Source organism: Ascochyta rabiei, chromosome 3 (assembly GCF_004011695.2).
Source record: "Ascochyta rabiei chromosome 3, complete sequence".
In the NCBI taxonomy this organism is placed as follows: domain Eukaryota; kingdom Fungi; phylum Ascomycota; class Dothideomycetes; order Pleosporales; family Didymellaceae; genus Ascochyta; species Ascochyta rabiei.
In genome coordinates this window covers 53137-115964 of record NC_082407.1, presented here as the reverse complement: position 1 = coordinate 115964, position 62828 = coordinate 53137, and the positions used below count along the sequence as shown (strand labels likewise).

The following is a 62828-nucleotide window of genomic DNA, read 5'->3' as shown; positions in this document are numbered from 1 at the left end:
ACCCTTATTGGTATCTAGACGTCTTTTTCTACTATAGATTATCTAGAAAAAAGTAGATTTGTAGATACTAACTATGCAGTGTGGCTTATAACTATAGATTTATACTATGTACTAATAGTGTTTTGAAAGTTTACACGTAGATGGGTTAGGTTAGGTTAGGTTAAGCTTGGCTAGCAAGAGGGCTGTAGCGACTTTGCTGGTGCTGTGTAAGGCGTTCACACCCCGTAATGCTGTTCTTGCATTAAGATAACAAACCACACAGATTAAGCCATAGTCAGACCCCTTGACCTATGCTTCTGACTGTGAGACTCGGGAATAAATTGAAGAGCTGCTCATCAGTTGTAGAACAAAGCGCAAGACTCAGCGCTACTAAGACACTACTCTCTCCACCTGTACCACGACCTTTAGTATCGACGTTAGCGCTTGAAAAGAGACAGCAGTTCTTAGATCTACACCTAGCGCCCGTGTCAACTAACGCACAGATTCCACAAAACGCAGCCTGAAATGGTTGAAAAAAAAGTGCACCCAACACAAAACAAGGCAGCAAGATTCAAAGTCAATATGCTGCTCCGAGAGAACCCACAGCATCTCGCAGGAAGCACCTCCAGCTCCCAACAAAGGTCTGGGCGTGTAACCATTCTAGTCCTTGGCTTCTGAGCAACGCACTGGTCAAGGGTAACGAAACCCCAGCCTCCACCATGAAAACACAGCAAAGACGCAGAAGATAGCATAGGAATCCGCGACCTAAGCACCCCTGATCGCGTTTCGTGCCACTGATATCAACTCCTCGCTCGCAACAGATCAGCTTTGATATTACTAAACTTTGACAGAACAGTAGACTCGAACGTAGCGTCCCTACTGACCGTCCTGCAGCTCTAGCCAGTAAGAAGATCGAAATTGGCAGATCCTTCATTTATCCAGAAACGGAGCCTTGGGAGCTTCGGCTGGAGAAGCACGAGTAGCAGAGGTCCGAGCGAAGAGCGGAAGATGCGCGTATCGCAGCGTGGCATGGACTAGCACAGACGAGAAGCATTCAGGTAGCAAGTAGTTGAGAAAATATTCCGAGGGGACGGGAGTTTCATGATCGATTCGTGGACAGATTCTGGTATCCGAATGCAATCCGTGGTGCTGTGAATGCTCGAGATGACGAAGATGACGCCGATGACGTCTTGGCTTGCAGCTGCTTTTAGTGCTGGGCTACATGGAGCTGGATCATGGTCACTGACGAAGATGCGGTTCTGTGATAGCTGGTGTGAGGTTAAGCAAGCTTAGGCTATATTGCGTTGTTTCACAATGAATGTGTATCTGTTTCGTTGGTTCGGATACCGTGACAGGCGGACGTAGAATCCATCTTCGCGTGTCATCTCACGTCTACACTAAGCAGCTGACCCGGTTTTGGATAGATTAGCACATCACGTTGCTACACGAAGCGAATGGAGAAAAGATGGCAGAACTTTTTTTTTTTTAAGAGTCGATGATCTTACGAAATTGTGTATTGGAGAAATCACTCAGGCTACTACAAAGCTTAGTCTGCTGCTTGGTAGGTACGTGTATCGCAATGCCTGTCACTAAACCTAGCAAGCCTCCAGCAATCGCCGCGCGAGATCGAAGCCCATGATCTAAGCGCGATCTGCACATCGGCACCAATATCTTCGTCCTCAGATCGCGCATCAGGAGGTCTCGCACATCCACGTTGAAATACCTGTACGAATCCACGGAACTACACGCGCCTCGCTTTTCAGACCCGCCATTCTCACCGTCGTCGCTCAACCTCCGCTGGGACGGTCTTGCACATGCCAATGACCCGCCGCAACCATCTTCTGAACATACAGCTCCCTCGCCTCCTCGGCGCGTTCCTCAAGGTCTTGTTTCTTGGCTTCGAGACCCTGATCGCAAGGCTTTGGACCAGGCCCACCATTGCCGTTCTGATCGTCCCTGATCGCGGCAAAGTTTTTGTCGCCGGCCTCGCCTTTCGTCTTGATAGGCTTGGCAGTGGCAAGGACTTGAGGTACGACAGATGCGCTGGACATGTAGGCAGCGGGCCGGGGAGCTTTGTCGTGTACATGGTTCGATCTTGAAGAAGCGTTGCTGCTCCCTTCTGTCGCGTTTTCAAGCGCGGCTTGAGGTGAGGTGTTTTTGGCAATGTCGTTGGATGCTGGGGATCGCTTCAGTTGCAGACCCATGACGGAGCTGATGCTGGGAAGAGTTGTCAGCATCTTGCTGGCTTGGTCGATGGTCTTGTGGGCGGGGTAGGTAGCCATTAAAGTAGAGCCGTGGTGACGTTTAACGCTTTGTTCGTTACCCTCAGGCGGAATAGGTGGGTTTTTGTTCGCCATGAGGGTGTTGGGGTAGTGCGGTGTTGTTGTGGAAGGAACGTATAGAGAATTAGTAGAAGTGCAGGCTGGCCGTGAAACGACAGGGCGCAAACAACACAGATCTGTTCAACAAAGTGCAGTGGTTTTCACTCATCGGGCCGCAGTGATCGATCTTTTTGCTCATGGCGTCATCGAGGCTGCTGCTATCACTTCAAACGTGTGTTCCAACAACCGTCTGCGGAGCTCGTGTGGACCCCTCCGAATATGTGGCACACCCATGACGATCTCGCACTGCCTTTAGTAATAGCCTTGAATCATCTATGTGTATGTTCTTGTGTATCAGATTCAATTTCAAATGTTATAGCCTTTGGCTTGCCACAGTATCTCGCACGCCAGGGAACTGTTCAGTCCTCCAATCTCCTGATCAAACACGCCTGAATGAGTGTTTGATGTACCAATGATGAGTTGAATATGCGGCGCCTGGCCCTGCTGTTTGGAATACGTGACCGCAGCCTCACCGCCAGGCATCCACCAGAGGTGGAAGCAAGTGAATACCGAGCCGCTACGCACACTCCTCCCATCCCTACAAATCCAATTGCTCTAAACGGAACCTGTAATTCGAGACTGCAAATCCTCTATACACACCCAAGAGCCCCCTCTCATCTCACCAAATCCAAGCAGTTGAAACACTGCCTTGAAGGCTCCAGAACACACTGCGCTATAGACCTGCAATTCGAACCAAGGTTCATTGCAGGGCTTATAAATAGCGCTGGTTTGAGCCGTAACAAAATCCAAAGCCCTCAGGCATAACTGTCCAGCATGGTGTGGCGGATTTTCGGCAGTCGATTCAAAATGAATCATGTTCGAGTTTGGCTGTTCTTTTGTGCCGTGGAGTTATCAGGGTTTTAATTTTGCAGACAGCTAGAAGTTATGCTGAATTTTTTGGGAACTGAGGCTCTTATCTTGCACTGTGCGCCAGTTAACTGATTTTTGTACGTACGTTGAGTATCGGCGAAGTATCACCAGATCTCTAATGCAACATGGTCGCGAGGATGCTGTTCTTGGTTGGTGTCCTTCCTTGATTTGGCTATCCCATTCTACATGGAATTGCGGAGCTTTCGACGTCAAGTGGCCATTAGGATCAACAACTAATACTATCTAGTTGGCGGGCAGTACAATAATAGGAACAGTCATGGCGAGCGCGACACGGGCTGTGGAAACGGGACCGTACTCGTTAGGGCCTTTGAAGCGATCACCTCCATGAATGCACGCCATTTGCGTGGAATTCAATGCAAGCATTGTGCGAGAAGGCTTGGCTGAAACGATTGTAAATCTGGTGGCGTTGAGCAATGTTTGCATGTTGTTATGGCAACGCGATTGAAGAGCAATATTAGTTTGTTCAAGCGATAGCTGGTTCCTTCTGCCCTGCAGAGAATGCCCCGAGGCTGATACCGTGAGGATAAGCGATATCCAGCTGCCAAAACTGTCGTGTAAGAAGAAATTTTGTGCAATGATGCAACGACCGCACGGCAATGTAGGCCATGAGCCACACCAAAGTCTGTGATACCTTACCACCAAGCCCTTGCGCTCAATATGCCAATCCATAAACGATGGCACTACTGCCAACCAAGCCTCTCAGCACCTCGCTCACACGTGATAAGGCACCCTCCTCCTCCACAAGCCCGTTGAACCAGGCCTCGACCTCAGGTGAGGAAAGGTATTCGTCCGGATGCCCGTGGTTATGATCCCAAATCGCGTGTTTGGGAGTATCTATGACTAGCAGTTCGAACGGCGAAACCCAGTCGACGTAGGTGAGGGTACGGACAGCTCGATGGTCGATGTCGACAATCATGCGGCGGTGTTGCTCATAGATGGGGTTGCCGGGCTTGAGCGTGGCCGACATTGTGAGCAGCTGCCCAAGAGATTGGATGAGGAATTTCAGCATGAGCAGGTGACGTTCCTTTATCCAGTAGCCGTCGGTGCGCGGCATAAGCTCTGGGTCGATTTCGCTCGTTTCAGCGTCGTCGGTCTCGCGGACAGAAAGGCTGGCTATCGAAATTTAGTAGCAAAAACAGAGATTACTTTAGGGATATACCTACGGCCTGCTTGAACACTCGAGTCCTTGGGCATAAAGTTTCCGACGAGAGAAAACGTCCTATCATCCGACTGCTCGCCGCTGCGATAGGAGCCTGGCAACCAGAGGTCGCAGCCGAGAAAGTGCATTGCGAGATACAGATTTAGAATGTGCCCTTCTAGTTGCAGCTGCACTTGCTTAGGGGTCAACGATGGAGCCTTGTTTCGAATGCGAGTAAGTGCCTCAATGCTCTCCTTGGAGAGCTTGTGACCTTGTTCGATCGGCAAATGGGCTGCTAACGTTGAGTAAAGTTCCTCAACTCCGTGTGTTAGCTTTCGAGCCCGGGAGATTTTTCGTTGATAGCACATACGGTTGATGTGGCGGGAGAAGTCTGGGAGGCAGTCCAGAAATCTGATGAAGCCGTCCTGCCCTTGCGGCGGGATACTCATGACGGGGTAATCTATTGCACTGGGCATTTTTGGACCGTATGCGCTTCTTACCGACTCGATATCGACTGGGAGTTTCGTGGATCGTTGTCCAGAGGCTGACTGAAAAACACGGACATCCCTTTTAATAGACGATTTGTCTCATACCCACTGACGTCGATGCCCCAGCTCAATTCTGCGGGTCTTATGCTGTGTGCAGAGAACTTAGTGCACATCCACTTCCGTCAATATGGCGAAGCATAGCCTTCTGCCTGCGAGAGCTGCATGCTCCTACATGAGGTTGCATTCATTATGGCACACAGCAGCCCGGCGGTCAAAACCGAGGCTCTTCCCAGAAGGTTTGTCGTCACAGGTGGAGACGTTGGCAACCAATCCTGCCGACGCTTTCTTGGAGTCTTCGAGTGCAAGAATATACGCTAGACGCTAGGTATTAACGGTCGATTCGGAGCGATTGAATCACTACCTCCATGAGACCAGGACCTGCCTGTTGAAACAGCTTGAACAATTGTCACTGCTAACCTAGTGCGCATTAGCGTTAGACATGCGCGCGGGAATCCGTTGTCTTTGCGGAGGAGCGCAGGATCGTCGATCAGACTGCATGAATTCTGCAATAGCCCACAAAGTGCGCATTTCTAGCTTGCACTCGGCAGCAAAGCAGTTACAATCGAGCAGCAGCGTTTTTGCTATAATGGAGCACGAATATACTCAATGTGTGAGAGAGCAGGTCCATTTTCTGGAGAATATGTGCAATTCTGCTTTCCATCTTGCATAGCGCATCGGCGAGCGGGGACGTGGGAAAGAAGGAAGGATCGCGATTGGCTGGGTGTCGTATCCGCGATGTTTCATCTGTCCGTGCGTGTGGGCCGGGGCGCCTTATCTGATTGCTGTACGATCTCATGGCTTTGTTTAGATATAGCAAATATGAAAACGAAATGTTCGCTCAACTGAACGCAAAAGCTCCATCCCACGTCAGTATGCCCAGACCCCAGACGTACATTAAACAGATATGCTTGACTCACGAACCTGAAGGACAGTTTGTAGTCCACCCCCACAGGAAGGACAGATGCCAAGCCTGGTGTGGTCCAGGCCAGGGCGCGTATGTTGTGCACTGTGGGGAGACTGGAGCTCGAGAGGGACGGCTAGAAGGCCCGGCCTGATGGCGGCATGAAACTGACCAACGGAAGTGACAACCGGCGGTAGTAGAACCGCACAGGCATTTTGCAGAACTTCTACACTTGCGATCTGGATTGAAGTGTTGAATGTTCTACAATGGAACAAAATCTTTTTTCGAATGGTGTGCATCTCAACGTTATATACTGTGATGTAGGTCCGATAAGGAAAGTGTATTGATGCTGACTGCCGCAAAGTAGGACCAGCTCGATAGAAGGATCATGCTGAGATCAGGAGAGTGGTCATGGCGTGGAGTCGAGGACCAACCGATAGTGTATGCTGTGTGACCACAGCCAGGTAGAAGGCTGGCTACCTGCCGCGCTGGGATGGGCAAATGAGATGAAAATAGAGGTGACGCCGCTCATTCTACCAGAAAGTGATATCGTTTCGCGTAGGAGGGCTAGCCGGGATGCTTTGGGGAGATTCCCGAAAAGCATGTTTGCGTCGCATATGAGCGCTTGCTTGTACAACGCAGAATAAAGTGGCGCTCGATACATCTGCAAGAAGAGCCCTTTCGAAGTAAATGTAGCCTTGATGCAGCAACAAGGGATGTGCATTAGTGATTGGCTAGAGATTGTACAGTCGATCGCAAAGTGGAGAGCTTTTGTAGTACAGAAGTTAGCGAGCTGCAAAAACACATTTCAGGCGAAAGCAGACCAGAGCCCAACAATTTCCTCGCTACTGCTGTCGGCCTTCTTACCTAGCTCCATCCATTGCAGTGAATCTAGAGATCACCCAGCTGCAGCGACTGTTGAGAGACACCTGAGTGTTGTTGGGTACCGTGACCGCCAGACAAGCGGCTCTGAGTCGTGTCGAAAGCTGACGCACAAATGTGAAAAGCCGTCTCGTGTCACGCACATCACTATAGCCTCATCATTCACTTAAACTAGCTGACTGCAGCTTCGACAACTGAGCCGGAGCAGCAGAGATACTATTCGAGATGCAGTTTGTACCAAATGATATCGCTGTAAGGATCGTATGGGGAGTTGATTTCCAGTTCCTGCCGGTGAGGGTCAACCATGCCCTCAAAAATCATGGAATCGACCTGTCTCTTCGTAGGTGACTGGTGAGGTGGTCTTCGTTGACTGGAAGGTCGATGTGGCGTGGAGGGGCGGCGCCTGCCGGTGCCGTATATCCCAGAAGCGCTTAATCAGTGACGTACTAAGACATCATCGCCTTTTATCGTCAACACGTCCAGTCATCTCATGTTATCTATCGGAATTGCAGCGACACAGCGGTCAGATTCTTCGTTGTCTTTTTACTCTAAGCGAGACGCTCAAGAGATGTCCCATTCTGAGACCTGGCGTTGCCTGACCGCCCGTTAGTCTGCCATACAGTCCGTTCTACGTAGCATGATAAACTGCACGATGCAATCTACTCGCCCCTAACCCAAGGCGAGTAGTTTCGAGAGAGATTCGCTGGGTATGGTGACGCTCGAGTAGTGAATCGACTATCCAAATCATCAGTTGAACTGAAGGCTTGAATTCCTGGAAAAGAGAACAAACAGTCTGGTCGCTCCCAACCTCTCCAGCATCTCAATACACGCTGCTCTGAATTCAACATCCTGCGATGACACATACTTGTCAAAGGTGCCGCTAATCATCTACCCTACTCTTTCTATGTCACAGTCCCTCCATCCTCAGCACACATACGTCAATATGCAACCACTAAGTCTCTGTGTTTACGACAGGCACTCCAACTACTGGTTGTGTTTTCAAGGGCTGTTGTACGATCTGAGCCTGTCTGTCCCTATAAATCGTTGATGGAGTCCTACCACCTTCTTCCTACTCAGCCGTATGAGGCTAAGACGGCGGTCAGCGAAGCCATCGGAGCTTCAGATAGTACGACTACCTTGTCATCAAATAGTCCTCGACACTGAAGCAGCCAGCAGAGTCTCTTCCGGCGCACCAGCTGCGTGGATGATCTGTGCACTGGCAGCTTATAGCATCGTCTTCCTCTACATGTCGACCTACGCCTTCCCCGCCGCAATGACCGAAGCACTGCGCTGCGTTAGTGCTCTTGCACGGGTACCTTGGCGATCTAAAGGGCTCAATGTGCGGACATGACACGGATTGCGGGCCATGGAAGGGGCAAAAGCCAGGCGAGGCTTTGTTGCAGCATATGGAGGCCTTGAACGCGGTCGAAAGGTTTATTGAAGACGTTGTTCGAGAGAGCAAAAGAGTGAAGCAGAAAAGACATGCGAGTCTCTCCGTTGTGTGGGATAGGCCGGCGTGCAGTCCCGACCTGTGTGACATCGACCCCGCTCCGCCGGCCTCATGCTGGTACTACCCTGGCTTATCATCTTTCACTCGTACTATTATGGCGGCTCGGCTTGGCTTGGTAAACTCTGCGCCGCCACTTTTCCGTGGCTCTACGCCATCATGTTTGAGCATTTCGACGGCTGTTTGGAAGCCAATCTCAAGCTAGTACTGGCATACCTGTCCGGAAACAACTGATCGAATGTGAAGCTACAGTAACGTAGGACAATCTACGGTTGCAACACGTGAACCGATCACTTTCATCATTGGAATGGAGTTCACCATTTGCAACCAGAAACATTCCACGCAGTGGGATGACCCATTCCATCGCCACTCAGCTATGATCGTACTCTGCTTTCGTATCTCTGCTGGCAACAACACACGTCTCCTTGATGCGTTCAGCTCCTCTAACAGCTGCCCGCTTTCAGTTCTTTGAACCTGCTGCAAGCATTCTCAACACTTCTGGTGTGGCAACGGGATCTACAAATGGCCACAACTCCCCAGTTCATCAGCGTTTAATATCAACCACGCCAAACGAAACCACCTTCTCCAGGTCAAGAATGAACTCCCCGCAAGAGGAATGGGTGCCGGTAACGCAAAAGGATGCGACTGGTCTCATTCGACTCCAAATGAATGGCTCCTCAAGGCGACTCAACCAGATCGACCAGATCAGGGCAAAGGGTGTGGGAGACCATATCTCGCTACCTCAGCTGGTAGTGTGTGGTGACCAGTCCGCAGGTAAAAGTTCGGTCCTTGAGGGCATCACTGGAGTGCCGTTCCCGCGACAGGATGGAGTCTGTACGAGATTTGCCACCGAGATCATCCTTCGTCATTGCCCCAACAGGAACGAGATTGTTGCTAAGATACTTCCCGCCGCCTCCCGGTCCGAAGAAGAAAGATTTCGGATGACTTCATTCGAAAGACAACTTACAGGTTTTGACGATCTGCCTCAAGTCATTAAAGAAGCCTCGGCGCTCATGGGGATCAGAGACTGCACAGATCCAAAGCTAGACTCTCCAGCGTTCACCGCCGATGTACTTCGACTAGAGGTCATTGGAGATACAGGTCTTCATCTCACAGTGGTCGACCTTCCTGGTCTCATCTCTGTATCGGAAAACATTGAAGACATGCGCACCGTTGAGTGTCTGGTGGACGGTTATCTGGAGAGCTCAAGAACAATCATCTTGGCTGTCGTACCAGCCTCCAATGATATCGACACTCAAGGCATTATCCAGAGGGCACGAAAATTTGATAAGAACGGGGTACGCACAGTTGGCATCATAACAAAGCCAGATCTCATCAACAAAGGCACCGAATCGCGAGTCGCGAGCTTAGCCAAAAACTCGGATCGTGTGAAGCTGAAGCTTGGCTTCTTCCTCCTTAAGAATCCATCACCTTTGGAGATTAGCAATGGCCTGCTTTGGGAGGAAAGGCAGCAGCAGGAAACACAATTCTTCAGTAGTAGCCCGTGGAAGGAACAGAATCTGGACAAAACAAGAGTCGGAATTGACAACCTACGGAGCTTTCTCCAGCAACTCCTTGATAACCACATCGAACAAGAGCTACCCAAGGTCCGTAAGGAGATAGAATCACTACTCCGGACCACCGAACATGAGCTGGCTCACATAGGACCGGAGAGATCATCAGTCAGCCAGATTCGCATGTTTCTCACCCAAACCAGCATGGAATTCTTCAATCTTACAAAAGCTGCCATTGACGGAAATTATGGTGGTCGAGATTCTGTCTTTTTCACTAGAACGACCAAACCGGACACTCGATTGAGAGCCAGGATCCACATGGTCAACGAGCAATTTGCCGCCTGCATGAGAACGAAAGCTGCCAAGAGGCGACTCAAGGATGGCGTCCAAGAAGACAGCGAATCAAGTCAATCTGGAATCTCAGAAGAGTCTGAGGGTGATGCACCAAAGCAACAAATCAGTGTATCGAAAAAAAACTTGATGAAATGGGTCAAGAAGGTTTGTAGATGCCTGACCGGGTGTTGCTTTACTAAAACAGCAGCAGATATATCTCAACAGCCGCGGCCGTGAGCTTCCTGGGACCTACAACCACATGGTCTTGTCAGAGCTGTTTCATGAGCAAAGCAGCAGATGGGGTGATATTTCTAGAGACCATCTGCTGACAGTGTCTTCCATGGTGGATAAGTTTGTCCGCGCAGCGCTAGATCATATCATCGTCGATGATCAGGTCCGCAGCAATGTCAAGCGCTTGGTTCAGAAGTCTCTCGATGTCAGTCTTGAGAAAGCGCGCAACGAGTTGCGTAACATACTCTCGGACGAAAAAGCTCACCCAATTACGTACAACCATTACTACACCAATAATATCCAAAACGCCCGCGCGGACGCTGCAAAGAAGGGCCTGCAAGCTTCGATGGACCATGCAATTGCCAACGATTGGAACGGAAAGCTGCACGTCAGTAATACAACCGTTGACATGAACAAGCTCTGCTCTTCCTTGAAGAATAGAATCGTCGTGGACATGACCGAGCAAGCCTGCGAAGAATCCCTGGAAGCTCTAAACGCATATTACAAGGTAAAAAATACTACTAGTGTATCTCATTAACGTTTCAGGCTGACCTTACCAGGTGGCAATGAAAACATTTGTCGACAATGTGTGTCGTCAGGTCATCGAGCGCCATCTCATTAATGGCTTAGTGACAGCCTTTGATCCTGTCCGCGTTGGCGAACTGCCCGATGACGAGCTCTTTCAAATCGCAGCCGAGTCTCACCACGTGCATGCTCGCCGCAGCGACTTACAGGCGCTGAAGATCGCATTCGAAGAAAGCATTCAAGAGCTTAGGGACTGAGTGCGGGCATACCAATAGGTACTAAACACTGGAAGTGCAAGGGATAAAGTCGTTGTGACATGTAATAATATATCATCTTCTCTTACCTATGTCCCTGCTCCCTATCCTCGACATTCCAGCTTGCCCAATACAATCCAAATAATCCTTCATACTAAGTACAGGCAGTGGATATTGCCGTGCTGAAGAGAACGTCTTTTGGTGCGGAAGTGCAGAGGAGTCGTAGGAATGTGCTTTTCACCCTTGTTCATCGAGACCTACTGGTTGAATAGAGAAGGCCGCAACCCGGCAGCAATTGATGAATATGATGCGGATGGGTGAATATACCCTTCACTGAATGTAGAGTTCGAGCGAATTCAGGAGTGACAGCAGGCTACGTTAGTGTTAGGACATGCACCGTGACGTTTCTTTTTCCGTTCCCTGCGCCACCAACGATGGGTAAGGGGCCCGATAACCACGCTTTCGCTGACAACCAATCACAAGCTTATCGTTCTCTCACCGGTAAGACTATCGGTCCGTCCCGACCTCGAAATAAGACCTAGCATCGTTAATCATTGATTTGAAATGGCGGGTAGTCGTGTGAACGGTGGACCAGGGAATATTGGCGCCATTTAGGAAAAGCTACAGCGGCTAAAGTTTTGGGGCTGCGGACTCCACATTTGATCGACAAGAGACCCAGTTGACGATCTCGAGCTAAGGGCGTGTGCATCTATACCAGAATCCTGGGACACGAACGTTGAGAAGGCGGGGCGAGTGAGCCTGCAGAATGTGACTTTCTCTCATTGGAGCAGATTGAGTATCACGACCGCGGCGAAGATTGCGATCCAGATGAGTGACGTAAATTTGACACGCGAGGCTTTTAGCCCCCTTCACTGTCCACGTTTACTGTCTTGCTATAACTTGCGTCCTACCTCAAGCTCGCTTTTTCTTCACTCGAAGAATTTCCTCAAAAAGACCTGTCTTCACAACGGCGGCATGTCTCTTCAGTCTAACGACACGCGGAACCTATTGGACGTTGTTAACAATCTCTAATTACACAGCATTAGTCGCTACATCAATCTGCCGCAGATAGTGGTATGCGGCGAACAATCTTTCGGCAAGAGCTCGGTTCTCGAAGCAGTTTCAGGAATCAAGTTTCGAGGCAAGGACAACCTATGTACTAGATCTGCAACCGAGTTGATCTTTCAGCGTGGCCCTGTGGCACCCATCAAGATCAGGATCGTTCCCAGCTTCTACGTAGAGCGCTCAGAAGATGATTTAAAGAAGCTGTTGAGTTTCCACGTCTCTATTTCTGCAGACAAACTTCAGCTCAGGAAATCGTTGAGTCTGCATCGAAGAGGTGGGCATCGACGAAACTAGTAAGCCATTTAGCTCAGACATCCTTCGCGTGGAGTTGTCAGGACCAGACAGCCACATCCTACCCTTGTTAATCTCCCTGGCTTGCTCCAAGCAAGTAGCCGCTCCCAATTGGAAGCAGACAGGAAACGGTTGAATCTCTTGTACTCTTATACATGAGAAGTCCTTGAAGCTTTGTCTCGCCGTCGTGTTTGCCAAAAATGATTTCGACAATCAACCAATTGCGAATCATTCGCGCCAAATTGATCCCGAAGGGACGCGTACGCTTAGATTGATTACGAAGCCAGCCACACTAGATAATGGCTCTAACAGCGAGAAGTTCTACGTTGAAATGGCGCAGAACAAAGACGTCAAACTCCGGTTTCGTTGAAACGTTCTTCGCAACAAGGATTACTCTACTAGGAACTCGTCTGCGGAGGAACGCAGCAAAATCAAAAGCCAGTTTTTTCCTTCAGGAGTCTGATGACTACTGCCATCTTCTTAAATAGAGTTCACAGCTTGAAATTGTGGCATCTTAAAGACTACGCCTACGGTTCTTCTTTAGATTAAGGACGGCATCCATGATTACACAAAGAGATTGGGCGAACTAGAGACTTCAAAAGCGACAGCGCAAGAACAGCGACGATACCTTTTGCAAGTCAGCCAGAATTGCAACACCCTCGTCAGGGCTGCCATCGTGCATTAGATCGAGCTTAGGACAATGCAATGCCGACAGTAGCAGACGAGCATAAGTATGAAGAAACCACTCCCCCTCCATCAAGTTGGCCGGCAGCACCAGAAGACGCTCTGCCTGTGGAAGAGCCTTGATTTGCGCCTGTACCAGATCCTCGTATTCCTGCACCTGTTTCCAAATGGAATTTCACCCCTCCAGTCACCGTATGCAGTAACAATAAAAAGCAGATGCAACAAAAAGTAGGAAGTAATATACTAGCTATCTACACAGACGCTTCCTCTGTAGAGAAAGGCCTAGGTATAGGAGTAGGAATCACAGTCCTAGACTACAAACAACAGCCTAAGGAAATCTACGCTACAAACTATAATATTAGCAAAGACTAAATTGTATACAATAGAGAACTAGAAGGCATAATAAGAGGCTTTAAAATTGCAGCTACTATAGCTACTGCAACACAGGACATCTAAGTCTTTGCAGATAACTAGGCAGTAATCCTAAGACTAAAAACTCCTTTAAATAAGCCTAGACAGGCTTAGCAAATACGCTGTGTAAAGGCAGCTAAAACTATTAAAGATAAAGGAGCCACAATTAGCCTTAAATAGACCCCTGGCCACTAAGACATTGCAGGAAACAAGAAAGCAGACTTTCTAGCAAAAGAAGTAATAAAAAAGAGGCCTACCTCTAACTTAACAAGCATTGCTATAACTAGAATTTAAGTTAAAGCTATTATAATAGAAGAGTAGGAACATAAACTAGACACCTACACAGCTAAAGTAATTCTATAGAGAACAGACACCTATGCAATAAAATACTAGCTAGGACTAATAAACAAGATAAAACTACTAACGTACTCCACAGGTGAGCGGATCAAACGGGTGAGCGGATCACTCTGCCAAGACCACACCAAACCTCCACCTTACCACGCAATGCCTCAACAACAACATTAATCTACGCCCTTAAGAGAAGCTGCAATACAGCTTGCGCTCTAGGCAATTAAATAAGACGTAATGCTTACTGTGTAACGCGCTGCAGCTATATATAACGCGCCTTACAGCACACTACACGCTTAATATACAGGACAACCTGCACAAGCTGATTATACGCCAGTTTAACAGATTATAGACCAGACTAAGGAGGACGTGATTGCTAAGTATATCCTTAAGCTAGATGCACAAGGATTTGCCTCTTAGCTGGCTGCTGTAGCTGATATAGCTAATTCTTTGCGTGCTAAGCGCAATATAGGCCATGTTAGCATAAACTAGCCTAACACCTTTATTAAGCGCCGCCCTAACCTTAAAGTAAGGTTTAATTGTAAGTACGACTACAAGAGAGCCCTCTGTAAGGATCTAGAGATTATTAGGGGCTGGTTTAGGCTTGTAGCAAATGTCAAAGCTAAGTATAGCATCTAGGACAATAACACGTACAACTTTAATAAGACAGGCTTTATAATAGGCCAGATATTGACAGGAGCAGTTGTTACAGGCTTAGAGCGTTAAGGACAGCTAAAGGCAGTGTATTAGGGCAATTAAGAGTAGACAACAGTTATACAGGGCATCAATGGCACAGGGTAGGCTATTCCACCCTTCATTATCTTTAAAGGCTGCAACCACCTCTCTGCCTGGTACAAAGAGGACAATCTGCCCTATGACTGGGTTATTAGAGTCTCTAAGAACAGATGGACTACTAACAAGCTTAGTCTAGACTGGTTAAAGCACTTTAATGCCTATACAAAGACGCGCACCTAAGGAGTGCACTAGCTGCTCCTTATTAACAGCCACAAGAGCCACAACTCCCTCAACTTCTAACAATACTGCAAGGAAGCAAAGATTGTTACACTATGTATGCCTCTACACTTATCTTACCTCTTACAACTACTAAATGTAGGTTGTTTTGCCCCTCTAAAGAAGGTATATAGGCACTAAGCTAAGAATCTTATACATAACTACATTACTTATATTACTAAAACTAAGTTCCTACTATACTTTATAGACGCCTATAAGGAGACATTTACTTCTAGCAATATCTAAGGAGGCTTCTAAGGCGCTGGAATAGTCCCCCTTGACCTAGAACGGGTCATAATAGGTCTTGATGTCCGCCTACGTACCCCACCGCTACCTACTGTAGAAGATGAGCCCTAGCAGTCCTAAACCCTAAGCACTACCCTGCAATTAGGGTCGCAATTAACGCTAGTTTAAGAGAGGATTTAAAGGCATGCAAGCAGCTTACTAACTTTAATAGTTAAGGCCTTTAAAAAGCTTGCTAAAGGCGCAGCTATAGTAGCGCATAAGCTAGTGTTAGCTTAAAGGGAGATTACTAGGCTTTAAGCAGCAAATAAGGCTGCTATGCGACGTAAATCGCATAAAAGAAAGCAATTATAGCAGAAGGGAGTCCTAACAGCTAAGGAAGGCCTTTAATTAACTACTCTAACTAAGTTTGGGGCGCATAGTAATAGTAAGAAGGTAAAGAAGCGAGTGCGCGCTAAAGGAGGGGAAGTAACCTAAAGACGCTGTATAAAGTGCTACAACGTTAGACATAACTTGCGTACATGTAAGAAGGCTGTAGAAGATGTTTCTAAATAATATTATGTACTGCACTACTGTATATAAGGCTAAAGTGGGCTAATGCGAGCTATAATAGGGTAGAAATTTGGTGTGGTCTTGGCAGAGTGATCCGCTCACCTGTTTGATCCGCTCACCCGTGGAGTACGTTAAAAAATACTAAGAGAGAGATAGCTAGTGCCTATTACTAACTAAAACTAGGATATAGATATAACAAAGCATACCTACATAATATATAGAAGGTAGATAATAATAATTATATCTACAGCTACGTATAAATAACATAACACCTTCTACTTAGCTATAGAGAATACAGAAATATAAGGAAAATAATCTAAGACAGCCTATAAGGACAAAGGCTTATAATAAGACTACTACTACACACAACCTAAGGAATTCTAGCTATTCTAGCTTTTATTTTAAAAATAAGAGTAGGTATATATAAGTAGTACCTATAATAAACAACAGACACCTAAAATCCTTTGTTTACTTCTTAGAGTATAGGCTCTTACTATAGGACTTTAAACACACATTTACTATCCCCTTTTACAAACACACTCCTTAAATTACTAGAGTAGCTTAACTGCTCTTGTCATATATAGTCTTAGACTCACACAGGACGTTAAACTTATTAATTAATCAATCAATCAACAATAAAAAGCAGAAGGCCTCTCGCGCTTATTTCAACTTTGATTGATTTATCACTCATCTCTAAAGCCGGCAAGCTATTGATTAACACAGCCTCTTTTTTTCTCATCACAGCTGAGGATTGCGCAGAGTGCGTGAGTTGCAACCGAATGGGTGGAATACGAGCTTTCAAGCCTTTGAAAAAATGTCATTCCATTTCTCGCCGTTGGTTCTACATCCGAATACACCCGTTCAACACCCACCAGCCAGTAATCACACTCTACAGGCGCGTGGTGTCTTTGCCTTCTCTTCAGCTCTCTCGGTACGTTGTGCGCCAATCTTATCCATCTACTTTCTCAATGTAGCCGCGCAAATTGTAAACTTAGTCTCCACGCGGCTTCTTTGTGTTCCGATTCATGTTGGAAATTTTTGGTACCGTACTGTGCCGCCGCACTACTCAGAGAGAGTGCCGATGAACCACTGCTTCTAGCAACAGCTGCATGAAGAAGAGCGACTGGAAGGAGGCTGAGATTAGTAGGATATCTACGGATACAAGCTGTTAAATGTAAGAGAATTATATCAAATAGGATTGATAAGATGGAAGACAATGTAGTGGTGTTTCTTACGTATTTAACGTTCTAATACAACCCTTAAGGTAATAACTTCTTAGAAGCTCGTAATGTTTTTACATGTAAAAAAACAACACTCGAAGCCAACACCTCCAACGTCGAGATCGACTCTGCGGTCTACTGCGCCGAGCTCGAGCAACTTAACAACAGCAAGGTTAACATCAGTAAGAAGAGACAGCTAGTATTGTCTAGCTTAGAAACACAGCAGCTCACACTGAGTACTGTATTATTGTGCTCAAGCACACGCTTGCAGTCTGAACTAACTCTATCTTATTAACAACATCTCCGCAAAGACAGCCAGCCTGCGCTGTAACTGCCTCTTCTGAATCGAGTTTCTAAGAAGAGCCTTTGCGAATATACGTAACACACAGACCTAGATCAAACAAGCGTCACTCTTAGGATAACTTTAGCAGCATTATGAAAGGGCGTCTTGTCGCTTACTGTGCTTAAGCAATATAGTGTAGTTATCAACAATAGTATAGCTAATCCGCCCATCATCCAGCAATCCATCTAAGAAGTTATTAAGAAAGAAAGCGAGCACGAAACGATAAGAGCTCTGCAACTCTACAAGACGCAACCCATAGCATCTGTTAGGCGTAAGACATCAATTATTACGCTTATTAATAAGTAGCTTATATTTTGCGACGAGACCTATCATCTAGATAGGGATGTAGTACTAGCTTATAGTTGTCTAAGTGATCTGGACTCAACAGCACCTAAGACACTCCAGCTAGGTATTAGAATAGGTAAGGACAAGCGACACAATTAACGACTTCCTCCGCCCTTGCTGTAGGGATTCCTTAAGAATGAATGTGTAGTCTACCAGATTTATAATGTTTGAAATGCCTCCTATCCACCTCGATCCACAAGAATTGACCGAGCTGTCTGCTTGTACACTCCAACCACCACTTCGTACAAGAGATCTAAGTAGTCCACGCTGATACAACCTCCGAAAATGAATTATTCGTGGTTTCGTTCCACATGCATCTCGGTCCTGATGGAGTAGTGGAATGCCGCTGCCTTTCCTGATGGTCATTGGTGCGTTGGAGATATCTCCACCAACTGCGACCGCATCTTACAATACCACCAGCTGCTGCCTTGGTATTGGCTTAGTTCCAAGTTGGAAAAAAGACCGTGCCTTTACCTCCAGCCTCTGTTTGCTCACCACACCGTGCTGAGTACATAGAGTCCAAGACGAAGGTGACACGCATCAAAGCCCAGCGTGCTGGGTTCAAGGAGCTTCTTGGAGACGTGTTAGAATACGAGATCGATTATGATGAAGAGGTGGAGTAGACACGGCGGAAATGCATGGCTTGAGGCTGAAGCGGGGGGTTGTGTGAGTACGTTCTTTTACGTCATTGACCTCGCTAAGCACGCCATGCAACAGTTCGAGAGATTCTCCCCAATGGCAGGAAGGCCCATACGCGAGAACGCCAAAGGCAAAGGCTCTGAATTCCTGAACGAGAGAAGGCGGCCCCTGTATCCCAAAGAGGCGCTCTCTGGTCTTTGTCGGTGGGCAAAGGACATTAGGATGACATGCAGTCGAAACAAGCAACAGTCGAGGCTACACGACCTCTTCCGACAGATCAAACATGACGGGCCTCGTCTCCTTGAAGACGCTCTCCTCATCCAGCCTGTCGAAATAAGCGCCCAACGCCGGGTACTGCAGCCGCCAGCCATCTCGCAGCCCCACAAAATCAACCCCACCGACCGCACAGACAATCGCTATATCCGCAATCGTTAGCTCCGGCCCTAGCACGTACTCAGCGTTGCCCAGCGCCAGCGCGTCCTCGACGTAGCGGTTAAAGGCGCGCATCGCGCCATCAATCTTCCGCGCCTGCCGCGCAATCCACAGCGCGCTCTGCCTCTCCACGGGCCTCCTGACCTCCCACCCGTTCAGCACCAGCGCATCCAAGCAGCCCACGCCCAGCGCAACGATCTGCTTCGCCGCGAGATCGCCGTCCAGATCGCCCGGCAGCAGCCGCGGGCCGCGCTGCGCGTACTTTTCCACAATGTAGGTTTGGATGTGCGCGCTTTCGTAGACGGGGGCGCGCGCGTCCGGGAAGAGCAGGATCGGCAGCTTCTCGAGCGGGTTGTGGTGCGGGGTTTGCGTGCTGCTGTGCCAGGGGATCTCGTTGGTGAGGGTGAAGGGGATTTTTTTCAGGGCTAGCGCTATGCGCGGCATGCGCGCAAAGGCGGAGGGCGTTGCGGAGATGAGGGTGAGTGGTTCTTCAGACATGATTGATTGCCTGTTCTGCACGTGGCAGGACGTTGTCGACGTTGGTAACCGGGGAGATGGTGCATGGTGGTGCAGTGGACCTGCTTTATGTCGTTCTTGCTGCTGTCACGCGTGAAGTGTTCAGCCGGTTGGTGCAGTGTGCAGGGCAAGGATACTCACAATGCGTTTCCCTGCAGTGCCGCATACCGCCACTGAGCGAATCGGCTTGCGCGATGAGCAAAGTGCGATCTGGACGTGTGGACATGCAGACCTAGGGGCGCCCTAGCAGAGCTGCAAGCCACATGCTGCATGGGGTTTAGTGCGACCATTCTGACTCGGCATGTCAACCGCGCCTCCTAGACGAGATCCAGCCGCGTCCTAGAGTACAACGCTTCTACTCCTGGCTCTGCTGACCCTGTGAGGACTGCCTTGACTACACCTCTCGCTAGGCCTGGTTACGCCGAGTGTTTTGAACTGTGCTAGTCTGGATGATATCAGATGCGGCGTACATCTTCTGGCCCACGTGAACCAGTACCGCACTTCGATGTGATATGGTTGGGAAATGCGTCATCATAGACTAGTGTCCTGCACCGACTCCGCGGTATCTTGCGCACCCCCCTCCATTACCAGGCCCAGCTTCAGACAGGGGCAGGCTTCCTTCTCGTACCGACTAACGTACTGGAGCGAAGCCTGACTCGGAGGCTCAAAAGTGGACTGACAGACTCAGACCTTTGGTGGTCCGCTACCCGGTCCTTTGGGCATAGCCAGCTCTTGGTAGTGGTGCAGTCGCTTGGACGGTTGGAATCCACCGTGCTTGGCCAGGGAGGCACTGCCAACGTCGAGTCGTGTCTGGAGAGGGGTTTGAAAGCTGTCGTCAGTGGGGCTGCTTGTCGCGCGACTTCAAGAGATACTTGCATTGACGAGTCATGCTCGCGGTGCGTCACTGATCGGTTCATTCGGAATCGTAAGCTCTGGCTCGATGGGCCTATTTCCCTGTGCAGGACTCGCTTAAGTCAGGCTTCAGACTTGCGAGTCGATGCGTGGTGGTCTGATGAAGAATAGCACATTCAAAGTCTATTTTCAGTTGAATTGTCCTGTCGCCCGTCTGTCATTCGTCGGGCGAACATGTTCTGAACGTACCCAATTCATCGCTTCTCCTGTGTCCTCATGTCATGTAACAAAGTACAGAAGACATCAAATCAATGATGCTGTCCAGATGAGATCTCGTTTGAGCACGCAGGCAAGTGATGAGAAAATTCGACGTAGGCCATCATAAACCTCATCAGCTGCCAACGAGTATAGAATCGCACGCGAGATATCAGCTCGACAAACACTCAAAACGGCTCCTTGCTGAAGAAGCACGTTTAGATCTATCGTGCCTGTGCTTTGCGATGCTGGTGAAAAGCAAGGATAAGAGCAAAAAGAAAAAACATACAACAGCGGGTATTCGCTAGTGGTCACCCACCTAACTACTAATCCGCCGGTACGTTGCTTAAATAGGGCTGAGCGAACGGGAAGCCTTGTTTTCAACGTCCTATGGTCGTATGTGGAAGTTAATGTGGATTTGGACAGATATCTTCTTGATAAAATTCTCGACAAAGACCAGAGCGGGTGCCAGTTGGCAGGGTGGAGGTGATCTTCGAGCTGGCGACAACCGCCATCTCTGAGCGACAGACTGACTCCGTCGTACCAGCGATAGCATGCCACAGCAGGTGAATATCCGGTTCGATGCGATGAGTGCTTACTTGTCTTGGTTGTAGTATTCTGTCCTAGCCTTTCCTCAAGTTGTCGTTCGAGGGTGGCGCATATGTACGGCGAGCTTGACTCCAGCTGAAGGCGTATCGTATCGAGTCAGCGTGATGGCAGGTTGGTAGACAGTGACAGCATGGAAGGGCAATGCATTCCTGACAGGTGGGAACAGAGATCGTTCATCGCGGACAGCTTTGGAGCCGTTCATCTGTATTCGAGACAACTGCGTTCCAGGTTCAACACAACCAGTGCGAGATCCATAAGGCTACGAGTGGGTTATATACATCTTAATTTGATAGACTACTTAGCTTAGCGTTTGAGAGTAAGCGTAGGCTTACCAACGTCATGTCGAGGGGTGAACTAAATATATGGCCTGCGGGCTGGTAATATCAACTGCGACTATTGATCTTAGCCATGTTCGTGCTTCGTACATGTTGTGTTTCCCTGCACAGTCACTGGTGTAGTCGACTGCGTCTGAGGTGATGTGGTTGCTGTCGCATTCTTCGGCACGTCATCTCAGAAGGGCACGTTTCTCATGGCAAAAGGGGCGACGCCCCGAAGATAGTGTCGTGACATCAACAGTGCCTCGGCGTCAGTAACGAAGTAGCGCGCAAAGCCATGCGTTAGGACTGACCCTGAACGGCATCATCGTTGATGGCCTGAGCGGGGTGGTGTTGTGGAGCTTACCTAGCGCCGAGGCGAGGCGGCCCTCCTAGCCGAGTCAACCGAAAGCGAGATCGCCCCATCTATTATTCCCAGCAAACCCAATAAACCAACCCTCAGTGCGGTTGAGCTCGAAAAGAAAGTGGCAGATCGCGCACTCCTTTGTCATCGCGCTGTCCTGCTTTCCTCGTATACACCAAGCTTTGATCTCCACTTCATCTAATAAATCAAAAGTCTGCTCGCTCATCAAGCTCTCTATGTTGATGAAGTTTGAGTCTCAAAGATCATGTCTCAAGTAGTCAATTCGATCAACTTTTGAACCAGCCACCCTTCCAGCGCAGATTCTCGCACGTGGCAACTTGCGAAGCCAAGGTACGCGGTGGTGGAGGGTTGATCTGGCACCGCAACAGAAGATGTCGTCATTACGCCCAACGACGTGTAAACAGCCACCATGAATCTTTGGAAGAACATCTCCAATTGCCTGGATAATATTTATGAGGACAGGCAACTGCCGCAGTCTTGAAAATGCATCACGGTTTCGTACAGAAGGTTGAACGAGACAAGCACGGTAACAGTGGTGTTAGATGGTATGAGCAACACCCAACCCGCACAGCAAGCAGGAAAACCTTGTAGGCGACACAACTATCGCAGTTTCAAAACCCTGGTTAAGACTGCACTCTAAGAAACTGCTATCTAACACTTGCCCATATCTACACACTGCCTGCATCTTAGCTTACCCTTGCGTAGACGTTCTCAGTACGCTAGTCTGCTATCCTGCATATCTTAGCTCCAACCTTATCACCAGCAAGACCACTAGATCCAAGCCAGCACAGTAATCTGCCCTTGCGTCCAGATCGTCAAAGTTTGGTAGCGGACTCTCGCTGCTTCAGGCTAAGGGATAGAGGAGTCGGGCCGTTCTTCAGACTTCATGGATGCTCGACTGCGCTTTGTGTACAGTGCTGATGCATCTAGCCTCTTACTGTGTAAGTCTTCGGCTGTGGCAGCAGCGTACGCAGCGGGCAGTAAGAGCCTCAATTCCCTGTGTCTGCGCTGTCATCACGAGGGTGTTAACGATCCTCGTGGCCACGGAAGTCTGCAGAAGCTAGTCAGAGCGTATAAGCAGGCAATAAGACGTAGGTGTTGCGTGGCTGTTGCGATTTTCGTCCAATCTTAGGTAGGGCGAAGTGTTTTTCTTGCTTCTATCTAACGCACCTGCAAGGATGGTACGGGGCGTAGCGTCGTGGTCCCTGATGTGATGCATCGAACAGGTAAGCAGTAAGAGGCAGACCGCGAAAGAAAAATCTGTGCTCTTAGGGGGAGGGTTCGGAGCTTTTTGCGTGGGTGATGGCTGAGGCGCTGGACAGCTTGACATATAAGTACTGATTCTGTGTCCTTGTTGTAGATAAAAACCAGTCTTTCCCTGAGTGCCAGAACACTCGAGTCTGGATCGTAACACATGCAGATACTTAGTGCCGTCCAAATGTCATTCCACTGACCGGTCCATAGATATTCCCAGCCTGAAAGCCCTGGTTATTATTCCCAAACGAAACACGTGACGACTGTGCAGAAGACGGGGTTGCAGCCAGGCTCGCAGACGCCTCGGCGCCTCCAATCTCAACCGCCGGAATCTTCAATAGCAGTCCTTTCGCGCATGCAGCTGCCGTAGCAGCCGCGTAATTCTGCCAGCCTTTGTTCTTGTGAGAATCTGCATAGTCGCAGATGCCACGGACCACGAGGCATGGATGTTCCTCCATGACGCCTGCTGCTTCCATCTCAAAGCAGATGACTTCGTGCTCGAGCTGGATTCGGTTTCGTTCTTTGGCGGATATCTGCAGTTGACTGCTGGAGGCTATGTTGCCGTAATGGACGAACGGCTCGTCTACCATTCGGACAGCGCTTTGCCCTCGATCGGAGCGTGAGTCAGAATGGTCTGCGTCGCAGCATTGCTTGCAATCGTCATACTCAGTTCCTTGGTGCTCGTAGTTGTCTTTGTATAGCACGTCGCGAATAGGACCAGGGTCATCGTACTGGTGCTGACGCTTCTCGTCAAGCTTGCCACGCATTTGCCCCAGTATCTCTGGAATATTCGTCTGCGACCAGCCCTCAGCTCGATAGTTGTTCACAGCAGCCAGCAGATCTCCAGGGATGCCGTTTGTGTATCCACGGAATATCAGGCGCCCCTCGCGCTCGCCCTTCCAAGCGCCCTTATCGTACTGCGCCACCCCGCCAGAATTACCCCGCGGAGAGCTGACCACAACGTCTCCCAGCACCATCTCGCTGGCATTACCTGCAACGCCGTAGCGAGGCACCCCGCCAGCGATGCCAACGAGCACAAAGTGTTTGATGTTGGGAAACCCAGCGGACATCCTCGCAGCAATGTTTGCAGCCCCATTCAGCCCAATCTTGTGCTGCAGCCCAATGACAACCTCGTGTTGACCAATGCGTCCTCCCAGATAGTAGACGCCGCGATGATGAATTTCTTCTTGAGGATACTCTTCGTCTAGCACGAGTCGAGCAGCCTCTCTTTCCAGGGGGAGAGGGGAAATCCAAGCGATGGTGAAACGCTGATTCTTGGCCATTTTGACTGTGATGTGTGGTTGTTACTGGCTGCGTACGTGTTTGGATGCTAACGATCGTGTATGAAGGAGACTCAGAGGACGTGAAATCGTAAATCCAGGCAGCAGCGTCAACAAGGCTATTGTATAGACGCTTCGTACGTGATGGTCAGCTTGCCGCTCGAGTTCAGCCTTGCTTACTAACGCAGTCCTGAAGAGGAATCCGCCGTCACGAGCAATCAGGCGTGACGTCATTGGCAAGCAAAGATATCGAAGCTACATGGCGGCTGTGGTGAGTTTGAGGGCCATTTCATGCATCAAAGAGGCTATAAGCCAACGTCTCATTCGATCGGTCGAGGTTTCTAACGCCCAGCCCATGTCTAGACGGCGGACAAGGCTATGGATCTCCCCACAGCCACGTTTAACCGGCCTCCTGACCGGCTCCACCATAGCCACAGTGCAAGGGTAGCCATAGTCATCGGGATCGACACAGCCCAATAGATCCAGAAGTGGCCAGACACAGCAAAGGACGTGCCTTGTCCCCCTTCACGAGGCTCGAAAGAGAAGAAGTTTGTTCCAAAGATGGTCTAAATATTTGTGTCAGCTCGTCAGTGTGCTTCGTGCCTTGGATCCAATCACTCACCGATACGAAGGTGGCGGGCAGGAAGGTCATTGTGACAATCGCAATCGCTTTCATCGCGGAAGCCTCCCTTTTCGCTTCCTCGCCTATGCGCACTTGGATCTTGCTGTCTCTTTGGGCTGCTGAGTTGAACGATTATTGCTGTAAGCCAGCGGATGGATTGCAAGCGAACGATGTCTTACCAGAGTGATTTCATTTTGGATACGAGCGTTATTTGCAGTTGATCGCTGGAGCAGATTTTCAATGAATTGGCGCTGGAAGGTCAGGCGGCTCCCTACTTCGTCCCAGCCTTTGTTGGGAGTGGTACGCTCACGCAGCTCTTTGTGGTGTTGCTGCACGGCGTCAAGAGAGTTCATGGCTACTCTCAAGGTCTCGTTGACGTGTACGCCGTGTCTTGCTATCTCGTGCAAGACCAGATAGTTCGTCTCCATTGCCCTTCTCTGTCGCTGTTTAGACTATGTAGATTGAGCTGTAAAGTGTCAGATGACCTGACTCACCGCTTCCCCCTGGCTGATGTGATTCCTGATGGACCACACCGAGTCGTCGTACAGCTGCAGTAACTCATCTGCTACGAACACCAATAAAGAGTGCGGACTTGTAAGATTCACAGTCCTTGATTCTAGCACTTTCTGGATGCTTGACTGTGACTGGGGGGGCAGGTCAAAACATATCAACGTCAATGGCCCTGACGACTTCCAAGACAAGAAGAATCCCATTTCGAACCACTCCCATCCAAACTGCATGCTCTGCGGTCCGTGAACAGCAACAGCGTCAATGGGACTGTTGTGTCCTAACTGGTAGTTTGACAGATGAGGTGTAAATGTCCGCTTTGGCAGAAGTATGTTGTAAGTCTGCTTGACAATAAAGCGAGACCAGTGCGCTGTAGCTTGTCAGCCAATTTAGACATGTGTGGGGGATTGACACTGGTCTCTCACTGTAGCCCTCCACTTTTCCATCACAGTCAAGTCGAACATGATGGCCAGCGAAGCCGTTTGACTGAAGGTACAGCCGATCGAAGAAATATCGTGGGATGTTCAACTGTTTCTCAAGGCTGCCACGGAGCTGCGGTGCAGTGTCGACGAAGGATTTGGTTGATGCAAATCTGTATTGGATCAGGCCTCAACATGCGCCACAGCTACGTGCCTCCCACCTACATGATTTGGGTTTGTCCGCCCCTAAGCTGCTAATTCTGGTGAGTTATGCATGAGCAAAGAGGTTAGCGACCTCACTTGTGCAATTTTGTCCCACGTCAAGACTTGGCTTTGGCACGCCGAGGGCGCCGTAATAACTACCGGTAGCGACTTAGTGAATCTGTTTGAACATGCATCCTTAATTGCGTACCTAATCTGGTGACTGTGGCTCCGCTCATCGCCGAAATGATGTTCTCGGAATCTAAGCGGTGCTGCCACTCTCCTCTTTCTATAGCTGTGACAGCCGCGCTCAGTCCACCAATAGGTGCGGAGCTGCGATAAGTGATGCAGCTTGGCAATGACGCTCTTACTCAGCGCTGGCTAAGCCTCAGCCTGATGCTGCGGTTGAAAGATCTTCGCACGAGCGCCGTGCTGCTGACCTCCAACCTCAACTCCTCCCATGACTTCTTCAGCGACTTTTGGCGATGGGAACAAAGGCTTTGAGGCTGGCAACATCTACGGCTCAGTGACGCACGTATCCCACGCGTCCAACACTGGCACAGGTAAATAGGCAGTATTGCGATTTCAGCGCAACAACATCTCGCGCAAGGCTAATCCGTGGCCCACCTGAAGAGCGACGCGAAGATGCACCGCAGCCGTCGATTGTAATACCATTCGCCCGCGACAAGCAGTTTATCGACCGAGGCACGTTGCTCGACGAAATCCATGAGCGATGCGGGCTGCCAAATGCGCGGATTGCGCTCGTCGGGCTGGGCGGGGTAGGGTGAGTAGCCTGCTTGCACACAAGCCAAACCCAGCCACACTCCACATTCAGCCACACCCCACATACAGCCACTAGTACTCGTTCGGCTACCAAGCCATACTCGGCTACTACATCACACATCAAGAACGACACTGACCAGCGCAAAGCAAGTCGCAGCTGGCTATAGAGCACGCCTGGCGCACGCGTGAAACGTCGTCAACCACATGGGTTTTTTGGGCCCACGCCAGCAGCGCTGCCCGCCTCGAGCGTAGCTTCCATGATATCGCCGACCGCGTCAAGGCCGCAGGACGGGAGAATACAGAAACCAATATCTTCAAACTAGTACACGACTGGCTTGCAGACTGTAAGGAGCGGTGGCTGCTTGTGCTGGACAACGTAGATGACGCCAGGTTCCTGCTTGACGCTGAGAACGCAAGCTCCAAGACGGCAACCCGACCGCTGCGGGACTACCTTCCCCACTGCGAGCAAGGCAGAATCCTTGTCACGACGCGGAACGAAGAAGCTGCGCTGAGCCTAGTAGAGCAGCAAGACATTATGAGAGTAGAGCCAATGAGTGAAGCGCAATCCCTGGCGCTACTTCGAAAGAAGCTGGGGGCGCAAGCACACAATGCGAATACTAAAGAGTGTGCCGAACTTGTGACATTACTCGAGCATATGCCACTCGCCATCGCGCAGGCTGCTGCATACATCTCGCAGAGAGCGCCGCTTTGCTCCGTAACACAATATCTGGCCGAATTCAAGAAAAGCGAGCGAAAGCAGTCAAGCCTTCTTAAGTACGATAAAGGCCAGCTTCGGCGCGATGCAGAGGCAAAGAACTCAATCATTACAACTTGGCAGATTTCTTTTGAGCACATACAGCAGATGCGACCGTCAGCAGCAGAGAGGCTTTCGCTCATGAGCTTTTTTGACCGACAGGGGATCCCCCCGAGTGTTCTACGGGTGCTAGTCTTGCATGATGAGCATGAGATCAGTCAAGATGGCGATGACCTCAATGCAGAGTACCCTAAAGAGAAGGACGAGTTGCAGCCTGTGTGCACAAATGATGAAATCCGGAATGACCGCACCACGAACCCCGATATCGACATCAAGGACGACATCGAGAAGAGTTTGAGTGATTCGCAACACAAACTTGCCAGTAATCCCGCAGACGACGACGAAGACGATGCTTTTCAGGAAGATATTACAACGCTGCGCAGCTTCTGCTTCATCTCCGTCAATACCGATGGAACAGGCTTTGAGATGCACGCGCTTGTACAACTTGCCACTCGCACCTGGTTGGCCGCAAACAGGAAGCTAGAGCGTTGGAGAGAGCAGTTCATCTGCAATCTTGACGCAGTATTTCCAACAGGAGAGTATGAGAATTGGACTGTGTGCGGTCCGCTCTTTGCGCACGTCAAGGTGGCTGCAAAGCAACAGCCAGAGGGTGATCCGCTGCTGTTGAAGTGGGCTGCGCTGCTATATCGCGCCGCGTGGTACGCATGGCGGAGAAGCAATGCAACTGAGACTAAGCTGCTTGCGGAGCAGTCGCTGGAGATACGGAAGAGGCTGTTTGGAGAGGTGCATAAGAAGACGTGGTCGGCCATGGCGATGGTAGCACATGCGCATTCACTCATAGGGCAATGGGACAAGGCGCAGAAGCTGGAAGAAGAGGTATTAGACAAGCGCAGGATAAAGCTAGGAGACAACCATCTAGATACGCTGATAAGCATGGGCAACCTAGCATCAACGTACTCCAAACAAGGACGATGGGATAAGGCAGAAGAGCTACAGTTGCAAGTACTAGAGAAGCATAGGATAGAGCTAGGAGACAACTATGTAGATACGCTGATAAGCATGGGCAACCTGGCGTCAACGTACTCTAAACAAGGACAATAGGATAAGGCAGAAGAGCTAGAGTTGCAAGTACTAGAGAAGCGCAGGATAGAGCTAGGAGACAACCACCTAGATACGCTGACGAGCATGAACAACCTGGCGTCAACGTACTACAGACAAGGACGATGGGATAAGGCAGAAGAGCTACAGTTGCAAGTACTAGAGAAGCGCAGGATAGAGCTAGGAGACAACCATCTAGATACGCTGAGAAGCATGGGCAACCTGGCGTCAACGTACTACAAACAAGGACGGTGGGATAAGGCAGAAGAGCTAGAGTTGCAAGTACTAGAGAAGCACAGGATAGAGCTAGGAGACAACCATGTAGATACGCTAACGAGCATGAACAACCTGGCGTCAACGTACTACAAACAAGGACGATGGGATAAGGCAGAAGAGCTAGTGTTGCAAGTACTAGAGAAGCACAGGATAGAGCTAGGAGACAACCATCTAGATACGCTGATGAGCATGGGCAACCTGGCGTCAACGTACTCTAAACAAGGACGATGGGATGAGGCAGAGGAGCTGTTTCGCGAGACGCTAGCGTTACAAGAAAAGGCTCTCGGGAAAGATCACCTGGACACTCTGGACAGTATCAGTTGGATTGCCTTCATCTTGGAAGAACAGCACCGCTACCAGGAATCTTTGGCCTTCTACGAACGCGCTTTGAATGGCTTTGAGACTACACTTGGACCAGAGCATTCAACAACGCAAGCTTGTGCCGAAGACATTGCATCTGTGCAGAAGATAATGAACAACAAAGCAGACACAAGTCTATCATCATCTACCGAGGATATATCTTCAGAGGAGCTGGATATGAGCGAGCTTGTTGCACGACTGGAGCAGCTTACGTTGAGTGGGTGATAGATGGATTCTTTCCTCGAAGGTTCAGCAAGGCGCATTTGAAGAGCCTGGAGACAGACCGGCAGCAGCGAGAGGATTCTTTCTTCAACGTACTTCTCATCCTTGACTTCATTATCAACACGAAGGATTCGCTTGGCGTCAAAGAGTCGCGGCTTAAAATTGATCTAGCTCAAGCGCCACGACCTTCCAGAACAAGTACGATTTAAGACCAACTCAAGCATCAGTTGAGGAGTAAGAGTCTTCGAATCTGCCATTGTACTTCGACTTTCAGCATGGTAATTGTGGAGATGCTATCCTTTCTCTAAATGTAAGAGAACGCCCCTACAGGCTTGTTGACGCCTGCTTACGTTCAAAAAAGTGTTGCATCTTGGCTTTGCTTCGTCTGAGTACACTGCCACAAAGTGATCAATTGTAAAATAGCTCGTACGCGTACACCTCATTCATCTGCCATGTTTTTGACCTCGCTTTTGTTTCCTGTGGTATAGCACCGTCGTCGCTCAGATAGTTGATAGCAGACTATCAGCTTACTGCATCGGAACGCCCATCCTCGAGCACCTTGTGCATATCAGCGGACTTCAATAGAGTGTTGTATCTCGTGCGGCACAGTATTTGCTCAACGTCATTTTCTCAAGCAAACAAAAGCCCCGCGGCGTGTTGTCTACGCACCGCATTATAGCACTTTGAGTAACATAGCTCAAGCACCACCAGACTATGTTCGAGCTGAAAAGGCGACACTTACGATGCTGCAGAAATACGTGGCTGCTATTGAATCGCAGCCAGAAGACACCTGCACCCCCAGATCTCGACACACTTTGACACGACATGGGAGGTTGAAAGATGCCGGACCAGTAGTAACCGCGCAGTCACCGGTGGAGACCCTCACGCGGACTATGTTTGTCATTTCAGGCCATGCGTGCCAAACAACTATGAGAGACCAAAAAAACGCTCACCAGCACGTTCTTCAAACATTTCACGCGTGTCTTTCACCTACCATCACGATCCACTACTATCGAATTCCCCCACGGCGAATTATAGGAGACACCGGCAGTAGTTTGAGTCCGACATTTTCAGAAGACTTCATTCCGACATCGAAGAAGCTGGAAAATGCATTACGCTCGGACGAAAGACAAACAACTCACTATTTGTCACACGTCCCTATCCCAGCATCAGACTCCAAAACAACTACCATTCCGTGATACATTCATCTGCGAAAACTGCAACGGCCATCCATCGTTCCACAACCCCCAACAACCCACCAAACACAACCATGAAAAACAACCCGAACAACCACACCGACTTCCCACCTCTCCCCTCAAGCACCCAGCCTCCCAACCGCAGCACCACGAACCCCACACCACTCCCACGCTACGCCCAAGCCGCTTCCCGCTGCACCACCGCGCGCCGCTCCAAAATCCAACACACCCTACGCACCTGGAAACGCACACACCCGACCCTGCACTGCATCCTGCAATTCGCACACACGCGGTACACTCAAGACACCAGCACAGCAACAGACCGCATCCTCGAAACCGCCATCGACGACACCACAGCGCTCATCTCCCGCTCATGCAGCGAGGCGGCTGTTACCCGCGCCCTAGTGGCCACCGTCGTGGTGGAGATGCTGAACACCATCGAGCGGCTGAATTTCGAGCTTCTGCTGCAGTACGATGACGATGTGGATGTGCTGGTTGGGTATCAGCAGCGCCATGGCGGTTTTGCGCCAGGGTACGAACAGTGCTTGGTCGTTGCGCGTAGGCGGGTAAAAGAATTGGAGCATGTGCATGCATTTGTTGATCTGTATCGGAAGCTATACAGGGACAGTTAAGGCGAATTTGGAAATTGGGGGGTTTTGACAGCGGGGTTTTGGATGGTGTGCTGGACTGGGGAGGGAGGGGCCGTTGCTGTTGGGGGGCGTTCCTGTGTGCACTGCGGATTCTACGCTGTTGTCCTGTGTCTATTGTTAGCGCTGCTCTATCACGTGGCAGCTAGGAAGATTCTGATCTGCTGACTGCCAAAGTCCCGTGTATGTCCCGCTCGGCTTTTAGTGAGCGGAGGCGATGGCAGGGGCGGCTAAGCCAAAGAATATGGACGAAGAGCGTACATCTGCTGTCTCCTCTATTGCTCAGGTTCTACTAGAGACGCTAGCCGCTATATTCAAACGTTGTAACCTCAGAATCTCTGGGCAGCTGTAGCGCGGGTCTCCGTCGTTTTTCACTTCTTTTTTTCCCAGCTACTCGGTGCGTACAGATGCTTTGGAGTGCGGATCAAGAAAAAGAGGTACTAGAAGGAAAGGTAGGATGACAGTAATGGAGATACCTAGAATAGTAAGAGAAGAGAGTGTATAAACCGTAAGACTAAGGAGATCAGTAGCCTTATCGTAATGAAACGTAGAACAGTAGAGATGATGTCAACCAACGGAAGGAACACGCTTTGTCGAAGTGATGGTACGTAGTGGATGAAAGAGACGGCAACGGACCGCCAAAAGGATTCATGTCCCTCGCTACAGCCGTGAACATTTCCTAGGTGACACACATGCCTGGCGACTCGGTAAGTAATACGCTCTGTCAAGACAAGTTGCCGTCTAGTCCTAGTTCATACCCACCATCCGTGTCAGACATGTCCATGTTGAGCTTGAGCTGGTCTTTCATAGCCCTGTTTATGCGGCGGTCAATCTGGATGAAGTTTGTGAACTTGAACTTGGACATGTTGCAGTACCCCCTCCCCACCGCTGATTGCCGATTTGGTGGTGCCGCTTGTCAGGCAGGCGTAGCGGTCTTGTCATTGGCCGTCGACAGGGCTGCCGCCTGGAGGTAATCGTGTGTGCTCTTGCCTGCATGGGGGCCAGTGGCGCGCACCTCGATGTTCTTCTTTGGGATAGCGCCGCTATTGGTTTAGTTGATGCGGCGAGTGTACTTGCGCATGTCGTTGCATGCGCTGTTTTTGCAGAGCGCGCGAATCGCTTCACCGATGGTCTTGCGAACGGAGGTGTGGCAGCTGTAGTCGATGCCGTCTTCGCCTATGTCAGTGGTGGTGTTGGATGCTGCGCGCCCGTTAAGCAGCTCGCCTTCGTTCCTTGCAGCGAGGGTTGCGTTCACGAGCTGCGCGGTGGCGTCTAGGTCCAGATTAATAGCGCGCTTAGATATATCTAGACGCTAGGACGCGTCAAGGTCTTGAATTTCCTCGCAGGAGAATGTGGCCGTGAGCGTCCAGCCTTCCATTTCCGTGCTCAGGCCGGTGTCGTCCAGTTCTCAAGCGGTAAGCAGGGCGGCATCTCTAAAGCACCTGCAAAAAGGAGGGCAGTAATAAAACTAACTGCATTTTGCTGTCCAGATGCTGAGCTTGGTTTTGAGGCTCGAGGTGTTGGAGGACTATGTGCTGTGTAATGCGAAGACTCTCTGTGGGATCTACCCTCGCGTTATACTTTCGGAGCATCTTCTGTCACAATGCATCGTCACTCTGCCAAGCCGTATTCTCGCCTTCACATGAGGTTTTGACGCATAACGGGCGGTACAGACAATCGCGGGCTTTCCTCAGCTCAACCATTACTGTGGCCAAGAAGGCGCCTTCGAGCGGCACTCTGTAAGCCGCGGGAGGCCTTTATTTTTACGAACATCCCGAATCGGCTCTTTTCGAGGCCAAGGAAGAATACGATAACGTTTCATGTGGGTCAGACCACAGGCACAATTCGAGGCTGAAAACGCTACACTTTTTTTAGCCCTGCCAAAACATCACCATGTCTCTTTAAGAATGTCACTCTTTATACAGCCAACGCCCAAAACGATTGCTGAAGACGGAAATCACAATCTGATTATTATATAATCAAATCCTCTCAGATTATTATATAATCAAATCCTCTCAGATTAGAGTATTGTGTAAAACTTCATGTCGAGACAACAGTGTTCTAGACAAAGAAGAGGCTGAACAGCTGCTAGAGAATCCAGTGCTGCATATGGCGCAGCAGGACTGCAAGACCGAGTGCACAGAATATCCCGCTAGCCCAGCGCTCGAAATGCGTGCCATACAAGCGTCAACCGCTCACGCCACGCACCTCAATATCCAACGCGTTGCGGCGCCATGCCCGGTGAAGCTAGACGCGCAGACGCATGTATCGCGACATGGAGACGTGCGATGCGGAGGATCAGGCTCAGCGTGGACTTGGAAGCACAGCGTTGAGATTTAATAGCTTGCCAGGGCGAGGTCGTCGCATCACGCGACGCGTCTACAGGTGCAAATAGGTGGCTTTGAAGTCGCCCGTGGGACAGCTGGAATTTGACAGCGCGCGTGGAGTTTGCAATTCAGTCCGGATCCTCGTCTCCGCGTAATCGACAAAGCATGATACTATCGCAAAAACTTCTACATCTTAAAAGGAAAAGAGAAGCAGGTCGTTGAATCTACGTTGGAGCTAGGAAGTGCGCTATCGTCTGTCACCTGTCACGGCCACGTTGTTTTGTACCGGTACCGGTATTGGCGCCGCGCTGCCGGTACCCGCAGTCCGCCCACGCGCCAGGCTGCTCCCGCTGCGGCCCTGTCCCCAACCGACGTCTCCACAGTGTCTGCCGTCGAGCTCGAATATTGACCGTTGACATCGGACTTCTCTACAAGCGCTTCGGGGTACGAGGAGGTGCGAAATCGTGCAACGAGTGAAAGAACACGTAGCCTGGTCTTTGGACATCGCGGCTGCAGAGCTGCATAGTGTTGTTGGTTTGCGTTGACTCGGGAGCAGAGTGTGGGGTTTCTCTTCAGCGTGAATGAGGACATGGGAAGTTGCGCAATAGAGGTGCATACCAGCTTTCTATATCAAGTAGAATTACGTTATAATGCCAATCACGTGTATGTGTGTGTGTATGGTTTATTCGCACCACAGCTGCTGCAGCTAGCAGAGCGCGCAGGCGTGCGAGCGTGCAACAACAGCGCAACAACACCAAATCAGAGAGTGCGTCACGCTCTGCTATGCTCTTTGCAGCGTCAAGATGCTATTCATCTCCGTAGCTGTGAAGATTCACGCATCCATCACGCCTGATCCCAAGATTCACGATAGGCGGCAGGTTGGCACGTGACGAGTCCCGCGCAGCTGCCCGAGGGAGACAAGGTGCTGTTGTGTGCAAGCGTGCAAGCGACGAGATGTAAAGGCGGGGGTTCACAAGCACACAGCCTGATTACAGCCACCTGTGGCTAGGGAGGAAGTGTGGCGGTTGACTGGGACACGTGATGGATCTCGCTCAGTCGCTCCTCTAATAAGTTTTGGAAGGTGGTTTCCACTAATGCTGAACACCATTTTATGAGAGTACTTACTTAATAGTAGTACGTCTTCTAACGTTTGTCAACCATCAATCTTACACTCTACTTTCAATAATGAGTGGGACGTTGCGCGAGGGCATTCGAAGCGTGTCTACTCCACACTTGTCGCGGTTTGTAAGGTCCTGGTGACTAGTGTGTGTGTGACAAGGTAGACGGTGTATGAGGCCGTGGAAATGACCTAAGTTATCCAGCACACCAGCTGTCTCGAGTTGCATTCAGATCAAGGATCCGTAGCAAGGAATCAGGAGAGCAACAGCATCGGTCGGATGACGACTCAGGTCTGCAGCTGCTGGGAATGTGCTGGTGGTGTCACTGTGCGGTGTGGTTGGTATGTGAGAGGCAGCTCTGCGCGGGGCTAGTGTTTGCTGTAGAGTTTATATTGGGTGTGGAAGGGTGGAGGAGCTGATGAGAATGAAATAACACCAACGTCCCCATGTCGGACGTGTGATGAGGAACCGCTAGCCAGACTCCAACGACAAGGCCGTGGAGGCGTCAGTGCATGAGGAGTGCTTGACGGGTAAGCGGTCACAGCTTTTGCAGCACGGGTGGACAAACTGTGAGCCTGGTAGCGTTCAGACCTGAGAAAGATCATGTCTCCACTCTACGTACATTTATGACGGGTCACATCGTTGTGCACCTCGGACTCAAGGTGTGGTAAGGACATATCTGTCGTTGTGATCGCGTTCGGTGCAGACAGCTGCCTGAGCGCGACCTAACGCGCCATGACGCGCTGCAGAGTCAGCCTCCGTCTCAGCACCACGAAACCGCCTAGTGCGCCACCAACGACATCGACGAGATCCACGTCTCTCTGTCTGTGCATGTCTCCTTCTGCGAGAAACCTCTCTTTGGGTCATAACTGTCTGGGTGCCGCTGCTGGTCGAGATTCGGTCTTATTGCCGAGGGCTTTCTCCCGCTGACAAGGTATTTCCACCCATGCTGATCAGCAGAGCGCATAGATGTGTTTGCATATGCGTGCTCATCACTGGGGTTTTTGCTCAATCGTGCAAGCTAGAGGCTTGCATGCAGCGGTCATTCCAAGATGTGTAAAGCCCTGCACTGACGAACGTTGCAAGTGTTGAGTTGCATTCCCACAAGTGAATCGTAGAATCAGCGGTCGGCGAGATGGTGGACAGCACAACTGGCACTTTTTTCTTAATTAGGTATCTTGAAGAACTTCGAACCCCAACCGGCAGATTACTCAGCTCCTCCCCACCATCGTCCCTCATATATTGGCCACCACCTTCCTAAAGCAGGCTGCTCTTTTGGTCTGCTCCGCTGCTTTGTCTAGACGTTCTCATATGGCGACGACGTACGCAACACCGCTGAATTCTCGCACACGAACGAGTCCGCCCTGTAAAATACACACTGCCCTCCTCGCACACTACGCGCAAGTATGCAGGTCGTGAGGAACACCACACAAGCGGTCAGGACCAGACCAAAACTGCGCACGTCATCCATCTCAGACGCTGGAAAGTAAGTCTGCGACCTGTTGCTTTGATAGTCGTGGCCTTTACAATGGCTACGTCGCAGACAGTGACTGTGGATTGTGATAGTTAACAGAGTAAGCATGTGTACCATAGCGTGCGCTATCTTACCGCAATATTCGTCAGCGCGCTCGAGTCGTGTAAAGTGTTTAAGTAAAGCCGCCATTCTTCAAGGAACACAAGCCTTCTACGCCCGTCCAGATTGGCAGACAGAGCTTTTCCCAACCAAACAGGAGAGCCATAGACACCGTGTGCCCCAGGTGGGTCTAGATCGCTTTTTGTGCACAGCCATGCAGTCCCCATTTCACCCCAGCAATAGCTCAAGGCGGCATATGGTAAACGGGCCCCGTGTGTCTCGATCAGGTGGAGATTCGAATTCTCGCTATCGTCAGGGTCGGCGATTGCAAGGAGTTGGTCGGGTAGAGCCTTTAGTCGCGAACTTCCGTCGCGGTTCTGTCTGTGCAAATTGTGGTGTGCTCGGTCTGGATCTCAACAAGATCGTCGGGTGGGACTTCGTGAAGACTGTTTGTGATCTTTCCGCTATGCTTGTATGCAGGTCCAGAAGTGCTATGGAGCTCTGTCGTGAGGCACTTCTCAAGCCATCCTTGAGCGGTTTTGAGTGGGTAGTCGGACGCAGTGTTTTCCCCGACAGAACGCAATCAGGGCGCACTTCTGCTTCTTGCAGGATTGCTCTTGTTGCTGCAACACAATATTGGTCGTCCACGAGCGACCGTGTCTCTTCTGGATTCTGGATCCCAGGGATGCTTTTCGGAGCCCTCTCTGCGGTATAACTGACCTCGTTTATCCTCGGGCATCTCGTGTGGCCTGGTGCTGAGTCTCAGGGGTCAGAATCGCTTGAGAACGACAGATGCTCTATCGACATGGTCAAGGAATACTACTAGAAGACCTGCTGGACAGTGTGGAGCAAGACAGCGGCTGACATTTTATACCTTTTACGTGTGTTCGTTCATGAATGCCTTGCCTAACAAGAAAAGATCTTTGAATTACTTCCATCTACGATGAAAACAGCAAGTATCCTGGAGCTGCGTGGATCCTCTGCGGGTGTTGAGGCCTGCCTCGCTGTCTTGGAATAAGATCGCAGCGGCAGGGTCATTTCGCGCCTTGATCAGTCAAGCTCTTCTTGGTTAGCTCCGTTTAGGCCCATACATATGTATGCGGCAACGAATTCAAGATCCGGAGAATTATTCATGTAGCAACGCCCTCCCAGGAATAGCCTGGCTAAGGCCTAATCTAGATGAGCTTCTCTGCATAAGGGCGGCTTACAGTACAGATTTCGAAGTTTTAGGCCATTGATTCAATGGAACACTCAGTTCTTGTTCCGGCAGCTCTCCGTCTGGCTTTGATTGGTTGCATCTACTGTACTCTAAAGGTACCGTATGGCGTACGACAGCAGCCCACACGTCATTCCCGGAGCTAGTCCAAACTCAGTAGCCCCACTTTGGATTAAGGGCGAAGGGCGCAGTGCTTCTGAGGGCGTAGCGACCGTAAATGTTCGCCCTTGAACCCACCAGCACTCTCCAAAACAGTCTCAGAATCTTGAAGCTATGCACCTCTCACGCGTTGGAGCAGACGACAGTTTGCGACCACTCGCAATGTTTTTCCAACGAATTCAGACTCTTCCAGATCGCATCGCAGAGAGCAGTCCTTACTACATTCTAGTGGTCGTGTGGGTATTTATATCACGTGCTCTAGCCTTGTACTAACACGTGACCCGTAGCTGCTCTGCTATGTTTCTCGACCTTGCAAACTTAAGCGCAATCACCATTGCACTGCCGACGATTCAGAAAGACTTCAACATCAACACTAGCGATCTCCAATGGATCATCTCCGCCTACGCTCTAACGTTTGGCGGTTTTCTTCTCCTGGGCGGCCGTGGAGGAGACATCATCGGGTTGGCTTACACTACAGCTTGATCTCCTCAGGGACTTAGCTAACATCGAGCCTAGACATCGTCGCGTTCTGCTTTTTGGCATGGTTTTCTTCGCGTTGTTCAGTCTGGTATGCGCTGTGTCTCCGAGTTTCTTAGGACTTGTCATCGCCAGAGCATTTCAGGGAATAGGTGCCGCGTTCACCATTCCTCCAGCGCAAGCACATATTGCCCTACATTTCACCGATCCAACATTGAAGGCCAAAGCTCTTGGAATATGGGGTGCTGCAGGTTCCTTGGGCTTCATCATCGGACTCGTCCTTGGTGGCGTTCTCACAGCAACCTTGGGCTGGAGGTGGATCTTCTGGATGTCTCTGATCATCTCAGGCGTCGTCATTCCAGCGGCCTATGTTGTCCTTCCACGGGTCCCCTCTCCTCGCGCTGCAACTCCGCATCCCGTTGACGGAGGGGTTGAAGCCAACAGTGAGCCGGCGCCAGCAAAGAAAGAGCTCTTACAATCGGTCCGTGAGCGTCTGGTTCGATTCGACGCTCTAGGCATCTCTCTTGGTATTCCTGGTATCCTCCTCCTCACCTACGCACTCACCTCAGCAAATACAGAAGGATGGAACGACCCCAAAATCATCGCTACTCTCGTGGTATCCACTCTCCTGGTTGTTGCATTTATCCTGTATGAGCGCTCGGCACCTCAAGCAATCCTGGCTCCCCATTTATTCCGCGATTTATCCTTCAACCTCACGATGATCCTTGCCGTCAACACCTACGCCGTACGACAGGCTTGCACTTACTTCCTCACTGTTCAGCTCCAGTCCTACGGCACTAGTGCTATCCACACCTCAGTCCTCTTCATTCCACTTGGCATAAGCGCCCTTATCTTCAATACTCTTTCCGGTCGTCTCGTACCTATTCTCGGCGCAAGGCCAATGGTAAGGTACCACATTTTCTTTTACGTGTACGTCCTACAATACCAAATGAACGTGCTGACTGATTTTTTAATCTAATAGTTCATTATTGGCTGGGCTCTTTCCATCCCTGGCGTGCTCCTCTTCAGCTTCATCACCGAGCACACTTCGTACTGGCGCTACACCTTCCCAGGTATGATACTGTACATTGCCGGTATTGGAGCCGTCTACATCACCGCTAATTTTGTCGTCGTCTCTTCCGCGTCAAAGTCGGACCAAGGCGCCGCTGCTGGTGTCTTCAACGTCGCGCTGCAGGTCGGCGGCAGCGTTCTGGGCCTTGCTGTGCTGACAGCGGTCGCACAAGGCGTCGAGATGACATATGGCGACGCGCATCTTCCTCGGGGTGAACTGGGTGGCCTTGGGTACAGGAGCGTATACTACAGCTGCGTAATTTTGAGTGGAATTGGGCTCTTTCTCAGCGTTTTCGCGATCAGAGTGCCAAAAAGCATGCACGGATCGATCTGGAAGAACAAGGTTAACGCAGGTACCGCGACCGAGACTGCTTCCTCTCATGAGCTACGGTCTACCTAGTTACAGCCCAGTCTAGTCTGTACTAGCCTGATTAGACTTAGTCAACCATAGAATTCGAGGCGCTAAGAAAGATTACATGATCAAATACAAGAAGTAGGAAAATATAGGAAAATACAATATCTGCTCTGTTCTGAACCTCAAAATCCCTAAAACAAACAGTCAATGTTGCTTAAGCTCTGAAATCAGAGGGCTATGCGTTGCCGTACACTTCAAAGACAGCCAGCAAGTCAATTGCTGATGCATGACACATGCTCCCGTCCGCCCTTAGTCCCTGGTCATGATGGCAAATGAGGTCCTAGGAGATGCTAGCGCATAGAATTGCGTAAGGTTTCAGCCTATAGCTTCACACCCAGATGTATTTAAGAACTGCATCGCTGTTGGCTGGCGACTCTGATCCTATCCTTGACCGTGTAGTTGATGACGCCCGTCATGGTAAGGAACGACGGCGAGGTGCAGCATCGGGGTTCGTATAACGTCGACAGGGCATAAAGAGTGATGCGGAGAAACGCGAGGGTGCACGACTGCATACTCTGGACTCACTACTAAATGCTGGTACGCGTGATTACTAGCGCTCACGCACTGTGCTGTCCGCTGTCAGTCTGGCGGTGATCGAAGTAGCAGTCTGGCAATTGTGGGAGCAGAAGTGTGCGGAATCATAGGCGCGGTGCTTGATTTTGATCTGGCATTGCGAGTAACTCTGAAGTGTTAAGCCTCAGAGCGTGTCCAGTTTGATTAAGCGAAACCTTTGGCGACTGACGCTACATTAGCGCAGACTTGGTTTGGCGCCAGGAGAGGAACATCTAAGGTGGCGCGGCAGAATTGGAAGCGGTGAGTGCTCAGCTGTGCTGGAGTGCAGACTAACCTCATTACTGGTAGTTAAGCTGACAGCGGGATGCCTGACGAAGATTCATGCCGCGCTTCAAAGCTGACTCCAACAACACTGCGCTGTAAAACATCGCCCTCAGGAGAGTGATCGCGACGTGATGTCATCAGTAAATTTTGGTGTCTTACTCATTGTTCTGTTCTTGAGCCGCGCTGCATACCGACTCTGGTTCAGTCCGCTATCCCATATTCCAGGCCCGAGACTCGCAGGTATAGTGGCTTGGCCTCTGTTTCAACTTCAGCTTAAGATTCAAAACAGCTCTGACTTCCTGGTACTGTGCCTACCATGATATTATACGCGGCGGTCAGTACGTATGGGTTATTGAGGCCATGCACCAGAGATACGGTCCAATCGTTCGAATAAGACCTGACGTCGTGCACGTGAATGACCCGAGCTTCATCGAGCAGCTGTACCCACTGTCACCTCACCTACGCCGTGAACGCGCACAGACATTCTTGAATCTTTTTGCCGAGTACCTGTCAGTGCTCCCAACAAAGGATCATCAACTCCATCGTCAACGTCGCGCTCTACTGAGTCGCTACTTCTCGCAACGGAACGTTCGCCGTTTAATGCCAGTCATCAACGATACATTGGCAAGATTGCTTCATCGCATGGAGGTATGGGCGCGAAACGGGACTCCTGTTGCACTCAACGCGGCATACAAAGCTGCCACCAAAGACATCATTCAAGTCTACGCTCTTGGAGATGGTCAAAGATGTTTAGAGATGGAGGATCTCAATGCACCATTTTTCAAGATCTTGAACACTGAACGCTTGTCTCATGTCAGCGTTCACTTCCACTGGGTTCCGACACTCTTGGCGAGTCTCCCACCGCGGTTGCTCATCGCTTTGAACCCATCCATATCAGCTTTCGCTCGCTTTATTGAGGTAATGGGTATCTGAGCTCAACAACCAGACCATGAGCTAAGTGCTGGTTGTAGGATCTCACCACCAAGATTGAAGGCATCCGCCAGACTGCGAAAGATGATCCAGGCCAAACAATCTTTCATGAGATCTTGCGCGGTGACATATCTTCTGAAGAAAAGTCCACGCCCCGCCTCGTCGACGAAGCAATGGTCCTCACAATAGCAGGGGCAGACACAACGGCCTCAACACTTACTGCTCTGACTTATCATGTCCTTAGCGATCCTTCCATCTTTGTGCGGCTCAGGAACGAGTTAGAGTCCGTTATGCCTGATCTAGACCAAGCCCCGGACCCAAAAGCGCTCGACACATTGCCTTATCTCAACGCGCTTATTGAAGAATCGCTCCGTCTTTACCCTGCTGGTTCGCATCGCCAGGATCGCGTGGCTCCAGACGAGGAGCTCATTTTTACGTATCCCAATGGGCAAACACTCCGCATACCCGCTGGAACAATAGTCGGTATGACTGCGCCACTCGTCAATCGTCATCCTGCGTGGTACGAAGATCCCGAAGTGTTCAGCCCTGACCGGTACCTGGAGAACCCCAAGCTATTAAGACGCCATTTTACATTCTCAAGGGGTACGCGCCAGTGCCTTGGCATGAATCTTGCGTATCAAGAGCTACAAACCTTCACGGCTGGCATATTCCGCAAGTACAGCATCTACGACAGCGCGCTGCAGACCCAGAAGGGCCCTACACTCGAGCTCTTCAAGACGGGGATCGAGGACATCAAGATGCACGCGGATTACGTTACACCTGGTGTACGGCCTGGTAGTCAAGGTGTGAGGGTAGTGATTCGGAACCCTTAGGGACATCGAGGTTAGACAAATAATTTTCTGTTAGTGTCACGGGTACATCCACTGTTCGGATCCCGGTACCTCCAATCGTCGGGGCACGGTACCATTTTGCTCGGTGTAGCTGGGGTGGGTTTGAGCTGAGCCGACCCCTCACACATACTGTGTGTTAGATATTTCATAGTGTAACATGCCAATATGTTACTAGTATAAGCTAGAAGTCTGCCTGTTTTCCCTTCTCTACGACCTTGCGTTCTACTTCCAGAAATCGCTATATTGAGAAGTTAAGTAAGAGTCGGACGATCAAGGTGAGCTTAGGATGGGTACCGAATAGCTTGCAGAGCTGAACAGAAGTCACCTATGAACTTCATGAATTGAGAGCCAAGCAGGCAAGGCATATGTATCGCTTTGGTCCTTGACCCGATCCACACTACCAGCCTGGCTTTAGAGAAATCCCTAGCCGCTTCAACATGCTCGCTACCATCCTGACCGCACTGCTCTTGAACACCGTCGGCAATGCTGCCTCAATACACAGACGAGACGAAGTACAGCAGGCTCCAAAGGAAAGCATGTGTAAATCTGCTCTGGGATGGCAAGGCCAACATTGTCGCGCGTCATGTCAGTGAGATCATTGACAGTCTGAATCCACACTGCAAAGACAGTGCTGGAGTCTGCGGGCCATCATGGACCATCGAATGTGGCAGCGACGGTCCTCCCCGGAAGATCAAGGTGACTCCAAACAGTCAGCACGATGCCAAGCTCAAGAAGGGGCTCATCGATGCCCTCAAAGCGGCAATCGATAGTGAAACAAAGTTGAAAAGTCCAGGGAGGTCAGCGGCGCGACAGTGGGAGGTTGCACTGGCTGCTCTGCCCGTGTGAAACGCTTTCCTTCCTGATGAACCCAAATGGTGCATGATAGGTTCACGCCCACGAAGGGCATCTTCTGCGAGGTGCCTTCCTTCATCAGCATCACCCACAGAGACGACTGGAACGCAGATGGAGTCCCCGATGCCACTGCGTTTACAGTCACCAACCCTGGTGACGATGGGGCAAAAGCTTCTGCGAAGTTGCGATGGGTATTGGGTAGGCCATGGCTGGAGCTGTCAACGGCGCTGCTGGTGGCGTCTTCTCACCAGGCAGTCTTGCTTGCGATCTCATTTGAGCCTGTGGAGGACCAATACTCGTATCAACCCTTCCCCATGTACCTTGGATTTGTCGATGCACAGACCCAGACTCAGCGAGCTATCGCTCATCCATCATGGACCTAACGGGAGTTGTTAACGTGCACCCCCATATATGGTAACGTACGCCCCTATAAGGCAGCCAAGACGCGCCGCCTCGCCCGAGTGCCCGAAATAGCTTAATTACTATATAAATATAGCTGTTAGAGCGTTTTACTAAAGGTGATACGTCTTACATAACTTTTGTGACGCTTAACGCAACGTTTAACGCCTCATCTGAGGCCTCATTAACGCGTCAGCCATCTCTATCTCTATCTCCATCTTGTTGTTGTCATTATTGACGCTATTGCCATCTCTATTGCCATCTCCATCTTGTTGTTGTTGTTGTTATTATTAACGCTATCGCCATGCCTCCGTTGTCGTTGTCGTCGTCGCCGCTGCCAGCGGCCTAGGGCGCACAATTGTACTCGCCGTCGCGATTGCCGTCCCCTGGCGATTGGGGTGTTTCGGATGAGGATTCTGTCGTCTCGCGGCTGTTACGGCCAGCAACACCAGCGTCTAGTGTTGCTGGAGAGAGTACTGCTGTTAGCGACGCGTTGGGTGAAGAAGAGGACAGGTCAGAGACTCCTAGCGATTACAACAACGCTGGAGATATTGTACCTGGTTGCACGGTCCGTCGACGCGCCTATAGAGCTCGAAAACGTTAACGCCGCAACCCACTAGTCGCTGAAGTAGACCTTGATGGGTTGTGGGATAACACTCTGTACAAACTCCAAGACTATGAGCCGCCTCTAGAGGCCTTGTACAAGACCCTAGATGACGCAGAAGCTGCAGTGCTTCAATGGGCGAAGGACTACGGTGTCTCATATAGGCGTGATAAATGGTTAAGAGGAGGACGTTACCGTCTACAGATGGCTTGCAGCAACGCTGGGCGACGTAAGATACTATTAAAGAGAGTTAATAATAGTAACAGTGCAGTTAAGCGTCGCGGAGCTGCTAGCACGCGTACTGACTGTCTAATGGCGTTTTGGCTGGCTGCTGATAATGGCAGAAACCTAGAGACGTCAGTTTAGAGAGTCCTACACATAGAAGAGCGCAAATTGTGTATACACAACCATCCTCCTGTTAAGGACAGGTTTGTCTTTGCTTGGAACAGAAGAGAGACAAGAGAGCTTACCAACAAGGAGCGGGTGACTGTTGTCTCTATTATCCAGAGCTCTAGAGGGGCTGCACCCGCCCTCAGCGCGATCAAGGCAGCATTTCTAGGACAAAGTTGGATACGGTAAGACGTCCGTAACAAGTATTAGAAGGCCTTAAGGATGAAGCTAGGCATAAAAACAAAGGTGGAGCAGTTAGTGCTAGAGATGGACGAGTGTGGGTGGTGGCATCGGTATGTGCAATCTTACGATATTTCTATAGTGTTAAGGATCTAATATTGAAACAGTGGCCTCTAATTGGCTGGATTGCGCGCGCACGGTCGCTGCACGGACTCCGCACAGTCGCTACATAGGCTAAAAACAACTAACAATATATTAGAATAGAGGTTAACGCGCAACAACACATTAAATTTCTCCTTATAATTGCCCCTAAATGCCTTACAAACTTTAAGAAGTCACCAGACGTCCTCCTCTTTAACTGCACCTTTAAGACAAACAAATACGGCATACTAATGCTTAATTTAGTAGGCTTAAACAGCAACAATTGTATAAACTACCTTAGGGTTGTCCTTATGCGTTAAAAGGATAAGCCAGCATTTTAATAGGTTTTTAACTAGTTACACAAGCTGTTTAACGCAGAGGGTATTAATGTACGCCTGTTTATCACAGACAACAACCTAGCTGCCATTAACGCGCTTAATTCAGTGTTTAATTAGCCTAAGATTGTTATGTGTAGATGGCACATGAACAAGGACGTCCTTAGCTACGTTAGGCAGGTCTTAACAACTCAGTTTGGCTGTTGTTGTGAAGGGACAAGATGGGTAGATACAGAGAGTACGCTGACGTTTACAGAGCTCTATTACAAGACTCTATACTCAAAAACAGAGGAGGAATATGAGCTTAACTTTGCTGCTATTAAAAAACTCTCCCCAGCCGCCCATGGGTACCTCGATTAATACTGGTTTGGCTACCACAAAGACAAGCTTGTTAACTACTAGGTAAACCAGAACCTCCATTATGACCTCCTTGCAACGAGCAAGGTTGAAGGAGCACACCAGGTTATTAAATTATGGCTTAATGGCAGCACTGCTAACGTACTTTAGTTGTTTTATAAGCTTAAATCATTATACACAGAGCAATTAGAGCACCTTAACTACCTTAATTCTATGCAGAATTGAGGTATCCGAGCTGATTGCCAGCACCCTATCTTTGCTGGCGTTGTTACTCGGATTACTTGCCACGCGCTGGCTTTGACAGCAAAACAGTACTCTCTTGCCTGCAACGATCTGCGACTCCGCGACTCTATAAACCACCAATCGAAGCCCTGTACAGGCACTTATACACAGTTGCTTAGCATGCCTTATTAGCACAGGCTTGCTGCAATATTAGAGCGATTGGGCTTGCTACAACCCAGCGATTTTGACCTACACTGGTGGGTTGATCGCTCACAATCTATAACAACACAATCTGCAACAATTCCGCCGCTATCAAGACCTCTAGAGCCTCGTGTTGAGCGTCAAAAACGCAACAAGGCTCGCCGCCACACAGCTGGCTCAGGCAGACGAGGTAATCGTCGCGATCCATCGCTATTTAAGCGGCTTGATGGCAATATACCCAGTGCCTCAGCGCTAACCCAGGCGCTGATGCCGCGCCGGATAGACCTAGTACAAGCAATACCTGCTAAGAATCTCATAGTAATCAGCTCACAACCAGTAAATCCATCGCCAGCGCCTCGCCAGCCGCCGCGGCAGCAACCTCATCCATCGCCAACGCCTCGCCAGCCGCTGCGGCAGCAACCTCACTTTGCAAAGCCTCTGCTGTGGCAGCAGCCTCACTTTGCAACGCCTCCGCCGTCGTATGGGCACCTAAGCCATTAACCGCTGCCACTAATGGCTTACAATCCTCTCTACCTGCCCTAACAACCTCACAACAACGCGCAGATAGCGCCTCTGGGCAGCTACTTTCAGCACCTATTGCGACAATTGGCAGATCAAACGCAGTACTGGGCGCCGCCGCCGCCGCTGCCGCCGCCGCCAGCGACGTCTATCACCATCAACAACACCATAAACAACGTAGTTGACTACGACGATAGCTTCAGATTTGCAGTGCCAGCGCGGAGCTATAGCTGGGCAGGGCAGTTAAATCTATACAACGGGCAGTAGATAGATAATTGTCAAATCAACCCAACGGGCAGATAGATAGTCATCAAAATTGGCGTCAAAAATCGACTCACCCACACCAACATGCATCAAGGATGACTAGGATCGCGATCGGCAGGTAAACAACGACGCGTGCGCGTCTGGGCTTGGTGGCAATACCATACAATACAGATGTGCCGGGGTCCCTGGCTGCCTTGCAGCCGAATCTAGCCTATATAGGCTTATGGGGGCGTACGTTACCATATATGGGGGTGCACGTTAACAACTCCTGGACCTAACATGTTCTTTAGCGTGGTTCGTAAACGACGGCACGCTTCCGCACGTTGCTCCGCGGCCCCAGCCGAGCTAGGTCGCACGCTACCCTTGCGACTATTGGTGGCGGCCACTTGCGCATGTCAGAATCACCTACATCGTGTGTTTTCAGCTGCGTGGACGTCTCGCAATGGAATTTCAGTGTTGGCATGCGCAGAATGGCGTGCAGCATCGCTGCTGCTGTGGCAATGCACTGTAACCACACCTTCGACGAGGCAGTGTAGGGATCGTATCTTTGCATTCGCTCCAATGGCAGCAGTGAAACGGTGGAGCCGCTTTCTTTTAAGGCTGAAGACGATGCAGGTCATTCGCTCGGGTATTTGCCGGGTGGCCGGCAGCGACCTTTATCTGGACTGTGGCATCTTATTTTGTGGGGATCTCGCAGATCCTTAATTTGGCTACATCGCGAACAGCATAGCGGCTGCCCCCTACCAGTCTAGCTAGCTTCCCAACATGGACCTGAGACTCAGAGCATTCTTGTTCCCCCCTATTGCATTGGCAGTTGACAATCGTTAAAGATCGCCTGGTTTCTTCAAATCTCGCGCAGCGGCTTCGACCCTGTAACCCTGTTCAGTCACTCGTTTTGTTCATCTTCGTTCGCTATGCATTCTGCTCTTCTATTGGCCATTGCGGCCCTTCCATTCCTTGGGGCCGATGCTCTCCAACGAAGCTTTACCGCTCGTTGCGGCCAACAGTCCAGAAACCAACCTACTTGCAAGGGCTCGATATTCGGGAATTGCTGTAACAAGGGCGGGTTTTGCGGTTCGTCCTCAGCATACTGCGGGAAAGGCTGCCAAGTTGGTTTCGGTGACTGCACTTCGTCCATTCCAACCTCTGCAAAGTCATCCGCAGCACCAGCAAAGCCGTCTTCAACATTGATGAAATCAACAACGTCATCGACGAAAGTGATTGTTGTGTCTGTAGCACCAACTTCAGCAAATTCGGCACCATTCACAGCATCTACCACCTCGTCCACTGTGACATCATCTTCTATCCCTGCAACATCGCCCTCATCATCCGCACCGTCTTCTTCAACTCTCTTCACATCAGCCTCCTCATCTACACTGCTGTCTTCCGTCCCTGCAACATCGTCTTCGTCCGTTCCAGACGTGAAGATTTCCACTGATGGAAGTTGCGGTGGAACCCAAGGGTTCACATGTTCAGGGTCGGCATTTGGCGATTGTTGCAGTGAATACGGATGGTGCGGAGCCACCAGCAGCTACTGCGGTGCTGGCTGTAATGATGCCTTTGGGAACTGCGGTGCCGTCAGCACGTCGATCCAACCATCATCCTCTTCCACTCCAGCATCGTCGTCGAGCTTGGCCCCCTCCTCATTCTCCACTGCCACCAGGACTACCTCCGCTGTGCCATCGGCTACACAGGCGGTTTCCACCGATGGGGCATGCGGAGCAAGCTCCGACGGACTGACTTGCTTGGGATCAACGTTTGGCGATTGTTGCTCGCAATACGGCTACTGGTAAGTTCTCCATGCCTAGGGTAGTTGAGACAAAGGCTGATGTGAAATTGTAGTGGAGGCACTAGTGCCTTTTGCGGAACGGGTTGCCAGGGCGCGTTCGGAGAGTGCGACGCAGCTCCAGTACCTGGCAACATCTGTGGCGTGGAAGGCTTTGCCAACAAGACCGAGTACTACGCTTCTTCGTTCAACCTCATTTCTACTACGGACGTCGCGACATGTGCCAGTCTTTGCTTGGCTGAGGCTACGTGCATGAGCTACCTCTTCAACCCAGGCCTCCAGAACTGCGCTTACCTTACATACACGTTGGAGCAAGGCGAGTTCATCGCTACGACTGGCACGAACCAACTCTTCTGGGATCGGGCATGCGCTGAAGCCCCTGCAGCGTAGGTTTGATCACCAATCATGGCCTCAAAATCCAAACCCGAATCTGTCTCTGCACTATTCTTCTGGGTGCATGCTTTACGCCACTTGTTTGGTGACTCCTCGGGGGATAAGTGCTTGGAGAAGCGTATCAAAGACTTAGTATACGACACAGGCACGGTATGGTTGGGTCCAGAATTAGACCGGCGAGCGAACCTCTAGTCAGTCTCGCTTTGTCCTTAATGGGTACCCTCAACCGCGTCTTACTGGGGCTTCTACTCGATTCTGCGTTCTCTGGTCTGTTGCCTCTCCACTGTTGTTCAGGGCCTTGGCGGTCTCCACTACCGCGAAAGGATCCAAGATGGCAACATGTTTGGAGCTCTGGCATCCGCATCTTCTATGTGCTCGGAGGCATCGAGGGGTCTCGACGTGACGAGATAGAGTGTCGACGTAGCCTTGCAGCTGGAACCGTAGCTGACGGTGACAGCGGCGATGGTTTTAATGAGCCAGGAATTGGCAATGTATATTATCCTACCCTTGTTGGCTCTCTTGAAGCTTCAAGCGTCGTGCAAGAATCAGACTCGACGATGGCCTTGACTATCTTGTCCTTGTTGTGTGGATCTGAGGCGGTGCGAGTAACAGTAGCGGCGTATGTGAGGCGGCGTGGAGCTCTGCGTCGCAGTTTTGCGAACGGCCAAACGGCGGTTGCGGCGACAAGCAGGACGAAGAGCGTACTGTCAGCAGATGTGCAGCCCGGTGGACGGGATACTGCAACATCCGGTCTCCACGAGGGTCAGTGCACGATCCCTATAGCGCGTAGAAGTATTTTTGCGTCGGCTCAGAACGCATGAGATGGCACGAGCCAGCACCGTTCTCAACATATGTGCACATGTGGCTGAGGCTGAAACATCGGCGGAAGAGTCACTGGTCCCGTGCCTTGGTCTGTGGTCCGAAGATCTCTTGAAGAGTACGCACGTGATCTGATGGATGCGTGTGTATTCCGATGCAGTCGATATCGGCGGAAGGAGAGAGACGTGAGGGCGAGACAGGCCCTGCCAAGGACCAGTGCACGTGACAATCATTGGCGCGGGTCCACAGCCTCGCTAGACTCCATCGGGCCACGCCAAGGCGCAAAAATGACGCTCCAACACGTAATTCTTTATCGTAAGTGTTGTTACTCCAACCCGTCAGCTTCTACATGAGATGTGTAGCGTGCCAGCCAGCTCTGTCCAGCTGAATCCCTCAATTTGTCAACCGCTCTCTTCGTCCCAGGGCCCATCGCCACTGGCCGCTCATGTAGCCCATCGAGTTTCGTGCCTTGCATTTGGTGCCATCAATATCGACACCTTGGATCGAGTCGCCTGCTGCTCTTGCGTTGTCGTCCGTCAGTTAAGAAGCAGCGCCAATATCGACATTCTTTCCGCTCGGTGCCTTACAAGATCTGAGCTATCAATCTAGTCAATATTGCCGGTATCTATATCTTCTGGATCAGGGTCTAGGGCTCCTGCTTTAATATCGCTGACACTGACCCATGTGCGACTTACCTAGCTACAGCTTTTAATCGCTGACACTGACCCATGCGCGACCTACCTAGCTACAGCGTTTAGTCGCGGTCACTTCAAGGGCCATCGTCACTCTCATTTCCGTCGTCTCGTCTAGGTTGGCCGGAATTATCCTAAGTCCGGAAGCTCCTCCAGCAACTAATCCTCTCTGTAGCTTGATGCTCATGTACGAATTCCAGATCAATATAGGCTTGGAGCCTAGTTCTGTAAGAGACCGGTCTCATCCAGGGCGTACTGCTCAGATTGACTACCTCTAGTTACTGAATTACAACTTTCGATCGCCAACGTTAAAGCGACATTATCGTCTTCTTGACCTAAACATTATACGCTGCAACTCACAGCTCCGTCTTACTTGCAGCCGCACCAACCCTTGATATCTTGAACCCACCTGGTACGCGGGTTTGGAAAAACCTCTCGAAGTCGTACTTTGCGGCAGCGGCACGGATCTTCGCCACATTCTCCGCACCGTAGCCGTGCAAGGGATCCTTGACGATTGTCAGACTCACACCATTCGTGCAAAAGCATGTTTACGTACCTGAGATCTATCGGCATAATTGAGATAGGTGAAGTCAACTAAGCCGTCTAGACTGGCAGCATAGTCTTTCATTGCTTGTCCAGAGGCTTGGAGCTTCTCCCTTGCGAGAACTTCGAGCTCTGGGGTTTTGACAGCAATGTCATATAGAAGCATGACAACGTTGTCTGTCTCTTTGTCGAGACCCAGAACATTTCCTCCCTTCTCCACGCTGTGCTTGGAGAAGCTGGTGGGGATTGCCTGGAACATGCATTGAGTGATGAAGTCTGGATCAGAACTCTCGGCCTTCCACTCATTCACGAACTGCTCATGTAGTTCAACGATCTTCTGGTAGATGCGTACATCGTTCTTGAACGTCAGGGTGTACCAAATGTCGCTGTTCAGTCGTTAGCAGACTGGTGCCAGAAAGGCAGATGACGAATTGACTTACCGATAGCCTGCGGGCTGCTCCAGCTCGTCTGTCAACTCTTTGTGGCTTGCAATTCTCATCGTGGAAGCTATGGAATCTGGAATAGCCAGGAACTTATCGAATGCAGGTGGCGCTACATTACCCGCAGTATCTTCATACGCGGCGAGGATCACAGTATCATTCATGTCAGGCAGGTAGCTCCAGAAGATGATCGAAGATCCTTGAGGATAGTTGTTGACGTTGTCGGTCCACGCCTGGTATGCTTCGATGTGTTGTTGTCCGACGGACTTCGGGTAGACCATCGTACCACCCCACAACTTGCCAGCTTCGAAAGCCTGCACGTCAAATTTTGTGACGATGCCAAAGTTGGACCCAGAGCCTCCTTTGAGCACTTGGAACAGATCGGTGTTGTTGTTGGCGTTTGCGTTGATAACATCCCTGGGCATTCGTCAACTGAACGTTCCTTTCCATAGCCGTTCGAACGTACCCAGAGGCAAGCACAACCTCGAAGTTCTTCACGTTGTCGCATGCAAAGCCTTGCTGCGCAGTGTAGAACGAATTGCCACCTCCAGTCAGAAATCCCGCCACACCAACACTGCCCGCTCGACCACCGGCCACCGTCAACCCTTTTGGGTCAAGCGTTGCATAGACTTGATTCCATCGGGAGCCTGGCTGTATAGATGCGATGTTGGTTTGAGCGTCCAGAGTGGTGGAGTTGATAAGACCAAGGTCAACAGTTACGCCTTTGTCGATGTTGTTTGAGCCAGCCCACACGGTGTGGCCGCCACTACGGACCGCAAATTGATCTTCCTGGCAGCCAGTCTCTGCTACAAGGATTTTGACTACCTTGCTGACTTCTTCAGTAGAAGTTGGCTGCACAATACAACTCGGACTCAGCTGCGCACTGACTGACCAATACGATGAGGTTCGGTTCTGGTACTGCTCATCGCTGGGGTAAAGAACGTAGGCAAACCCCGCGCGCTCGAGCGCTTTGCACTGTAGAAGGTCTGTTAGCCGGGCCGTGAGCAGCGTTCCGCACCCAATCATCGACGTACGCAAGTATCGTTCGATATAACAGCCGCATCTGCCAAGAAGGCAAACGGGCCCAGGAGTGCTCCAAACGACAGAGAGGACTTCATGCTGCAAATAATACCGAGATCGTATGTTACCAAAGGGTTGGTGCTCTGGAAATGCGAAATGCGAAAAAACCTTATCAATTCCAAGAACTATTCTCCGCTAAGCGCAAACAAAAAGAGACAGCCGAAGGATGATGCCCCTGCCTGCATAAAGCAGCATAGTCTGGACCTGCAGCGTACATGTACAACGAATCGAGAAGGTCGATGAATCCAAACAGGCATTACCTCGGCATTGACACTGCTTTCAGCAGTGGAGCGGAGCGAGCGCCTGTGCTTGCGCCATGTTGGTTCGGCCCGTCTCAAGCGCGAGACCTTCCCCGTCACGAACCTGTCACACACGAAGGATCTAGCGCGTAGGCCTTACTCGTAGCAAACAAGGCCGGCTTTCACACTCGTCAGCTGATTGTTCAGTATCCTGTAACAGAGGTTGCAGGTCGTCCATATCAGGTGCTTCATATCAGTGAGATGGGTTTGTACAAATAAATGGCAATATACCCCTGTTGTTTGTACTCGAAGTACGAGTGGCAGGCCAGACATATTTTGGAACATTTTTGATAACTTTGGCGATTTTATCGCCGTCCGCAATCATACGAATATGCCCAATAAGTGGTACCCTGACGTTGATTCTATCGTTAGGCGTTGATGTTTCGCAAGGTATAAGAAATGCGATTGATGGACTCCCTTGTGTTGAGTTGAGTCTCTATTTCACAATGGAGAATCGCGAGTCGAGTCCGTACACGATCGTCAATCGAAGTACCCAAAAGATGCGCCACGCAATCGGTCCATCTCGTACTTTCCTACGATAACATTGACATCCTCTAGCTTGGCACAAGGAAGCAACTAGGAGCTTTAGCCAATTGAAGACATTGGTGGGCAGCTATGCCTGATCTTGTCGCGCGAAGGAACGTGACCCGTCGGTATAGATCCATTGCGTGACGCGGAAGACGGGCCGCTTGACATGCAAGCAACTCCAAAAAATCTCCTAGTCATCGACAAGACGTTCGTGCAGAGCAAGGGCCGACGATCAAGGAACCTGAAGCTGCTGGCGCTTCATTGCGCAAGTAGGTGCTGAAAAGCAGCAAGACCCGACTGGATTTCCAATACCGTATCTCCGTGCTTGCATCTCTTCTACACTCCAGCTTCTGCCACAATTATGGCAGATATCAACGGAACACTGACCGTGGTGCCACCTCCACCTGGCTATGTCGTCAACTTCCAGAACCCTCAACGTCAACTCGAGACCCAGGTATACACGGTCGTCGTAGTGGAGAACTTGTTGGCGCTAGCTTTCTTACTACAGCGTCTGTACACCAGAATTCGTCTGATGAAACTTTTCCAAATGGAAGACAGTAAGATTGTGTTCAATTTGCAGTCTGAAAGCTCTGCTAACATCATGCAGTAGCTGTGCTGGCCGCATGGATTTTCTCCATTGGCACGCAAGTAATCCTAATACACGGGTGGGTGCGGGGAGTAATGGGTGTACACGCATGGGAGATTTCCATTGACGATTACGGTCTCTACTCTCGACTTATTCTCGCCGCTCCACTCGTCTATGCTCTCTGCACAGCTTGCGCAAAAGCTTCGCTGTGTCTGTTCTACGCTCGCCTCAGTCCCAGCGTCTTCTTTCAAATTGCAGTCAAAACCACATTGGTCCTTATCATGGGCGCTTATACTGGAATCTTCTTCAGTCTCCTGTTCGCCTGCCGGCCAGTTGCTGCAAGCTGGGACCCTCTTCTTGCGCCTATTGCCCAGTGTGTCAACCGAGGCGCGATTTACATCACAACTGCTGTCGTTGGGATTGCGACAGATGTAATACTTCTGGGACTGCCTACACCAATGATCTGGAAGCTACAGATGCCACTTAAGCAGAAGATTGGACTTACAGGCATGTTTACCATTGGTTCCATGTAAGAGTAAACCCTGGAAACTGAAGTTACACATCTGTTCGAAGCTGACTGGCAAAGCACTATCGTCACGTCCATTATCCGCTTGATCGTTCTCCTACCCGCCCTGACATCTATGGATCAAACCTGGGTCATTGGTGAGGGAACATTGTGGATGTAAGTATTCTTTCTGATACACAATGATCTCTTCTGACACATGACGGTACAGCTTGGTCGAATCCAACCTCCTGGTGATCTGCTGTTGTCTGCCAACACTCCGTCGCTTCTTCAGGCACGTCGCCCCACATTTCATTGGGGAATATACCGAGAACCCATCCGGCAAAGGGAGTGACGGACCCAAGCTTCGCACATGGGGTAGTGCGACCACCAGGCCAAAACGAGAGTTCGACACTCTCATGAACACAGTCAACGACTCCGAGGATGCAGGAGACATACCACTGAAGCTTCGAGGGGACAGCAAGAAACTTGGTCAACGCGAGACCAGGGTCGAAATCGGAGCCGTGAATGGCGATGATGACAGCGAGGAGGCAATCCTGTTTGAGAGAACAGTGCAGGTTGCGTACGAGAATGCGCCATCCACCCGCAGCCAGCGGTCAAAGTAGCCAAAAGGGCAAACTCTTTTTATTGCAGCACTAGTATCAGAGCTTTCACGGTGCTGAAACCGTCAATCTCAGAGCATAGATTAGATCCCCAATCTCCACCCACGGTAACTGAAGGTCAGGATCCTCTACTAAGTAAACACAATCAATATAAATATCTTTATCAGTAGACCTGTGCCTTCTTTCCCGATGCTTTTAGTGGAGAGCCTATAAGTAGGTCTGGAGGAGCTAGCTGCTTAGAGCTAATCACTTGTGAGAAACACGATGAACTTGTTACCTCTGGGGCAGAGGCTGTAGGAATGTGTATTCCTGTTCTGAATCTGTTGGCTCAGTATCGGCGTTGTGCAGAACGTTGAGAACCATGGAGCATCTACACGCGTTTGTAAAATCTAGAAGCAACAGCTGCGGTTCTACTCACCAAATAGCTATAGCCGCAGAACAAAGCTTTTTCTATGTAAGAGTTTTATATTACTGATGAGCTTGTAAACCGATAACAATTTCATGAAGACAAGTTTAGTGATAACTGGGAGTGAAGATTTCGAGTCTCAACACTGGCTGATTTGCTGACAGCGGGGAATGGACAGCTGTGCTTACCGGTACCGTGTCTGTACGCGCAACGCCCGGAGTCGCGCAGCGCCCGAATCATCTCAGATACACTATATTTTAACGCGTTGTATCTTAACAACTATCGCAGCTATTAACAGAACTTTAGCAGCAATTACTACGCCAAAACTAGGCAAACTCCTTATATACTAGAGTTTTGCTATTAGTTTTAGTATGATTAATTTGACTCTACCTTAGCTACATAAGCGCGTATAGTACTCTTAGGAGACTAAGGACATTAATAAGCAATAGCTTAACCTACAATACTTATATAGAAATACCCTAGAGAAATTTTAAAGAATTATATCTAGTAGATCTACAGTTATCAAGCCTTAGATTCTTGGTTCTCTTTAGTAAAACAGCGTGAGCGGCTTGCTTGGTAAGCGGCTTGCCCGTAGGGTACGTTATACGGTAGAGTGTAGTAGAGGCTTAGTAAATTTTATTCTCTTACCCTTTATAATTCTGCCCATATGGTATACATTATTTTTAAATAGTGTTTAAATATTCTGATAATAATCTTGCTTTGAAAGGAAAAATAAATTTAGAGGGTTATGTTCCGATTTGCTATGTACCAAAGCTGTTCCATAATTTTTTACAGTTTCTTATCAAGTCCTGTAGGGAGAGGGGGCCACAGGAACCGTAGGATTATTGTAGGAATTATAGAATATTACGTGACTGTGTCTTATAGTCTTGCTTGCGCCTCTGAGTGAGAATCTGTCGGACGTTACGTGTCCTGAGGCTAAGCGCTCTGCTCATCCCCTTAGCATCATTGGTGATAAACTCTGCATTGCGATTCTTCTCAATGATCGTAACATCCGCCTGTGTGGCTCATTAGGCGTCTCAGGGTGATCATCTCCTTCGCTGGCGTTAAAATCGGCTTGCCATGTCCATTGGACGGCAGCACCTCGAAATTCGCCTAGTTAGGCGGTAGGTCCTCGATGTCAGCCGTTAAATCCAGAGGGAAGAGTCCGCGTTTAACGCACTGCAACGTTGCGATGGTTGTGATCAGCTTGACGCTCAATGCGAACCACATCACCGTATACGTAGCTACTAAGGGCGAAGGCAAGGGCTTCAGATTGCCATAGGCTGCCAGGTAGTCTGGAACATCTACAGGCTACCGGAGATAAGTTAAGCAGTCGAAATGGTTGTAATTTCTCGCCTATCTCAATTGATGCGGTTGCGAGCGCGACTATAGACAAAATTCGTCGAGCCTGCCGGAACATCTGTTCAAAGGATTTCAAAGACATAGCAGAGACAGTTTGGGGCGTTGAGGCAATGCTGCTATGGTATGTCCATCTTCGCGGTTTTGATCGACTACACGGGTTTCTGGGCGTCTTGCAAGTACATAGGTAGTACGTTGCTGTGGGAGAGACGGAGATAAGACGGAGGTAAGACGGAGATCGCTTCTGAACATCTACAGCACCCTAGGTAGACGCCATCCAGCGAATGGTGTGAATTCTTTCAGTCTTTCTATTCCATTCAAGGTAGTTCTCCTGTCACTTGGAGACTCTTAGTCAGCTCCACTCAGTCATCACGACTCATTTCATCTGAGACTTGAAAAACACCGGCGGCTTGCTGTCTGTGCACCGCTCTGTATAGCATATATCGATTGTCTACTAGAGATACGCCATGAAAAACCAACAATACAATATTTATGCACTTTCTACTTCTTTGTTTGTTTGTCACGGTGCTATAATTATGGTCCCGTGGCTTCTTCCTGCTCGAAGAAGGCCTTGTAGCCAACGAAGGTCTCATGGGGATCCCATTCCGCCCGAATTCGCATCCATTTGGATAGTGCTGAATCTGTCATGACCTGTTTGCAGTTAGTTTCGCTATCAATTTATCATACGTGCTATATTGTGGATCTGAGTTGGGATATGGTATCCCGTATCGTATACTGACCTTGGCTTGCCGGTGCTTCGGATTGATGTCGGCCGCATAGATGCCGCAGCTGACCTTGGCTGCCTGTTCGTACACGCGGCGCACCCATTTATCATTGACCTTGTCTCTTGCTGCATCTTCCCAGCAGGTCATTGACGATACATAGCACTTCTGCGGTAGACTAAGTGCTTGATCCGCTTCGTCCGGATAGTATTCGAGGGGGCAGACTGTGCCCGTCGACCGCCGTGTGGGTAGTTCGTACAATGCCGGCGTAATACCATCCACGAGCTATGATTCTAGTGAGCCTTACGTACCGCTTTGGCTACTTCTTTTGGAAGGAGCTACTCTTACCTCATCCAAACTCGCTTTCGGATCCGTCATGATACTATCCACGTTCCAGCGAGCGCCCTCAGGCTGGAACTTCTCCTGTAAACCCCACAGTTCCGGCCAGCTCCGCTCTGCCATGGGAACCCGCTGCACCTGGAATTTAGCAAAAGCTTCCGGAAGCTCATCCCACGGGCTTGCAAGGACTTTGGCTTCCTCCAGCGAGTCAGCGTATATAGTCTCGTTTATAACGAACATAATCCGCTTTTGATCGGATTCCTCGCCATCGCCGGGCTTCTCCATGTCAGACCGAAAGGTAAGGAAGAACAGATCCACTCCGTATTTTGGAACCTTTTCTGAAGTCTGCAAAACCCATTTGAGCAATGGCTTGAAAATCTCTGTGGAGTCAACAATAATCGTCATGTCGAACAGCCTTCGTGCCGGAATTGTTTTGGCCCAGATTCTTGTAACCACTCCGAAGAAACCTCTTCCACTGCCTGGTGCAGCCCAGAACAGGTCAGGGTTTTGAGTCTTGCTGCACAAAACCACATCCCCACCTGCTGTCACCACCTCGAGCTGCGTTACCCACGTAGCACTGGTGTAGCCCCATCCACGCACAAAGCACCCCTGGCCACCCGCAAGTAAGAACCCCCCAACGCCAACGCCGGAACTGTGGCCCCAGGGGAAGAAACGTTTAATAGCAGCAAATTCGGTTGCCAGCTCTTTGACCGTATGTCCCGGGCTGAACGAAGCAATTGTAGTTCTGCTGTCGTATTCTACACTTTTATTAAGTTTCTTTGTGTCGATAAGGATACCACCCTCGACAAGCGATGCGCATGTGAAGATATGTCCACCCGAACGGACTCCAACCTTGAGACCGCGACTCTTGGCATCGGTCATGATTGCCTGGACATCGGCGGTCGTAAAGGGCGTGTGGATCTCAGCTGGTCTGATATCTGGAACGCGCTCAGTAAAATAGCCATTGCGAGCCGCCTCGTAGCCTTCAGATGAAGGTGTCAGCATCGTGTTAATGGAAGACATGTTTAGGTCGAAAGGCAGAACAGCTCAAACAAGTTTGATGGTACTAAGTGACTTTGAAAATGATGCGAACTTGCATTTAAGTATTTGGCGTTTAACAGATACCCACCTTGCTTTGTACGAATAACGTCGCACAACATTGTACATTAAAAACGTGACTTATTGTTTCACCGAAGCCGCCGTCTTCCGACCTTCATGCATAAAAGCCATATAACTTTATGCAAGAACCTGCCTTTCTTCTCAAGTCTTGTCAAGGTTCCGCTATTTCCAAAATCATCGCCTTCTATAAACACATGAACGGTGGGTGTGACCGTGGGACGTCCGCCCGTAGAAAGTCACGGGCAGGGTCACCTGCACTATCACCGCGACAATTTATGCGCACTCCTGTATCTTTGCCAGATGTCTCCTCCATGACGCGTTTGCTTAAGAAAGCTTCAGAGCCTGGCCAGTCTATCATACTTCCTACAGTTTCGCCGATATAAGCTAGATAGTCGATCGCATTGCGAAACGCAACCAATATCATATCTGCCATCTTCTTCGCGTTTAGATTGTTACTAGCCTTCAAGTATGCAGCGATGGGACCTTTCCAGAACTTTCCGTCCCAGCCGTCTGCTCAGACTGCGTTGATCTCAACATGCAAAGTGTCGTTCAGAGATAGTTGTTCTATATCAAAATCATCGAGATAACAGATAGGGAGAGGGTCAACGAACTTGGATCTGGCCTGCAGGATGTTTCCTCGAACGATCTGAATGCCACAACAGATGTAACCTGACTGGCCCGGAACATGGAGAGCTTCGGTCAAATCTGGCTCAACGTGTGCCATTCCAGCTTCTTTGGTCTCAAGTCAGCACAATTGTGGCTTGCAACCTCGATTGATCATCGATAATTAAACCGCTAAGAAGTGGGATGATGATGACCGAGAAGAAACAGGGGAACCCTCCAGTTTCTTGAAAGCACGACAGAGGTATCGATGGGTTTGCCGATTTGTCTGTTAGCATTCGAGCTCACATTCCGCAGTTGAGTGACATCCGCTGCACGAGTGTGCTGAGAAGCTTCCGTAGCTAGTGCACTGTTCAAGAGCCAGAATATCGGTGTAGGGGTCAAGGCAGGAGGGAGAGAAGGAGGAGCGATGTTCGAGCTTACGCATGTTCCCAAACGAGGTGCGGGGTCAGCCAAGCCGATGTCAACGTGTGCACGCGACGCGTTCTTCTACCTAGCAGAGTTGTAGTGGCTTGCACCAGCGCCTGTCGCAAATAGCACCTACACTCATTTTTTCACCTGCCTTTAGGTCAACCCCGTCTAACATACTGCTAAGCAGCCTTGGTTTCGCTGTAGATGCATCGAACATCTAAGATCTGCTTCACAACCAGGCTGCACTTGTGTTCTACTAGTCCGTGCTGACGCACGTCACGGTGCGGGCCGCGGGATTCTTAGGTACCGGTACCGGTACCGTGTCCGTGCGCGCAACGCCCGGAGTCGCGCAACGCCCGAAAACCACCTCACCGCTTGATATTTGATAAGGCTGTGGAGCCACCCACAATAGCTATATGTGGTATAGTAGTGAAGTAATGCTTATAATTGATTTGACTTATCTATGTTTACTAAGAAATGAGATATTACAGCCGCAGCGGGTGGTAATAGCTAAGGCAGCCAGAGGCGGCAGGTAGGGATAACCTCTTACGTACCCTACGGACGAGTGGAATACCAAGCGAGTGGAACACTCCATAATCTCACCAAAAACCACAAAAATCACAACTCTTTATCTCAACAACCGCCTTGTAGGATAATCTAAAACTTCCAGGATATTATTATAAAGGTAACGTATTCCACAGGTAAGTCGGCCACACGGGCGAGTCGGCCACTCTGCTAAGACTACACTAACATTCTACCTTAGAACGCGATAACTTAACAACAACATAAATCTACGCCCTTAAAAGAGGCTGTAATACAGCTTGCGCTCTAGGTACATAAATAAGACGTAAACCTTACTATATAACGCGCTGTAGCTATATATAACGCGCCTTACAGTATAATATATAATTAATATATAGAACAACCTATAACGTACTCTACAGGTAAGCGGATCAAACAGGTAAGCGGATCACTCTGCCAAGACCACACCAAATTTCTACCCTATTATAGCTCACATTAGCCTACTTTGGCCTTGTATACAGTAGTGCAGTATATAATATTATTTAGAAACATCTTCTATAGCCTTCTTACATGTACGTAAGTTATGTCTAACATTATAGCACTTTGTACAGCGTCTTTAGGTTACTTCCCCTCCTTTAGCACGCACTTGCTTCTTTGCCTTCTTACCATTACTACGTGCCCTAAACTTAGTTAGAGTAGTTAATTAAAGGCCTTCCTTAGCTGTTAGGACTCCCTCCTGCTGTAATTGCTTTCTTTTATGCGATTTACGTCGCATAGCAGCCTTATTTGCTGCTTAAAGCCCAGTAATCTCCCTTTAAGCCAACACTAGCTTATGCGCTACTATAGCTGCGCCTTTAGTAAGCTTTTTAAAGGCCTTAACTATTAAAGTTAGTAAGCTGCTTGCATGCCTTTAAATCCTCTCTTGAACCAGCGTTAATTGCGACCCTAATTGCAGGGTAGTGCTTGGGGTTTAGGACTGCCAGGGCTCATCTTCTACAGTAGGTAGCGGTAGGGTACGTAGGCGGACATCAAGACCCATTATAACCCGTTCTGGGTTAAGGGGGACTATTCTAGCGCCTTAGAAGCCTCCTTAGATATTGCTAGAAGTAAATGTCTCCTTATAGGCGTCTATAAAGCATAGTAGGAACTTAGTTTTAGTAATATAAGTAATATAGTTGTATATAAGATTCTTAGCTTAGCGCCTATATACCTTCTTTAGAGGGGCAAAACAACCTATATCTAGTGGTTATAAGAGGTAAGATAAGTATAGAGGCATACACAGTATAACAATCTTTACTTCCTTGCAGTATTGTTAGAAGTTAAGGGAGTTGTGGCTCTTGTGGCTGTTAATAAGGAGCAGCTAGTGTACTCCTTAGGTGCGCGTCTTTGTATAGGCATTAAAGTGCTTTAACCAGTCTAGACCAAGCTTGTTAGTAGTCCATCTGTTCTTAGAGACTCCAATAACCCAGTTATAGGGCAGATTGTCCTCTTTATACTAGGCAGAGAGGTGGTTACAGCCTTTAAAGATAATAAAGGGTAGAATAGCCTACCCTGTGCTATTAATGCCCTGTATAACTGTTGTCCACTCTTAATTACCCTACTGCACTGCCTTTAGCCGTCCTTAACGCTCTAAGCCTGTAATAACTGCTTCTGTTAATATCTGGCCTATTATAAAGCCTGTCTTATCAAAGTTGTACGTGTTATTGTCCTAGATGCCATACTTAGCTTTGACATTCGCTACAAGCCTAAACCAGCCCCTAATAATCTCTAGATCCTTACAGAGGGCTCTCTTGTAGTTGTACTTGCAATTAAACCTTACTTTAAGGTTAGGGCGGCGCTTAACAAACGTGTTAGGCTAGTTTATGCTAACATAGCCTATATTGCGCTCAGCACGTAAAGAATTGGCTATATTAGCTATAGCAGCCAGCTAAGGGGCAAATCCTTGTGTATCTAGCTTAAGGATGTACTTAGCAATTACGTCCTCCTTAGTCTGGTCTATAATCTGTTAAACTGGCGTACAATCAGCTTATGTAGGTCGTCCTGTGTATTAAGCGTGTAGTGTGCTGTAAGGCGCGTTATATATAGCTGCAGCGCGTTACACAGTAAGCATTGCGTCTTGTTTAATTGCCTAGAGCGCAAGCTGTATTACAGCTTCTCTTAAGGGCGTAGATTAATGTTGTTGTTGAGGCATTGCGTGGTAAGGTGGAGGTTTGGTGTGGTCTTGGCAGAGTGATCCGCTCACCTGTTTGATCCGCTTACCCGTGGAGTACGTTATAAGCTAATTAAATAATAAATTAATAGAGTATAAATTAGACTAAGAAGTATATAATTGCTAAGTACATTCTTAAGCTAGATATATAA

General features: G+C 49.7%; 14 protein-coding genes across 14 annotated transcripts, besides 21 other annotated features; 7 read left to right on the top strand and 7 right to left on the bottom strand.

Moving 5' to 3' along the window:
* Positions 1-143: 143 nt before the first annotated feature.
* Positions 144-174: a tandem repeat.
* A 1592-nt stretch (positions 175-1766) lies between these two features.
* Positions 1767-2336, bottom strand: EKO05_0001796 (uncharacterized protein; the record flags this gene model as incomplete). Its single annotated transcript, XM_038946784.1, has 1 exon — positions 1767-2336. One exon carries the CDS (start codon positions 2334-2336, stop codon positions 1767-1769), a length of 570 nt encoding a protein of 189 aa, XP_038795265.1.
* Positions 2337-8655: 6319 nt separating this feature from the next.
* On the top strand, positions 8656-10311 carry EKO05_0001795 (uncharacterized protein; the record flags this gene model as incomplete). Its single annotated transcript, XM_059635757.1, has 1 exon — positions 8656-10311. One exon carries the CDS (start codon positions 8656-8658, stop codon positions 10309-10311), a length of 1656 nt encoding a protein of 551 aa, XP_059491740.1.
* A 3018-nt stretch (positions 10312-13329) lies between these two features.
* Positions 13330-13956: a mobile genetic element.
* Positions 13934-14021: a dispersed repeat.
* Positions 13957-15831: a mobile genetic element.
* Positions 14685-14851: a mobile genetic element.
* Positions 14688-14854: a mobile genetic element.
* Positions 15822-16318: a mobile genetic element.
* Positions 16302-16329: a tandem repeat.
* A 2162-nt stretch (positions 16330-18491) lies between these two features.
* EKO05_0001794 (uncharacterized protein) lies at positions 18492-19166 on the bottom strand (the record flags this gene model as incomplete). The annotated part of the gene is made up of 1 exon (XM_038946783.1): positions 18492-19166. One exon carries the CDS (start codon positions 19164-19166, stop codon positions 18492-18494), a length of 675 nt encoding a protein of 224 aa, XP_038795262.1.
* Positions 19167-23023: 3857 nt separating this feature from the next.
* On the bottom strand, positions 23024-24136 carry EKO05_0001793 (uncharacterized protein; the record flags this gene model as incomplete). The annotated part of the gene is made up of 1 exon (XM_038946782.1): positions 23024-24136. One exon carries the CDS (start codon positions 24134-24136, stop codon positions 23024-23026), a length of 1113 nt encoding a protein of 370 aa, XP_038795261.1.
* Positions 24137-24492: 356 nt separating this feature from the next.
* Positions 24493-24785, bottom strand: EKO05_0001792 (uncharacterized protein; the record flags this gene model as incomplete). Its single annotated transcript, XM_059635756.1, has 2 exons — positions 24493-24699; positions 24756-24785. The coding sequence occupies 2 exons, from the start codon at positions 24783-24785 to the stop codon at positions 24493-24495; spliced, it is 237 nt and encodes a 78-aa protein (XP_059491739.1).
* Positions 24786-25231: 446 nt separating this feature from the next.
* EKO05_0001791 (uncharacterized protein) lies at positions 25232-26121 on the bottom strand (the record flags this gene model as incomplete). Its single annotated transcript, XM_059635755.1, has 5 exons — positions 25232-25632; positions 25688-25854; positions 25907-25935; positions 25982-26040; positions 26094-26121. 5 exons carry the CDS (start codon positions 26119-26121, stop codon positions 25232-25234), a joined length of 684 nt encoding a protein of 227 aa, XP_059491738.1.
* Positions 26122-26342: 221 nt separating this feature from the next.
* Positions 26343-28541, top strand: EKO05_0001790 (uncharacterized protein; the record flags this gene model as incomplete). Its single annotated transcript, XM_038942388.2, has 3 exons — positions 26343-26445; positions 26516-26666; positions 26813-28541. 3 exons carry the CDS (start codon positions 26343-26345, stop codon positions 28539-28541), a joined length of 1983 nt encoding a protein of 660 aa, XP_038795259.2.
* An 84-nt stretch (positions 28542-28625) lies between these two features.
* Positions 28626-29399, top strand: EKO05_0001789 (uncharacterized protein; the record flags this gene model as incomplete). The annotated part of the gene is made up of 1 exon (XM_059635754.1): positions 28626-29399. One exon carries the CDS (start codon positions 28626-28628, stop codon positions 29397-29399), a length of 774 nt encoding a protein of 257 aa, XP_059491737.1.
* Positions 29400-33848: 4449 nt separating this feature from the next.
* Positions 33849-33885: a tandem repeat.
* Positions 33886-37794: 3909 nt separating this feature from the next.
* On the top strand, positions 37795-39580 carry EKO05_0001788 (uncharacterized protein; the record flags this gene model as incomplete). Its single annotated transcript, XM_038942361.1, has 4 exons — positions 37795-37868; positions 37920-38093; positions 38149-39013; positions 39092-39580. The coding sequence occupies 4 exons, from the start codon at positions 37795-37797 to the stop codon at positions 39578-39580; spliced, it is 1602 nt and encodes a 533-aa protein (XP_038795257.1).
* Positions 39581-40563: 983 nt separating this feature from the next.
* Positions 40564-42195, top strand: EKO05_0001787 (uncharacterized protein; the record flags this gene model as incomplete). Its single annotated transcript, XM_038942387.2, has 3 exons — positions 40564-40672; positions 40722-41350; positions 41404-42195. 3 exons carry the CDS (start codon positions 40564-40566, stop codon positions 42193-42195), a joined length of 1530 nt encoding a protein of 509 aa, XP_038795256.2.
* Positions 42196-43451: 1256 nt separating this feature from the next.
* Positions 43452-46946: a mobile genetic element.
* Positions 43734-43756: a tandem repeat.
* Positions 46237-46298: a tandem repeat.
* Positions 46526-46553: a tandem repeat.
* Positions 46947-47591: 645 nt separating the features above from the next.
* Positions 47592-48853, top strand: EKO05_0001786 (uncharacterized protein; the record flags this gene model as incomplete). The annotated part of the gene is made up of 2 exons (XM_038942203.2): positions 47592-48466; positions 48520-48853. The coding sequence occupies 2 exons, from the start codon at positions 47592-47594 to the stop codon at positions 48851-48853; spliced, it is 1209 nt and encodes a 402-aa protein (XP_038795253.2).
* Positions 48854-50723: 1870 nt separating this feature from the next.
* On the bottom strand, positions 50724-52468 carry EKO05_0001785 (uncharacterized protein; the record flags this gene model as incomplete). The annotated part of the gene is made up of 5 exons (XM_038942379.1): positions 50724-50873; positions 50924-51296; positions 51351-51767; positions 51817-52325; positions 52385-52468. 5 exons carry the CDS (start codon positions 52466-52468, stop codon positions 50724-50726), a joined length of 1533 nt encoding a protein of 510 aa, XP_038795252.1.
* Positions 52469-53618: 1150 nt separating this feature from the next.
* On the top strand, positions 53619-54971 carry EKO05_0001784 (uncharacterized protein; the record flags this gene model as incomplete). The annotated part of the gene is made up of 4 exons (XM_038942302.1): positions 53619-53814; positions 53865-54372; positions 54430-54525; positions 54578-54971. 4 exons carry the CDS (start codon positions 53619-53621, stop codon positions 54969-54971), a joined length of 1194 nt encoding a protein of 397 aa, XP_038795251.1.
* Positions 54972-55565: 594 nt separating this feature from the next.
* Positions 55566-55610: a mobile genetic element.
* Positions 55579-55837: a mobile genetic element.
* An 84-nt stretch (positions 55838-55921) lies between these two features.
* Positions 55922-55978: a mobile genetic element.
* A 1289-nt stretch (positions 55979-57267) lies between these two features.
* On the bottom strand, positions 57268-58817 carry EKO05_0001783 (uncharacterized protein; the record flags this gene model as incomplete). Its single annotated transcript, XM_038942378.2, has 3 exons — positions 57268-57384; positions 57474-57740; positions 57804-58817. 3 exons carry the CDS (start codon positions 58815-58817, stop codon positions 57268-57270), a joined length of 1398 nt encoding a protein of 465 aa, XP_038795250.2.
* A 1444-nt stretch (positions 58818-60261) lies between these two features.
* Positions 60262-60483: a mobile genetic element.
* A 7-nt stretch (positions 60484-60490) lies between these two features.
* Positions 60491-60619: a dispersed repeat.
* Positions 60620-60631: 12 nt separating this feature from the next.
* Positions 60632-60893: a mobile genetic element.
* Positions 60875-62741: a mobile genetic element.
* Positions 62742-62828: part of a mobile genetic element that runs on past the window's edge.